This window comes from Medicago sativa, chromosome 1 (assembly GCF_051527215.1).
Source record: "Medicago sativa cultivar Bolivia chromosome 1, Bolivia_mono, whole genome shotgun sequence".
Taxonomy (NCBI): domain Eukaryota; kingdom Viridiplantae; phylum Streptophyta; class Magnoliopsida; order Fabales; family Fabaceae; genus Medicago; species Medicago sativa.
Window position 1 is genome coordinate 82,795,445 of NC_140749.1, and position 63,644 is coordinate 82,859,088.

Genomic DNA, 63,644 nt, shown 5'->3' on the forward strand with positions numbered 1-63,644 from the left:
TTAAAATTATGTTTGTATAAAATTTATTTAATAAAACACTGATAAAAATGTCTCAAGTAAGTCGAATATCTGTAAAGATTAAAACCAGTTTATATGTGATTAATGCATTAAAATCACGTGATTCTCCTTTATTTCTCCATTAAATATCTAAGGCATTTTATTAATGATATTAAATCGATTTAAACAAAATTAAATCATTTAAATAATGTGATTCTCATTACCTGTATAGGAGTAAAGTAGTCACTAAGGAGAATATCTTCATTAATATTAAAATGTGATTAATGATTTAGAAATTTTTTAAAATGTGATTCTCATTAACAAAATATATATATATATATATATATATATATATATATATATATATATATATATATATATATGAGACAGGATCCGTTGACACCAGGTGTCAACGAATTTGTTGACACCAAATATTAACCGTTGATTCCTTTTGATCCAAAGGCTTATATTTGTTCATTTAGAATACCGAGTGAACCACTCTCACTAGATTATTGTCCTGTCTTTCTCAAAACAAGATCTCAATTTTGTCTTCTTTCACACTACCCATTTCTTCGAACGACATCATTCGACTTTCGATCCATAGTTTAGATTTATGTGATTTAAATTCATGCCAATTTTTTTAAATTTTTTAAATAAATATTATCAAACAAAATTTAAAATAAATTTGACTATTATTAATATCTTGGCCGTCATTCAGGTTTAGGAATTTGGCTTGAATTGGGTCATATGGTGGCTGCAATCGATGATGACTGGAAGTGGCCGGAAGTTCCAATTTCATGTTATGGAATATAGCCACAACAAAACGATTCATCTGGCCTTTGTTCTCAATCTCATGTTTTGTGATACCAAGATCCAATTTTTGTATTCGGTGTATGTAGATTGTCTCAAAGCCACGTTTTCTTTTTTGTTACTTGTTACAATTGCAAATATTCATGGCATAACCACATAAGAAAGGCACGAAGCACTAAGCTCGTATTCTGAGGAGAGACAGACAACGATATAACGTTATCGTGTGAGAGTGGTTCAGGTAATATTTCAAGTGAACTAATATAAGCCTTTGGATCAAAAGGAATCAACGGTTAATATTTGGTGTCAACGATGTCAACGAATTCGTTGACACCAGGTGTCAACGGATCCTGTCTCTATATATATATATATATATATATATAAACACAACTCTCTCATTAAGGAGAATATCTTCATTAATATTAAAATGTGATTAATGATTTAGAAATTTTTTATTACATTAATATCATTTGTTTTTTTTATGGTCCTTTTGAATATTTGTATTTCTTCATCAGTTTGAAAACAAATCTTTATTGTTTGATGGTGAACAACGAAGACCATATATAGAACTTGAGATTCTTAAAATGCTTTTCCAAAGAATAAATATTTACACCAACAACACAACACGATAAGAAAGTGGTACACACCATATTATTGTAGCCAATATACATATGATTTACTAATAAATCCTTGAATGTCTACACTTGACAATTGTCCACAAGTTCATTATGAATATTTCTAAAAAAAAAATAATCATTATAAGCAGTGGTAGATGTGAATCCTTTAGTTATTTTCGTTTTTTTATTAAAAAAATTGATAAAATTTGTCATTTATTATTCTTAATGATTATCGAAAAATAATAATTATTCTTGCTTTTTTTTTAGGCATTTTATACTTACTTGTATAAAACTTATAAATATTACCATGTATTGGACCGTGTGAGATTGAATCCGTAATCCTTATTTGTAAATGATAAAAAGCGAATTACTCCTTTGATATTATACCAAAAATATAATATCTATTGAGTACATGTGTCTGCAATTAAATGCTCAAAAGATCTGCTCATAGCAATTATGTTTTGTCTTAAGCCAATAGCTTCTTTTGTTTAATGAGTCAATTGATTTTTGAAATTATTGTGAGACCATTATTGGTTAAATTTTACTTAGACTCAGGTCAAACTCCATACTATCATAGACCTTCCATAGAAACTGGAGGGTCAGCACAAAAAATCATTATCATTCAAAATTATTATTTGAGAGTTTAGATTATCGGAAATTAAGAAAGTAACTTTTTTTTTACATATATTACTTCAAAAAAACCTTTTTTACATATATATAATTTGTTTTTTTTTATCATGATGGCCTACTATATTTATCTCTTTTTTTTAGGGATATTATATTCATCTTTTTAGGTGTTAATATTTATCTGTATATTTAATTTTAGCAACATTGTTGTGGTAAAGGGATGAAGATAATAGGAAAAAAAAAGTCATATATATGATACAACACTCATCAAAGAAATTAAATCAATAAAAAAGGATAGTGTCCACTCTAATTTCCTAATTACACAAAGCAAGTTAACAACAACTATCTATAATATTCAATATGAATTTAATCAATATTAAAATCATAACATAGTCGGTGAGCAAAAGAAACATTGCTATTTGAAATGTAAAATATGATCAACAATACAAATCGTAGCTCTAAAATTAAGTGCATGAATAGTTTTAAAAAAAAGTAGTCATCGTGTGCATCATATTTCATCAAATTTGTTCTTCGAGATCCACATTTTGAACACCTAAAGAGAAGGTGAAATAGGTCTCCATATGTTCAGCTGAAAGAAAGAAAATTAGAGTGAAATAAGTTTAATTGTTGTACCCGTGGAAAATATAAAAAATAGAATCAATTTTTGGAGACAGAAAAAAATCAATACATTGAAAGATGGATTTCGAAAACTATTTTAAAATTCTTGTATGAAATTAGAGATGATCTGAAAAATGGTGTGGAAAACATGAGCTTCAAAAGCAATATTTATAGCCAAAAAACACCAAATAACCACAAAAATTATTCCATTGATTAATGGATGCAATAATTGGGAATAAATTATACATTAATTTTTGAAACAAACTCATACACTCATGATATATTAGTCTTTTAATTTGAAATAATCAAAGTCACAATTTTTTTTATTATAACAATATATTGATTGCGAAAAACGAAAAACATATAATAAAGATTTTTTATTTACGTATCGTTTTTTTAACCCTGTGTCGATCTAGATTTAATCTTATAATTTAAATGTGTTAAAAAATCAAATGAATAATTATTTAATTAAATATGTACAATTATTTTTTTGAAGAATGCACAATTATTTTTTATAAAGCGCATATTTTTTTTCCACATCAAGAGTACACAATAAAAACAAATTATTTTTTTATAAAAATATATAAATACTTGTAAAAACAAAGTAGAATCTTGGAATAATGTATGTTCCATGATTTATGTTTTTTTTTTTGAGAGAGTGATTTATGCTTTTTTGTTAAGACTTTTTTTACTATAGCCATATTTACGGTTGTTTTTTTAACTAAAATTGAAATCAATCTTTATGCAATTAATTATCATCAAAGTCTTAATCAATTATTATTAATGCCCAGAAAATGTCATTTTTTTTAAAATTTAAATGTGTATAAAATATAAATTTCTAATATCAAAATAAAAACATTATTTTTTCATACTGAACACTTTTTTAAAAAAAAAATTCTTGGAAAATATAATAGAGTGGGGATATTTTTTTTAAGAATAAAAATATAAGTTTAAATACTCCTCCAAAATTTTCGGTTCATTAGAGTAATTTCATATGTAAATTTTCGGCTGTCATTCTGGTACATTAAATACTCCTCCGAATTTTAGCAAATAACATTTTGATGTGTATATGAAATAAAATATTAAATGCACCTTTCAATATAAGGTTGTCACGTGTACTATCAAAGTAAAATGTGTGAATTGAAATTCTTATGAATGAAAATAAAAACTAATATAAAATAATAAAAAATAATGATTTGAAAAATCAAATTATATTTGAACCGTGTTAATAACAAAATGTAGAGATACACATATGTAATATTTTTTTGCATTATTCCTGCGATATTTTTTTTAATAGAAGAGATACACATTGATTGAATGATGTTGGGAATTTTTTTAATAACATTGCCAATTTATTGATATTATCTCGTTTGGCCATTGTGATTTTAGAGGAAAGGTGTTGAAATAATTTTTTTTTATCTATTAAGCAATTCCGATTTTTTTTTTGGTTTAAGGCTTATTTTTTTTTTAGAGAAGGTCCACTAAATAGAATCAACTGAAATCATATTTTTGATATTCTCTAATGATACGTTTTCAATTCAAATTAAATACCTCCAATTCCAATCTTTTTCTGTCCTAAAATAAAGTATCCGATTTTCTTTTTCTTTCATAAAACAAACATTGAACAATTGAACGAAATTCATTAAATTTTTTTTGGTGAAATCTGTTCAACGGCTTTTGCGATTTTAGAGGAAAGGTCTTGAAATATTATTTTTCTTAGCTATTAAGCAATTCCTAATTTTTTTATTTTTTGGTTTAAGGCTTACTTTATTTTTTTAGGGAAGGTTCAACGTTTATTTTAGCAAGACCATTAAATAGAATCAATTTATATTATTGCCAAAAAAAAGAGGAATCAATTTACGTTAAAAAAAAAGAGGAACCAATTTAATAGCATTTAATATTTTTCTTTTTGTATTTCAACCAAAATTAAATTACATGATTCTACCAAAAATAGAAATATCTAATAAGAAAAACATGGGGTTTACGTCCTCTTTTTTTTTTTGCGGTAATCGGCGTTTTATTAAAAAATTTAATTGTGGTGGAATTTATCCTTTGACAAAAATAACGTATACTTTTTAGCCTAGTAAATATTTGTATCATACATGACCTTAACAAAATAACCAAATATTATTTTTTTGGGTACCAAATAAAATGTATCTAGTTAAATTATATAACAAATTAATGGTTACTACCAAATCTAATTAAATTATTTTAAAAAGTTACACTTTTATCAAATCATTTTTTTTTTGACAAATCAAATCATATTTTTATTATTTGACATATATCAATTATTTCATCTCTTTGATATTTAAATAATTATTTCATTAATCGTATTTTAATTAGATATTATTTGTTTTATTTTAATATATGAATTCAAATATATTAATTTAAATTATTTGATTATTCAAAAAAAGCATATTAGAATTTGAAATTGTAAAACTTCCTTTTGTATTTGTATTTCTAAAATACGAAACGTTTAGTAGAAAGAAAAAACATTTAAGTATTTTTACAAATATAAAGCATACGTTTCACAAAATAAATCAACAATAATTTGGAATTCGTATTTTTTGAATGAATAGGAAATGTTTGATTTGAAATTTGAAGCATATTAGAATTTGAAATTGTAAAACTTCCTTTTATACATAAACAATAAATACAAATTTGTGAGGATGAATGTGGTGAGAGTATATAAAGCATACGTTTCACAAAATAAATCAACAATAATTTGGAATTCGTATTTTTTGAATGAATAGGAAATGTTTGATTTGAAATTTGAAGCATATTAGAATTTGAAATTGTAAAACTTCCTTTTATACATAAACAATAAATACAAATTTGTGAGGATGAATGTGGTGAGAGTATTTTGTGATGATGAATGTGGTGAGAGTATTTGAAAAAAGAATAGGATGAGAGTGCCACATGTCATAAGAATAGGAGGAGGAAAAACATTTCCATAAAGGGCTATGGAATCGGCCGTAAATTTATATTATATAGATTATACATTTTAAATTGATGTGACATTTTTAATGAGTCTAATATTTTTGGTATAATAATTACTCAGTAATATCCAACTCCTTCAACAAACTCATAAAACTACCCACAACTCACTAGTTTTCCTTGTCATTTCTTCTAGTTCGAATAATTTTTCTAATTTAATTTCTCTCTTCTCATAAAATAAATGAGAAAAAAAAACACATCTCTATGAAACCACCACCAAGCCACCTTTTTTTACCATGTTGTGCCTCTGGCCTTATTTGACTATTTCATCATATCATAGACATAGAGAGTCTCACGTTTAAGGGAGAAATGCTAATTTGTCATGTGTGAGTAAAAATTCTATATTGCCAGCAAGATTTGATATTTATGAACATATAAATGAGATGAGTAATATACATATTGTCTTAAGGTTTTGGATGAAGATGTGGGGTTTCTCATTTTGAAACACAATACCTTGGTATATGTTCCTCATCAATATTACTGGACATCCAACTTTAAATCTTAATTTGTGGTTTGAAATATGCAACTGTTAATATCATTCAAGAACTCAATTGAATACCATTTGCTTTGTAGCTTTTTATTTTGGTCAGATTGACAAATCAAATCAAAGCTAATATTTTCCTTCTCGTTTTCTGGAAACAACGATAGAATAATATTGTTAAAGTGCTCAAATGGGTCCAAAGTTTGAGCAAGTATCCCTCGCTCTTGATTTTTTTGGAGATCTATATATTTTCCAAATTATTTGGATAAACAAGTCAATAAGGGAACACAATGAATAAGTTTGATCTAACCCACTTGTTTTGGCCTGGGACTACTTTTAAGGTCTCGTGTTTGATTCTCTCTGCTGCCATCATATCAATTTTAAGGTCTCGTATTTTCTTTTCAAATCCATGTATCAATGCTTCATTGATTTTCAATGGAATATTGAAGGATGAACCGGTTGTACGAACACCTGGAATTAACATGTAAGCTATGACCCTAGGAAAAAATGGTCAAATTGATAATAGATTAGAGCCTCGTAAGTATGTGGATAGCAGTTCAATTTCTGCCTCATGTGTATGGAAAATATTCAGCTGAGATGAGAGAACTCGTCTTATGTATCCCACAGGTTTTCCAACTAAGATTAGTCACTGCTAAGCGGTGATGTAAGCTTTATACCAATTTCATGATAACTCGAAAAAATATCAAATATAAAATTAGTTACCAAACTTAATTGATACATTTAATTAGTATATCTAATAAACATTAAAAATCAATATTTATTATTATTAATAATGATATAATAATAATAACAATAATATTTAAAAATTGATAATTTCAGCAAGCATTTATTTTGTATTATTTTCGACCAAAAATTTTCATCAATAAGTTAATCGATCGTTAGAGCATCCACAATGGACCTCTCCTTTTGGTTGCTTAAATGAGTCTCTATGTACATGCCACTTGCTCTTATAATTACTACTTAATAAGATTTAATCTTTCAAACTCTAGGAGTATATATGTTACCAGAATAACTCAAGGACTTTCTCTTAGTTCGTTCCTTTTATTTTTCTTTTGGTTTTCTTTACTTTTTATTTTTTTTGTTATTTACTTTTTTCTTGGTTTGGTGTTTGCCCCTCAGCTTTTTGCTTAGCTTTATTGAGAAGGTTTTGGTCCATCCCCAACTCCTTTTGTTCTTGTTTCCTTTTATTTATGCATTTATAAAGTGATGCAGCTGGTTCATAATTGAACCCCATTTAACTAAAAAAATAAAAAATCTCTCAAACTCAACACTTCAAAAAATATTAAATGGGTCTTAGTAATAAATAATTGTTGTGCATTTTATATTAAATGTGTAGTTTTTTAATAAATAATAGTTGTTTTCAATAAGAAGTTATTACTTTCAGTTGCTTTAACATGTGCAATATTGCATCTAAAAACCCATAGGTCTAGTAGCCACTGTATATGTTCTACACCTAATTTTCTAGTTCTATCTAGTGGAGGTTCGGTTTAAAATTAACATAAAAAAAAATACACATTTGTTGGCTAGTGCTCCTTTTAAAATAGATATATTTTGATTAATGTGTATATACACTTTTTACAACTTTGTTTGTATGAGAGGTAGTACAATACTTATATTATTGAGTAAACGTGTTTTATTCAAAATATTGATTGTTATAATGATTTTTTTAAATTGCCATTTACATGCTCTTCAAAGTCAAATGAGGTTTGGGTTTTATCATTTTTTAAAAGTGAAAACGAACCAAACTGAATCGATGGTGTACGGTTTGGTTCGACCAAAACTGCATTTAAATAAAAGAGGAATTCCCTAAAAAAAAGAAAAGAGGAATTTTTTTTCTTCAAATGTTTGTATTTATTTAATACTGAAAATAAAATATATGAAATTCCGTGAGAACACATAATTCAGAAATAAAGTTGCAATAAAAATTTAGATTTTTTTTATAGCAAAATTCAGAAATAATCATAGTAATAAAATTCAGAAAAACTTTTGCAACGTAAGAATCTAGAATATGTCAAAAAAGAAACTTAAGAATCCAGAAGAGAAGCTGCAACAAAGAAAAATGAAACCCTAATTCAAAATTCTTATAATGTAACACTAATCCAAACAACACAAAGAAGAAAAATAAACAAAAGCCTTTAAAAGACTAAAATACACACTTATTACATATGATTCGTGGTATAAAATGAGTAAATGACAAATTACCAAAAAAAACTAAAGTTTGGCCCTGACAGTTAATATAGGATGCGCGACCTTGAACTGAATATATAGATAGGAAACTACTTTGTTCTCAATATTATAAAGGTCTCTGCAAAATAATGAACACATTGTAACCAAAACCGATAAAATAAATTTCAATAATGTTGAGTTTCCTCCCAATTAGAAGAAACACAACCAAACTGGAAGGAATTAAAGTCGATTAAACTGAGATATACTTTAGTTATAAATCTGATAAGTTCTTTGTAAATTTGAGGAACATTGAGTAGAAATATGGTCATCCGCAAACAAATATATGGGAAAATAAATATGTTACATTAATAGCAAAAGAAATTTAATGAATAAGATCATATCGTTATATGATGAAAATAATGTCTCAAATGAAGAATTTTCAAAAATGATATATAGTAGACAATTATTTGGAACAAAATATAAATCATGAGAGAATTGGAACAAAATATAAATCATGAGAAAAGATTCAAGATCCCTTTCGTTTATGCCTTTCTCCAGCTTCAAAATCAATTTCTTAACAAATTATTTGATAACTAACATTCTCCCTCTTATTTTCTCCTGTACAGCTAAAAATCCAACTATTAGCAATAAAATTCTAAACCATGGTCACAAACCATGATGAAGGGGAACGGTCTCATGCAATCAACAATAAAATTTGATGAAATTGTAGAAACTAAAGGTGTTCTTGATCTTCTTACCATTCTCAAAACCATTTTTGAAAAATAGTAATAGTGATGAGAATAGGATGGGAGATAAAGATCTGAGCTATTTTATTTCCTTTTTGTGACAAAAAGAATCATTACCTTTCACTATTTTATTTTGGTTTTAATTTGATTTTAATAGGTGAGAAACAATTCAACGATAGTCTTGAATTAGACCAATTGTCAACATTTTTTTTAGGACTGTTATAAGTGTTGAATAATTTGAATTTAATTTCATTAATTGGCAGTTGATAGTTTCTTGTTTGATTTTTTTATGGGCAGTTTCTTGTTTGATTTGATATCAGGCAAATAAATTTCTAGATATCATTTTGATCATAATAATAAATCGAATGATTTCTTAAAATAGAGGCAGTATATGGAAGTATGTGTTGAGACTGAAATACCAGGTGCTAAGCATATACCATGTAATGGAAATTTGAATTTTTCTAGCATTAATTAGCATGACATTAATTAGAATGAGACTATAACATGCCACATGTACTTTTGAATGAAAATGGTTTCACTTGTTTATATTGTAGATGTAGATGTAGATTGTAGATGTAGATAAGGATACGGATAGAGATATTGATAGTTTAGCCGAGATTGTTGTCTTTTTTTTTAATATAATTTTAAAATAAATAAAAAAATATGGGTATGAAATAAAGGCAAATAAATATTATCGATGTTGATGAGTGACTCAAACAACCATAAGTATGTGTTTTATCATGCAATTTGTAAAAAAATTAACAAAGAAGTTTGAGTATGTGTTGATGGCAGAAATAAATAAATATGGGGAGATAAAAATGGAATGCTTGATTAGGTGATAAAGAGTATTTGATGCATGTGAACTAATTTATCAAATGAAATGAATGGATGAGATTTGATGTTAAAATAATTTATGTGAAATAATATATATCAACGCCATGTTTAGTGAAAATGAGTGATTGACAATAGAAACGAAAAAACTTAATAAATTAAATCAGTTCTTTTGAATAGGAGCAAATGAAAATAATAAAGAAAATAGTGAGGCTTAGATAAAATTCATTGAAAAAAAAATAACTAAAATAAATTTTCTACATTTTCGCAGGGGTCGGTCTTGTTCTACAATATACATGAATAGTTTGCACCACAAAAATGTAAGATAAAAATATAATATCTTGAGAACTATCAACTAATATGTTACCCAAAAATACTTGAGAATTCTCTGTTTTTTTTTTTAAGGAAGAATTCTCTTTTATATGCACAACTTCAACGTTGGAAGAACAAAACATTGACATGCCTTTCACATATCTCTCATTATTAATAGTGGCAAAAAAAAATAGTTTTGGAATGAAGAAAACTGATTCAAAACGTCTTTCAATTACGTCGCTTCAAATTAATAGAAAAATAATGAAATTCATTAAAACGTGAAGCAAACTTTTTCAAAAGGTGTAAATATATATGGGGATGAAAACCCTAAAATTAACAGAGCCGACAGCTAAACCTATAAAAGGGAATCAAGGGAAAAAAAGGTGCCTAAATCAATTTGATAATAATGAAATCAATAAAATTGAATTGGTCAGGAGGTAGAAATATTTGCATTTCAAATAAATGATATTATAAACAATTTGTACGAAAGGAAGATGCATATACAAATGATGAAAGACAAATTGACTATATATAGGAAAAAAAAAACTCAAGACTGACTAACTTAATATGATGATGTGTTGATTACAATTTGATTGGATGATAATTAAGAATTACTCCCTCCGGTCCTTAATATAAGAAGAAAAACCAAAAAACATCAAAACCAATGTCAGCATTAATTGTTGTAACTTTTTAAACATTTTTACAAATATACCCTTATAGAATATTGTGAAACATTAAATACATCAACTAATATTAAAAAGACAAACATTAAATGAGGGGTAAAAAAAGTCTTTTAAGCAATAACTATCCTTAAAAGTTGTGACATTTGCTTATAAATAGGACCAAAACTTTTTTTGAAAATTTTCTTATATTAAGGACCGGAGGGAGTATGTACCAACATGTAATTGGTACATATCTTGTCATAAGCCGTTAGAACTCGAGGGTATCATAGGATGAATATGTGAATTTGAACAAAATACATGGATATATACAACATGTAGTGGAGTAATATCATAAATTGAATCAATTTTTGAAATTAGAGTGATGAAAAAAATATGTTAAGAAGAAAAGTGTTTCAATAAAATAAAAGAGAGATTTTGAGAATAATTTTAAAATTTTAGTATGAATTTTAAATGATGTGAAGATGTTTGAGACGGACAAACAATATTTATAGGAAAAAAGAAGCAAGTAAGTCACATCAATTATGCCATTAATTTAGTAATGAAATTAGTAACACATTAAATAGCAAAAATAATTTGAATAAAATATTCCATTTATTTTTTTGTCATTATAAGCCTTTTAGTCAACTTGCATAATCATGATAATTACATAAGTCTTGCACAAATCACATAATATGTACCAATTACACAAAACATTAAATGCACCTTTCAATATAAGGATGTCATGTGTACTATCAAAATAAAATAGTGCAAATATATATAATAGAGATTCGATGACTAAATAGATATTTTGTAAAATTTAGAGACGAATTTGGTTGATTTTTGAAAATTCGAGGATGAAGTTGGGTCATTTTTCAAAAAATTATACCAAATATTCAAATCAACATATTCAAATAGAGCAATGATATTTGTACATCCATTTATTGACAACTTTAGTGACAACCTTGTTTTTCTATCTTTTTATTGGTTAAAAACAATGTAGAGAGAAAAAGGAAGAGAGATAATAACAATATCATATGAGTATGAGAGAGAAAGTTATTCAAAAGTTGTTAGAAAATGGTTGTACAAATATCATTTCTCATTCAAATAAGGGGTTTTCTTTAAAAAAAATAAGGGGTTTTCTTTAAAAAAAGATACAATTAAAATTATTAAAAAAAATATTGTTCAGGTTTCTGCAGAACAGTGACTTCTCTGTGTCGCCGCTACAACCTCATTCTTCACCTTCTCCATTCTACATTCTCAACAACACAAACACAAATGAATCGTCGCGCAAACCTTTCTCTCTCCACCGCACTCTTCAGAATCACACACTCCTTTCACAAATCCCCAATACCCATTTCCCCAATCCCCTTTCCTCCACCAACTTCAAATTTCCACTCTTTTTCCAAATTCACACCCACTCATTTCTCAATTCAGCATAATTTAAGAAATTTCAGTAATGGGTCAAGCGGGTTTGATCACAACAAAGAAGTGGACGAAATCAACCTCAAGTTTGCAGAAGCAAGAGAAGAGATAGAGATGGCGTTGGAATCGAAAGAGACGGTTTATTTCAATGAAGAAGCTGAGTGTGCTCGTGCTGCTGTTAATGAAGTGTTGTCGAAGTTTGATGCGTTGTTGGCTAAGTTGCCGGAGAAGGAGAGAGGTGCTTTGCAGAGGTCTATGGGTCTTAAGATTGAACAATTGAAAGCTGAAATTTTACAATTGGATGAGTAAGATAAGAATAGTTGTTATTTTCATTATTCTTGTGATTTATGCTTCTTACTTGTTAGTTTATGATGACTTCAATTGGAAAATGTAGCTTATAGATTATTATTATTAGGCTATTTATTTAACAGGCTAGAATTTTGAATAAATGCATTGTAATGTAAGACACCTCTTGATGATTTAGTTGCGGGGATTAACAACTCACAACTCATGTTTTTGTTCATTTAAACGGATATTGCAGCATTTACACTTTTGTTATTTTGGTTGACACAATGTTCGTTTACATTATTTTGTTGAATGAATGAGATTTCTCAGTCCTTTGGTTTTTTGGTTAATGATTAAACAGGTGAAGATATTAGTTCGCTGATGTGTTTAGGAGAAAGGATAGTAGAAACTCAGCTTAGGTGGTTTTGGCAGGGGATGTAGAGAAAAGATTTGTGGATTTTGTTGTATGAAGAGTAGATTAGATGGCGGATAGTCAAATCACTAGAGGCAGAGGAAAACCTAGAAAAAATATTAGAGAAGCCATCAAGAAAGATCTAGATATTAATCAGTTGGATAGGGATATGGTGTTACCATACCCTTAGGAGAAAGATCTAGATATGTTTAGGAGAAATTGCTCTCACCATACCCTGCAATTTGCTCAAATAACGCTTGACACCTATGTTATAAAATACATTGAGTTATGATAAACAGTGTTACCAAATAAGCGGAAAATAGTGATTTGTTTAAATTCTGCTATTTAGCGCCGTTCTATCCACCACTTGATGTAGAGGGAGGGTGGTACTTGTCATGTAACTAAAACAAAAGCGTGCGGGGGGGGGGGGGGGGGGGGGGGGGGGGGGTGTAAGTGCAATCTCTCCATATGTTTATAAGACAGTAGGAATGGGCAAATTGAAAGTGACAATTTATATTTCTTAGTGATAATACTCACTCTTTAGTAGTGAACAACTCCAATTGGCTTTTTGCTATAGGATTAATGACTGGGTAATGTTTAGGAGGAATTGCATTCATCAAACCCTGAAATATGCTTTAAATAACACTTGCACCACATCTATTCTATAAAATACATTGAGCTTTGATCAACTGCACAAAGACGGGGGGACGTGTCATGCCATATAAACAAGAGTGTAGTTTTCCTAACAGATAAGGGTTGTGATGTTTACAAAATAGATAAGATGCGTGTTATTGAAGCATATGTCAGGGTGTCAGGACTCAGGACAACTTCTGTATGTGTTTATAAAACAAATGGAATGGACAAATTGGAAGTAACAATCAGTATTTTTTTTTTTAGTGATTATACTCACACTCTTTAGTAGTGAACAACTCCAATTTGCGTTTTGTTGTAGGATGAATGACTGGGTAATGAGCTTATGTAGCATAGAATCAAACATTTGAAATTTTGTCCTATTTAAGATAGCGTTTATTTATGGAAACAAGTTATCTTGTCATGTTTTATTCTGCATTTAATATACACTCAATATAGAACAAAACACATATTAGGTGTTCTTGTTCTAACTTGTTAAGAAAACTGCACCTGTTTACTAACTGGTGTAAATATCCAAATGTTTTTTAAGCTTCATGTTTACACGTGTGCTTTTACTGTTATTCAGTTTGTTATACTTAACTGTGATGTTGTAATGCGACAAGTAACTTCATTAAAATTATCCAAGCATTGTGAGTGAACAAATTTTGTGATGTGAGGAAGTTATGTTAATCTGGTGCTATCCTTATCAGCATAACTTGTTGACATACCTCTAGAATATTAGTATGTTTTGTTTACTTAGTATTATAGCAAAGTAGGAAAAGGGTGACTATCATGAAATCTTCATCTTATTTAAGTTCTATAAAGTTTAAGTTTTTTCCTAAAGCAACTGCTGCTGCTGGGAACATATAGGCTTTGATGACCAATAGAATTCCTGAATGTGACTTCACGACTGGATGCTACTTGGAATGACTTAGTTTATAAGTTATTTGTCATGTTTAAAAGTTTATGCTTTCGAATCCTGATGATATGAGGAAAGCAAAATGTTCTTTAAATCATAAATATTTGTTAACAGTAAGAAATGTTGCTCATAACAACATCTGCACTACACTACACCTGTAGTGCTGCAAATATCATGCATAGCTTCTATGCGGTTTTAGAATTCAACACCAAGCCCTCTAATGGTTTAAATTAGAAATCGTCTTAAAACCAAATGTGTAGCCTCCCATCTTTCTCCATGGGAAGCTTCTTGTTCTGGTTTTTTCCCCTCGTGGGTCTTTCCGTCCTTTCCACTGGGCTTGCCTTTCAATTAACCTAGGCTGCCATTGCTTCCAAAGGCTATATTATATGGTTGAGCTCTGTTTCAGGTCCTGCACAATGAAACAGATAAGTATAAGGATAAGGATGTGAAGTTATATAGTAAAACAATCAGAATGAGTGTCACTGCTTCAGTCAAAACTGTTACCACTTCTCATGGAAATCACAAACAATATAATCTTTCTACTTCATGCTTATGGTTTAGCCCCATTGAGTCAGTTGTTATTTTGTGCTGTCTTGAATGGCAAATATTGAGGTCTCCTACTGAAATACACTTTTGACACTATGTAATGTATAAATAACACCTACAAATTACCATGAGACGTAGTTATTTCTCTTTTTAACCCGATGAATGAGCACCTTCTGTGAACATGAGGGTTAGACTATTTTTGTTGTGCACACATTATGTTATAAATTTTTAAACTGGCTTTCAAAATTTTCTCATCATAATTGTTACTCCCACCCACAACACTTGAGAGACCATTGTGGAGTACAATACAATTCAAACAGTGGACTGGATGACTTGGCTGTTGGCATAAATTGCAGTAGTTGGAAGTCCCACCACCCACAACACTTGAGACTTCTTGTGAAGAGTCCTGCACAATGGTCTCTACATGTGATATATGATGAAAAAGTCACTCAAAGAGGGATAGTGTTATATATGTTCGAGATATGTTAACATGTGATGTGAATAAGTTTGTCATTAGCTGTAGTCTTTCAAATTTAAAGGCTGTATTCATTGTTCTGAAAATGAGCAGATAAACATAAAAAGAACTATATAAAAATAAAATACATATGTAGATACAATGTAAGTCTAGATCACAATTACATTACATGCATTACAATTCCTTGAATTTTGAAATTAGAAATCAATAAATGCATTCATTTTTCATCCCAGTTTCACTTCAGCAAAGCATACCGGTGTTTCTCTTTTGTCTTGTTCTTTTTCTTTTTGTTACACACACACAATTGCTTTCCATGTATAAAGAAATTGAGAAACAATACAAAATACTTTTTTATTGATAAGATTTGATATCCTATCCGGTGAACTGTTGGAGGCTACAAATAAAAGACAAGAAATGAGAATCGAGAGAGCAAACTAGTTAACATGACAATTATACTTTTTGGCAAACACGGTTTGCAAAATCAAAGTGCTGGTATAGGAACAAATCTAGTGTCTGCTAAGACATAGGGAAGGAGGAGAAGGTAGCAGCATGGCTTGTTTGCTTTTGTCTCCTAACACGCTGCAATCTTGGCCCCCACAGGCCACAATTAACCCCCTATAAGATGCATGCATGATGCATCAATTTTCACACACTTGCCTTTACATGAAAGGGCCATTGTCCATATCACATATTTTATTTAAAAAAAATTTTTTTTTATGGAAAATAAAAATAATCTATAGACACCCAAACATCCATTCTAAATCTAGAGAGGAAAAAAATAGAGTGATATAACATATGTGACATGTTGGTGATGTGATATTGGATGAGAGGTAGAGAGAAAATGAAGTGTTAAATGTACATTGGAGAATTAACTATGTCCAAATAACATCAACATTTTATTCAAAAAGTTAACTTTATTATTTAAGATTAATCTCTATCAATGAATTTGACCGATCACATTTAGTTAGATTGCTCTTCTCAACTATATTTTTCATCTACGAGACTCGAACATTTAGACCTTATTTAAGAAATCTTAGTCCAACTTTACTTGCATCAACATAATGTTGAGACACAACATTTATCTTAATCATTTTATTTTTTTAAGTTTGATAATCCATTCATCTCACACCAAGTGTTTCATCTGAAATCAACAATGAGTTTCCCTAAGTGGCAAGTGACTTGGACCCTTAAATAAATGGTGAAAGGTTTGATCGCTAACTCTTGTGTATGGAGAAAATTCAGTTGGGATGAGATAATTCACCTAGTGTGTCCAACATATTTCACCTAGTTGGGATTAATCATGAATATAACAATTGATGTTCCAGGAAAGCTGCCTTCTAAAATGGAGTAATAATTTAGTCTAAAAAGGTGAGTAATAATTGAATGAAATTCAATGAATGTAATTGAATAATGTAAGGTGAAAAAACAAATATTTGGCCATGGTTCAACTATATGTTTACTCTGCAGTCTACGTCATAACGTTATGTTCTCAGACATAATTGATGTTCCAGGAAACATTCAGGCCATAGAAGTATTGTATTCATCGTTCCAACCAGTCCCTCACCTTTCGGCTCTCTTGTACTCTTTCCAACGTAAGAAATAAAGTAGCCAAAGAAATACTATATACTATTTTGAATGCGTAGAATCTGAAAGATAAGAGCTAAAGTAAAACAATTTTTATAATACATAGATAAATAGGTATTTGTTTTTTATTCAATTTAAATAAGTATATTGTTAGCTTTTTAATCTATCAAAGTCTAAGAATGAATATTACTTTCAGAAAATACTAAGTTTCTTTTTCCTTGAAGAAATTAACAGCAGAAGTTAAGGCAGAAAAGCCGGACCAGCATGAACAATATTTTACTAACTCTAGACAAAAAATTTAAATTTTTTTATTCTTAAATAAGAAAGACTATACTTTGGACAAAACTTAAACAAGAAAGTTAATATTTTATTAACTCGTATGTTACACCAAATCTCACCGTCTACTAATGGGGTCTAATTAAAGTCAGAGCAATGTCTTGTCTAAACTGACCCAACACATGAATTGTTGGCACTTGGAAGATTCAAACACCTAGAGAAGCACACTCCTAAATCTCAAGCCTACATTTTTTTTCTATATATATAAATTGAATGAATTCAGCTTTTCTAAATTAAGAAACTCATTTTAGAGTGAGGTGAATAATATTGAACGTCTAAATCACTTACTTTTAATGCGACTAATCCAAATTGAACATTTTATATGTAATTGTGGAGATTAATCTCTCGACTTTGAATGGGCCATATGGGCAACTTGTAGCATTTTCATAGCTAAATTTCAACTTGATACTCTTACTCTTGGTTAAACTAGAGACTTGAATTATTGCATCTAAATTTCAAATTCAGATGCTAACCACATGTGTCAACCAGCATTTGCAATTACAGCATGCATGGATGATGGATATGAACTAAGCAGTAAGACACAAATATTGCAGGCAACTGATATCAATGATATTAATTCTAAAACTGTACAACAATAGCCGATTCTACTCTAATCTCAAAGTTTCCACATTAACAAACATCTTGTTTTCATCTAAGAAGAGATGAAAATCAAATCACTAACCACCATTACATCTAATTATCAAAACAAAGAAACAACGAAAAACAAAACTCAGCATTGAGTTGATGACTGCTTGATTAAAGGTTGAGAGGTTTTCCCCATCTCCTCATGAGGCTGACTCTTCACTTCCATCAGTAATGCAACAACTTCCTTCATAGTTGGACGTTCAACTGGCGAAGAATTTACACAAAACATAGCGATTCCAAGTGTTTGAAGCATCTCTTGCACCATTTGATCCGGTAGACTTTGAAGCTTTGTATCTAGTATTGACACAGCTGGTTCAAAGCTTGCCATCTTCTTCTTCACCCATTCAACTATGTGTTGTCCATCTCCAACGTGTTGTCCATCTTGAACTGCACTTCTTCCACTTAGTATCTCTAGTAAAACCACTCCATAACTGTACACGTCGCTCTTCTCGGTTATGTTCATGGTGTAGCCATACTCTACATTAAACAATGGTCATAAGATGTGGTTAGAAACTTATACAATTTAAACCATCAGAAATAAATTGACACTTGATGGAACAAAAATTATCCTGAGGCTAAATTCAATGTATGCATATTGTTTCTACTTTAAATATTATTTTCAAAGTCGTTGTATTAATCCAACAACTTATATTGGACCGAGTTGTAGGGCTGCAGAGGAATCGAGTAGTAATACAATTACAAAATATGCAAGCTTAAAACCATAAGATTAAGAAAAAATGTAAAGAAAGTGAAATACACTTGCCTGGGGCAATGTAGCCATAGGAACCAGCAACTCTGGACATTGCATGATGATAATTTGGTGAATTCATTAGCTTTGCGAGGCCAAAATCTGCAATATATGCCTCAAATTTGGAATCAAGAAGTATGTTATTGCACTTAACATCTCTGTGAAGAATTGATGGGACACAATCATGATGAAGATAAGCTAAACCTTGAGCCGAACCAACAGCGATCTTGTATCTAGTTTCCCAGTCTAAGTTCCTATTCCCTTCCAACAGTTGTCTTAGATTACCATTTTGGATAAAGTTATAGAGAAGAAGCTTAACACTCCCGTTAGAACAATAACCTATGAGCCTCACAATGTTCCTATGCCGAATGTAGCCAAGAATCTGAATCTCAGCAGCAAAAGAATCGACCATTTCATCTCCTTTGCTTGTTTTCCAAAGCTTCTTTACTGCTATTACCTCTCCGCGCGGCATCTCAGCCTTATACACAACACCAGAACAACCTTTTCCAATCACATTTTCATCTTTCAAGCAATCCAATATATTTTCTATGCTGAAATTCAGTTTCTGAAATGGTATGAAAGTCCAAGGATAAGAGAAATCCTCAGCTCCAGACGCGGAACCTGATATCCTCAGAGCCTTTTCAACATTGTACTGATGATTACTACGAGTTACTAGAATCCACGATGCAATGACAATTATGGTAACCGAAGCTAGAATAATTGTGATCATAGCTATAGTTTTAGTAGATTTTAAACCATTCTTTTGAATCAGACCTGAAGAGCATGTGGTACCGTCAACGGACTGACACAGATTCCGATTCTGAAGATATGAACTGGAAGTTAGAGTTTTGAAGAATGGAGTTACTGGAATAGGACCTGAGAAGTTGTTGTAGGAGATATTGAGTGAAGTGAGGCTAGTAAGAGAACCAAGAACCTTAATTCCTCCAAAAAGCATGTTCCTTGAAAGATCAAGTGATTGTAACTGTGTCAAAGCAGACATTGAGTCAGGTATTTCACCAATGAATGAATTTGAGCTCAAATCCAAACTGATTGTTAGGCTTGTAACATGACCAATCTCTGGAGGTATGCTACCAGATAAGCTATTATAACTCAAATCCAAAAGAGTTAGCTTCTGTAAATTTCTAACAGATTTTGGTATTGAACCTGTTAATAAATTATTGTTGAGAATAAGCTTGTTCAAATAGCTCAAGTTCCCAAAGCTCCAAGGAATTTCACCTGTCAAACTGTTTCTACTAAGATCAAGCTGCTCCAAATTTTCAAGCTCACCAATCAGAGACGGAATTTCTCCGCCGATGTAGTTGTTATGAGCATCTAATAGCTCAAGAACTGTGATGTTTGCAATCTCAACCGGTAATCTTCCGGAGAAATGATTCATGTACAAATCAAGAAACACAAGATTCTGCAACTGTCCTATCTCTTTAGGAATCTCTCCTGAAAGCTGATTCTCTCCGACTCTCAATCTAACCAAAGACTGACATTTTGCAACACTTGCTGGTAATCTTCCTGATAATGAATTTCCAAGAAGCAGAAGCTTACTCAGCTTCTGCAAACTGAAAATTTCATCTGGTATAGAACCTGTTAACTTATTCCTTGAAAGATCAAGTGCATACAGTTCTGAACAGTTTCCAAAAGAGGACGGTATAGTTCCAGAAACCAAATTCCCCCACAAGAAAAAACTCTGCAGAACCTTCAATTTTCCAAGCTGATGAGGAATTGTACCTGATAACTGATTCTTGTCAAGCTGAACAGTTGCAAGGCTTGTGCAGTTACTCAACTGCCACGGTATCTCACCAGAGAGCGAATTATCGGACAAATGAAGCTGTTCAAGAACAACTAGCTTTCCAAAATCACCAGGTATTTCACCAGTGAGATCATTAGATGATACATCAAATATAACTAACGATGAACAGTTTGAAATTTCAGAAGGGATTTTACCAGATAATGTATTCCCCCAAAGAAGCAAACTAGTAAGTTTTTGCAACTTACCTAATTGAAAAGGAATAGAACCAGTGAGATTGTTCATGTGTAAATAAAGATTCCTCAGCTCAGAACACAAACCAAGTTCAGGTGGTATTGAACCAGATATTTCTGTATCATAAAGTGCTAGAGTTTGTAGATTGATCAAGTTTCCAAATGAAGAGGGAATGGAACCTGAAAGTGATGTTGCAGCTGCACCAAATGTGGTGAGGTTGGTTAATAGTCCTAACTGTGAAGGGAGTTCTCCAGTGAGAAAAGGGTTACCACCTATCCTAAACTGTTGCAGAGATTTCAAAGAGCCTAGTTGTGAAGGGATTGAGCCATTGAGAAGATTGTCTTGAAGACATAGAACTTCAAGTGAAGTGAGATTTGAAAGCTGCTGTGGAATGGTTCCTGTTAATCTGTTTGAGTTTAAGAAAAGGAATTGAAGAGAAGAGAGGCTTCCAAGTTCATTAGGAATGGAACCAGTGAGAGAGTTTGAGGAGAGGTCAAGGAGTTGAAGATGGGAGAGTTGACCAAAAGAAGGTGGGATAGAACCAGAGAGATTTGTGGAAGAGAGGTTGAGAAGCTGAAGCATTGTTAAAGAGGATAGTTGAGGTGGTAAAGAAGTGAGGTTGAGGAAAGTATCAGGGATAGAAAGGGAAATTACTCTAGATTGTGGTGAACAAGTTATGCCTTTCCATGAACATGGTGTTGATGTTGAAGGGTTCCATGAAGAGAGAAGAGAAGGTGATGATGTTGCAAGAGAAAGAAGTGCTTGTCCATCAGGTGAAAGAGAAGTTATTACTTGTATTTTTGTTATGCTAAAAAAGAGTAAGCAAAAGAACAAAGAGGTAACACTGATATTTTCCATTTTTGATTGTGAAAATGGTGACTTTACTTGGAGTTGGAGATTAGCGTAGAAGATGAGGGTGAAGGTGAAGGTGATAAAAGACTAAGTTTAGGAGAGCACATGCATGATGCTTAAGTTTCACACAAACGTTTTAAACACAAGCATGTGAAACAAAAAGAGATAGTGTCAAGTAGTATGTTTAAGAAGGGAGATAATAGAGATGAGAGAATGGTCAAAAAGGAATGGACTTCTATTTGTTATCTTAGACATATACCAGAATGTACCTCAACTATCTTTGTCTCTGCTACTAAATGATAGAGCCAAAACCAACCTTGTGATGTTGTTGTGCTTCTGTACTTTTGGTGTTATGCTTGATGGTACTGAGAATGGGGGCAATATAGCTATATCTAAGTTGAAGCACTTTTGGTGGATGAAACATTATTGGTTTCCATGATACGCGTGAATGTGCTTAGAGGTAATAATAACCAAGGAGTTTAAATCAATTGTTGTAGTGACTAGTGAGGTAGCTAAGCTTTTCTTGATTTCAAGGCACTTTGTTGAAATTTGAAAACCTCCCCTCTCTCTTACTATTATTATCTAATTTAATGATTTAAATACTACTGCTTAGGCTATAGTAGTTTTTTATTCATTGATTTGGCGGTATTGGTTGTGGTGTACATAACTATGTAAATGTACCAAAGTGGCCTTCATTATTTGGATCAATAGTGATGGAGGAGATGTATGAATAGAGGCAGGAAGGAGTGGGGCTCCCATTTTTGTTTTTGTATTTGCTTCAATGAATGTATCATCAAACATAATGGAAAAAACTAGGTACCACATTGAAAAGAAATAAATACATGAGTGCAAAATTTATAAAAAAAAAAAGTGTTACTCCTCACTAGAGTTTATTTGTTCAAGCCAATATAAAGAAACTAACATGGTATCAGAATCTATCCATTTCCACCAAATTATAGTCTAATCGTGTTTGATGTGAGAGGGTGTATCGAAAAAAAATACAATTTATTGACAGTAAATAAAATGTTTTTGTAAACAGGATAGAAGATAAATATTTTCTAATGAACAATTCATATATTTTGCTAATTTAAACTTGAATTCAAGTATATATAGATCACAAGAGCGCCTGCAGTTGATTTCTATTTGAAAATAATGTAATTTGTGAGGCATGTAAGTGAGCAACCTTGGTGTGTATATCAGACATCAGAATTCAGGAATTAATGTGTAAAAGTACAAAATGTCCTTGTAGACATGTTTTGGGGGGGTCCAAACATCACTGCAGATTTCATTGCATGAATTTATCAATGTGCTATGAAATGTAAAATGAGTGCTATTACTTGCATCAATATAACAAAATTAGGTAGTATCACAAAATCACATCTAGTACTAGTAAGGTCTCCTATTGGGACATTGCAAGAGATTCAGAGTTGTCTGCTTCTGTGCAAATATGTTCCATAGAGTTGGCAAGGTACTACACACATATTACCTTCTTGGGAACAGAAAGAGTAATTTGATAATAATAATCATAGTAGTAATATAGGGGTGGCACTTTGGTGACATTAATGTCACCGTGCCATTGCATCTGGACCACACATTGCCATTGCCATTGCATCTGGACCACACAACACATCTAATGTCACCCAATATGTGGCCCAGATTTAATGTCACCGTGACATTAATGTCACACAAGTATTTCCCGTAATATAGTAAGGCAACATGGGAGATTGTGAAAAGTAAAAGCCTAAAGAATTAGAGTAAGCAAAACAATTTCAAATATATTTTTCATAAGTTGCATTGCAGAGATGTTTTTTTACACTTCTCTTTAGAGAGATTTTTTTTTTATTAAAATGAGAATTATTTTATTGAGAGAGTCTATTTCTCTCTAAATAAAAAATGACTATTATATCGTAAATACAACTCATATGGTAAAATATTGGATGGATATTTGCTATGCTAGGATGCAAGTTCGAGCATGCAATTCTCCGCTTCAAAGAACCTAATTTGTATGAGTAAACTCTTTAGAAACAAAATATAATGTCCATTAAATGAAATTGTCTACACTTGAGCTGAGTTTAGATTAAGTGTTATTTAAAAAAATAAATAAAGCGATCATGGTTATCCATGAATTTCTATAGTAAAATATGAATCCAGATTGTGTGTAGTGTGAATGCATTGCACGCAATCAGTCGCTAATACATTGTTTAATCTCGATCAAGATCAAACAGTTCAAATTTTAATAAAAAACATATATTTTTTAAATTTAAAATGCTAACCTTAAAATCCAAACTCTTTGATCTAGATTTGTAGGACTAGTGTATGAAGACACAAAGCTGTCACGACACACAACCTAAATTAAGATAAGCATTTAGGGACAAATTTGGTAGTGTAAATTTTGTTAGTTTTACTTTGTCTTTTACTCCCTCCGTTTCAAAATGAGTGTCGCTTTAGCCAAAAAAATTTGTTTCAAAATGAGTGTCGCTTTCAGTTTCCAATGCAATAATAACTTTTTCTTTTCAATTGTACCCTCCAATTAATACTCTGCACACTACTTCCAAAGTATTACTTTTAAAACTAATCAATAGTTAATAAGGATAATTTGGTAAAATAACCATTCTCTTTCTCTTAATCATTGCATAAACGACACTCATTTTGAAACGGATGAAGTATGTTCTTTTTAACAGTGTGATTACTGTTTATGGAGTGGAATTAAGAAAAGTTATAGTGATTTGGTTATCGAGGAAGAGGAGGTGGGTTTGTTTTGGGAGTGGAGCAAAAGAAATTTGTATGTCACATGACATGAGAGGAAGTTTTGGATTAAATTAGGGCACAGGTAACGATTTGGGTTTTTATTATGGCTCAGGTTTTGAATCTTTTGATTGTTTCTTACAATTCAGCTGCACGAGGCTTATCTCTCATAAATGTCACAAAATTTTAGAATTGATAACCTTTAGGGATGGTACCTATGATATTCCTATTAGTGATTAAAAATATCTTATGTTAACTTGTTAAGGATCCAAAAGAGAATGTTAACAAGTGTTTCTACGACCTTTTTTATTTTTATTTTTATAAAAGTATCCTTAAGACGTTGTTTAAACTTAAGAAATTGTTACTAACAAATATTTTTAGGTTCGGTCAAAAAAAAAAAGCAAATGTTTTTAGGAAATCATTTAAATATTTAAAATAAGTAACTTTTATCTAAAAAGTGATAAGAGTATGACTTATATTTTTAAAACAAAATTTCTCTTTATAAATTCCTTAAACAATGTTCTTATCACACTTATTAACATGACATTTTATATTAAGTCTTACCTTCATGACATATGTTAAGATTTCTTTAAAATAAATTACATCTTTGTTATAGCTAGCTGGCCTATGCTTTATTGGCGTAAAAAAAGGCTAGCCTATGTTTTATTTCTCTATTAAATGTATGAATGTTCAAAACCGAACCAATCCAATAGAAAAACCGCAAACTGAACCAATCCAAACCAAAACCGCAAAAAACTGCATTTGGTTCGGATGTAATCGGATCATTTTCTTGTTCAACCGCATGATTTGGTTTGGTTTGCGGTTTTCATTTTACCAACTGAACCAAACCAAACCGCAACATAAGAGATGTTGATTAAACATATCTCACCTAGACATATTTTTTCTCTTGTTAGATTCTTTCTTTACTTTTTATTTAAAAATGTATTAATGTGTTATTTGAAATTTTAGAGAAAGATTAAATCTTAGTCTTTTGCATTTCTTACTAAATAGGATTATGTTTTGTCCATGTTTTTAACTTGGTTTATGTTGTTGGAAATATTGTAAAATGAAAATAAAATTGTAATATTTGATGAAATTTAAAACATTGCAGAAAATATGTTGTGTTTAAGCTTTTTAACTTGATTTTAATGTTGGAAACAAAAAATTGTATCGTCTAAAAAAAACCGCACAAACCGATCCAACCCAAACCGCATTGGTTTGGTTTGGTTCGGATTTTATTTTTGAAGTAAACCAAACCAAACTGTAAGTTTTTTTATTTTGCGGTTCGGGTGACTTTTACCTTCAAAACCGAACCAAACCGCGACACACCCCGACTACAAAAGGAATTTTGTAGCGGCAAAGAGTTTTTGGTTTAGAAAGTTACCACAACCTCATAAATCAGAGGCAGAAGACTTAAAGGCCGCAATTAGTTGGTTTAGCAGTATGAATTTAACTTGGGGGTTTATTAAACATGATTTTAAACAAGTTGTTGACGACATTTGCGATCAAATCAGCGTCAACTCTAAATATGGAGTCATTCTAAATTTTTGTAAAGTTTCGCTTAGTTATATAGTACAAAATTTTAAGATAAATGCTATTATGAGACAAACAAATTATGTTGCTCATCTATTAATCAGAGTAGTATTATCGCATGCTTGTCTCTAAATTCATGATCATGTATGTTTTCGTATTAATTGTGTTTTTGTAAAAGAAAAATTGTTCATAGGAAAAATGTTTTAATCTTTTAAATTAAAAAAATGATAAAAGAGTGTGCATTTTAATAGAGGATCATACTCGCATATCTTTGTGTGAAAAAGAAATAAATACCATCTTATTTTTTTAGTATATGGTAAAAAAATCATCTTTTTTATAATTGCATAGCTTTCTCTACCATTAACAAAATTGACAGATAATTTATTTCATATTTCTAGTTTCAATAGACACTCATGTCATCTATATCTATTGATAACTTAGTTGTTGTTATTGTTAACTTGGTATTAGGATTGAATATACGGTCATATGAATCAAATTTTATCATTTTAGTATGAGGATGTAGGTATTTGAGTTTGTTAACCATTGGGTAGGAGTTTGATTGCTCGTAAGTGCATATGAAAAAATATATCTTATGAGAGATCAATCTTTTAAATGGATCTCAATAATATTAAAATATTAATCTCTGCAACTGCGTGGAAATATCATACTTTACCAAAAAAAAAATTATGAATCAAATTTCATTGATGTCATTTTGACTATTCAGACTTTTATAATTTTGTTTGAGGACTATAATTTTCTTTTGAGGACATATTTTTTTCTTCTTTTTGAAAAGAGCAACGCGTTATTTATATTTGAGAGCAATTTCAAGAATCAACATTGGTTTTGCATGTAAATGCAAAGAGATGAATCTGTATTTTTTTGACAAGTGCAAAGAGACGAATCTAATTAGTTATTTTACGTGAAAATGAAGAAAATGTGACAAATTAAATATGCGAGTAGTAGGAAACAGTTGCTAAAGACGGTGCATTGTAATATGGTCGAAGTTCAAACTTCAAACATTTCACTTATTTATCTTAAAAGACAAATTCTAACTATTAAACTACTTAACAAAGAAAAATATACGAGTAGGAGAAATATTTCCAAAAATCGACTTCTTTATTTTAACGTTATTGTACTAAAACTATATTTAAAAAGAAACAGATAGATAGTTGTCTTTTTGTCCGATATCAAGTTTAAAAAAAGTATATAGTTATAGTTATTCAATTCTTGTTCTTCTTCTTTGTACATCCTTTAACATAGTGTAACATAAATCAGAACTCTTATATTCTGTATACGAATATCATAATTGATTACATCTAATAAATACATATATACTATACAATAAGTGACAAAGAAAACATGTAAAAAGGACGGAGGAGGTATTCAACAAAAAGATTTGTACCAAAAAAAAAGTACATGTACTCCCATTTAATAGTAGTAAGATATGATATATGATCAAAGACTATATTTTCTTTACAGCAGATACAATTTTTAATTGAGGGGAGAAAATAATTTGACCCTTAAACTAAGCAGTCCAAGGAGCAAAGCCACTTGAAAGAGATTCCAAGTTTACTTATGGATTATTCATATGTATATAAAAATTGCTTGCTAAATATTTTTATTGAATTGCATTATGATCGATGATGTTATATAAAACAATTGTTGATTGAGTTACGTGGCATTTCCTGATATGACATTAGTGATTCATTAAGATAAGAAGCTGGACTTAAAAGCAACCAAAAAGACAAACCCATAACTCAGCATATACTGCAGTGAACTCCTTAGGGAACATGCATCTGTTATTTTATTCATTAGCTCTGTTTTTAGAAAAACCGGTGGTTTGTTTTAGCATATATATAAGGGTTAAATATGTTTTTGGTCCCTATAAAATTGCAACCTTCTAAGTTTAGTCCTTACTTAATTTTAATAGCTTTTTTAATCCCTACAAAAAAAATTTACTTCTAATTTTAGTCCCTGCTAAAGTAAATTTTGTATAATTATCCTTAAACTCTTAAATTTTTTAACGATTCTTTTTATACAAGTTTAGAACACTACGAAAGATTCATTTACTAAAATCTATAATTTTTTAACATGAAATAAATTAAATATGAATTTTTTAAAACGACAAAAATTTAAGATATAAGTAACAAAAATATGGACGTAGAAATCAAATTTTTGCGATATTTTTTTCGGAGGACCTTTTAATAATGTTCTTAACACGCCTGTAAAAAATTGTTGAAAAACTTAAGAGTTTAAACATAAATTAAACAAATTTGGATTGAGTAAGGACTAATATTGAGTGCAGAAATTTTTTGTAGGGATTAAAAATGCTATTAAAATCAAGTAAGGACTAAACTTACAAAGTCGCAATTTTGTAGGGACCAAAAACATAATTAACCCTATATATAAAAGTTGAAATTTGTTTAGCCATTAAGTATGAGTGTAATATATAAGAATCTTGATAGTACTAAGCAATGCACCAAAAGTGTAATTGACTAACTTCAAACCCTAACGACTCTACAATCGATGCACTGATGGAATCACTATAGAGAATTCATACACATGAAGAAGTAGGTACTTTACGTGGCATTTCATGCATTATGACGAGTCAAAGAAAGTAAAACAAACTCATTTGAATTGGTTTGGTGGTGTCAGTTTAGGTCCTTAGAGACTAAGATATCATGTTCGATTCTCTCCGACGCCAATTTTGACAGATTAGTTTACTTCTTCAGAAAAAAAGGAGTAAAATAAAACTTGGCATTTCGTTTGTATGTTACCAACCATCATATGTTGATGTTGAGGTACATGATATTGGTTTTGAATGTTTTTTTTTTTTGTAGGAATGGTTTTGAATGTTGATGATCATTACTTTTGCATGTAGTCTAATTATGCCCAAGTTCATAGAGCCCACGGCCTTATTATAATGGTAATGAGAGGTGCAAATTCATCACATAAGATTCTTTAAATATCAATTAACAATTTTCATCAGGTCCTTGCAGCTAGCGTCGAATTTTTTAATGCAGAAAGTTATTTTTTTATAATCATAAAGAAACAAAAGCAAATTATAATGAAGAGGACAAAGGAGATCAAGTTACTATGTATACGTGTAAAACAAACAATGTAGTATCTTAATATGTGTGCACCAAATGGGTTAAACATTAGGCCTGTCCAAGGCAATTAATTAGGTGAGGTTTCAAAAGTGAACAAATCATTTTATAAGTTGGTCATGCTAACTAGTGTCTCGAGGTATTAATTAAAGAAACAAAAAATTGTAAATTTTGTATTGAAAACAATATTTTCAACACTTTTTAATATTTGATTACACAAATTCTAATCATACTTATTTCCTTCACTAGTGTGTTACAATTTTCGTTATAAGTTTGATTTCAAAATGAAAATGAAATCTATAAAATAAAGAGAAATGTTAACTAGTTCCCTAGACCATTAGTTAAAAAAACTAACAAGCATTTGTCAAGATGAAACCTCTGGGGTTCTTTCTTGCACTAGAGATAAAATGAAAGAAAACTAGCAGACTTGGATCATCTTATGAAATGATGCATTTCTCAAAAACTAAAATAATGTGAGTGAGGAGAGAAGATGAAGAAAAAAGAAGACATAATTAGGAGGGAGAGAGTAAAAAATACAATGTCTTTATCTATTTTTTGTCTCTATTTCTTTCTACTCATTTCTTTTCATCCAAACGAGCAGAGATAATTGGAATATTGCTTCAACTTTTTACTTCTGTCCATCCTAATCCTAACTACGTACAATCTCCACATAATCTTCCTTCAAATTTTCTTCACTCAAATTTTTATCTTTCATAACATTTCGCCGTCCAAACAATGTGTTATGCAAGCACACTTTATTTAATACTAGGAAATAATCACAGTATATTAAAATTAAAATTACATACTTAAAATGAAAGGCACACTAACAAGTATTTGTCAAGATGAAACGAAAAACAATCTTTTTACTATATGTGGAGTATTATGCATGTATGCTTTTAAATAAATATTTGGTTTTCTAAACAAAAACTTTTTTTTATACAATGTTTTTAGAAACCAGGGCGCAAAAAGAAGCTATCAAATGACAGTGCCTAATTGAACAAGGTCTGGCCCGCTTCATTGCCCATTTTGTATAAGCTTTCCTAATTGGGGCATGATCCTGGCACATATCCAAAAATGAAGAGGGGTGCAGTTTCAAGTATTGCTTCTTCATCATTCCAGAGTTAATTATTCAAGCATTACTCCTATTATAAGGATGTTAGATAATGATGTTCTTTTAATATTTTATTTTGCAATAAAATATTTTTTTACAAATGAGTCACTTGTAGAAAGGAAGGAGCATCAGTTTTATCAAATTAATCTTATTTTACAAATTTTGACCTTTTTTTTTTATAGATAGCAACAATAGTATGTTAATTTGTTAGTATCTATTCATTGAAGGTGAAAATTGATACCAAGACCACCATTATTACTCCAGCCACCAAATCCATTGAGCTTATCTTATATCTCTCGAGAGATATTGACTTGTTATTGATGGATATGCATATAATATTAATTAGAATGTGTCAACTTGAGATACGATGGTGGATTGGAGACTAAATTCTTGGAAAATATGTTTGTGGCCTTAGGTGGCCGATTGTTGTTGATTAACTCTGTTTTAAATTTCATCCCTATTTTTTACCTTTCTTTCTTCAAATTACCGGCGGAGGTTTGGAAAAGTTTGGTTAGGCTTTAAATAGATTTCCTTTGGGGGGGTGTTCGGAGTGAGAAAGATCTCATGGATGAAGTGGTCCAAGGTTTGCAAGTAAAAAAAATGGGGGGGGGGGGGGGGGGGGGGGGGGTGGGTGAAAGATCTAATGGTGATGAATAAGGCGCTCCTAGCTAAGTGGAGATGGAGGTTTTTACCTAAGAGTAATGATATTTTGACATCCATAATATGACAATTTTGTTGACAACCTTGTTTTTCTCACTTCTTATTGGTCAAAAACAATGGAGAGAGAAAAAAGAAGAGAGAGGATAACAATCAATATCGTGTGAGTATGAAAGAGAAAGTTGTCCAAAAGTTGTCAAAAAGTGGTTGTCAAAATATCATTTCTCTTTACCTAAAGGCGAGGCACTTTGAAAATAAGTGTTGAAATTTAAACATGGGGATGAAGTGATTTATATTTTCTATAATGGTGTTTGTCTCCCTATTGTAAGCCATCTTTGGATTCGATATGGCGGAGGGATATTTGTGGGTTGGGTAACACAAGCGGCCTGGATGGAAATTGGACCAATGCTCATTTTGTGAAGAATTTGGTGGATGGAGGCCGAACAAGGTTTTTGCACATTATACTATTTCGAAACAAAAGGAAAGTGTTGTTAAATCCATGGGTGATTGGTGGAGGGTGGTTGGATTTGGGAGCTTCCTTGGAGAAGGAGATTTTTTGAGTGGGAACAGCGTATGATGCATGCAGGGCCGACCTAAGGGCCAAGCAAGGGCTTTAGGCCTCAAAATTTTGGGTGAAAAAAAATGCCTCTAAAAAATTAATTTGGTTATAAGTATATAATATGACAGATAAATTACATACATTTGCATAGCTTAATTGATTACCAAAAAAGCCTCTAATACTCTTGGTCATGAATTTAAATTTTGGTCTCCACAAAATTGGTTTTATATAAATATTATGTTGAAAAATATATTTTTAAAGGTCACATTAAAAATTTTGCTTTAGGCCTCTTAATCTGTTGGGCCGGTCGTGGATGCATGTCAGAGGATGCTTGAAGTTTGGTTGGTGGAGGGTGTTTCACCGTCAAGATTACGTACTCCTCAATGATTTTTAAGTGGTTTGATGTGGAGTTTATGCTACACGAAAATATTTATATTTTTTTTTGCAAAGTTGGTGTCTTTTTGTGTGTAAATGAAAGAAGCGCAAAGGTTTGATGTTGGTTTGGCACATAGCTTTTTGGGCTATTTGGAAGGCCAGAAGTGATTGGATTTTTTTTGGAGAAAAAATATTTAGCTGTGGAGGTTGTCGTAAACCACTCTAGTCTTTTACAAATAAAACTATTACTCGTCCGATAAACCTAACTTAGTTGATAATGACATTGCATTACATATACAAAACTGACGTTTAAACCTTAAACATCTCACTTATTTTTGAAAGAATCTTAAACATTTCACTTATTCATCCACTTGACTACTTGAAAAGAAAAAAAGAAAAAAAAAATACTACTCAAACTACTCCCTCTGGTCTCAAATGTAAGAAACTTTTCACTTTTTAGGGTCATTCAATAATTGATGTATGTGTTTCATATTATGGACCATATACATCAATTATTGAATGAACCTAAAAAGTGAAAAGTTTCTTACATTTGAGACCGGAGGGAGTACACTAATATATGGAGTATTAGAGTATTATTAATAGAGTAAATAGACAATTACCCCCCTGAAATTGTAAGTTTCGTCAATTACCCCCCTGAAATTAACAAAACGTCAATTATCCCCCTGAAATTGCACAACGTAAATCAATTTACCCCCTCCGTCAAATTTTTCTGTTAGTCAACATGACGTTTTGCAAATACCCCCCTGAAGTTTTGCACTTATGTGCAAAATGCCCCCTAAACTTAAAAATTTATGTTTTTTTCTTATCCTTGACTCAAAAGATATTAAAGACAAACAATTAACGGTTATCTTTAATATTTAAGGTTATAATAATAATATATCCTCTAAAAATAATGCAGAATTAATAACTTTATATTACTTTAGCAAAATGCATGTTTAGTTCAATTTTTAAGATATAATAATTTTATTCAAACTTATCTTAAGAAACTGCTAGAATTAATTATTCAGGAGGAATGCGTGTCTCTAGCTTACTTTGTTGTGAATTGGCGTGTCTCTATTTAAATAAGTCATAAGTTATGGAGAATTGAACAATCAAATGACATTACAGAAACAAAATAAAATAACAGACCCCTTTAAGAATGAAAGAGCAATGTAAAGTATTAAAGTTAACTATTAATTGTTTGTCTTTAATATGTTTTGAGTTAAGGATAAGAAAAAAAATATAAATTTTCAAGTTCTGGGGGCATTTTGCACATAAGTGCAAAACTTCAAGGGGTATTTGCAAAACATCATGTTGACTAACAGAAAAATTTGACGGAGGGGGGTAAATTAATTAACGTTGTGCAATTTCAATGGGGTAATTGACGTTTTGTTAATTTCAGAGGATAATTGACAAAACTTACAATTTCAGAGGGATAATTGCCTATTTACTCATTATTAATACTATGTTTTGCGGACTAATACCTCAATTTCGTCCTTGAATTATCAGCAATCGATCAAATTCGTCCCTGAATTTATCGAAATATCTATTTAGTCCCTGAATTTTGCAGACGTCCATCAAATCAGTCCCTCCGTCCAAAAGCACCGTTAGTGGTGATGACATGTCCCCTTGCATGTTGTGTTGTCCTGTACACGTGTCAACAAGGCAGCCACGTGTACAAGGACGAAATTGATGGAAATGGAGAAAATTCGAGATTTCACTTTTGAGGATAATTTTTCCTGTGTTTCCAATTATACCCCTCAATTACCATTGTCTTTCATCCTCACATTTTCACTCAGAACCATCAAACCAGTCCCTTACCTTTCACCTTCCCGCCTAAACCGTCACCCTCTTCACTTCTCCAAAATCATCATCATCACCGGCGATCAACCGTGGAAAAGATACGGCTTTGAAGTCAGATTTCGTGGTTTGTCAAGGTAACGCCATTCAACTTCGTTTTCCATTCACTGTTGTTCGTTTCTCCCTTTTTTGTTTCCGTTTATGTGATTATCAGTTTTAGTTTTAGGCATTATTTTTTCAACTTTTAACATCATATCATGTTTCGTTGATGTTTGTTTGTGCGTGTTGTGTGTTTGATTGCGTTTTTTTTTATTAGTAATTTTAGGGTTTTTTGTTAGAAACTTAATAATTTCATATGGATCGATTTGGTTACTAAAAACAGAGTATATAATCAAGAGGAAAATGTTGATGGTACTCAAGGAATGGAGGAAATGGCTTGGGATACTCAAAGAAATGATGAAGACAATGTTGGTGCAACTGTCACCCAACAAACTCAACCAGAAACTCAACCTGAAACTCAACCTGAAGAAACTCAGTGATATATGTACCAAGGATCACAGTGATATATGTTGTGAAAATTCAAGGACCTCTTTGATGGTATTTTTATTAATTTGAGGATCGATTTGATGGATATGTATAAAATTCAGGGACCATTTTGATTGAATTTTTTTGACAGAAGGGTTTGATTCATTCATTTATAACCTCTTTTCATTACAACATTACATGGACTTGGCACAATACAATAGCATTCTAAACAACTCAATCAAACATAATACTCCTATCAAAATCTTAATCAACCTAAGCTCACTTCCTACACAATCAATTTTACCCATCAACCTTATCTTCCAAACCTCTTCTCTGCCCCTATCATTTGGCTTCTCTATCAACCTTGCATTTCTTCCATGACCAGCACCATTGTTTTTAAAATAGCCTAGTTCTTCAGCTTCATCAACCCACACAAAAAATTTACAATTTTCATCATCTTCCTATACAATCAAAAAACAAAATAAGTACTATTTAAACAAACCATTCACACATCACATAACCATTATTAAACAAACCTTATGTAGAGGGCAGACATAGAAAGGCCTTCCTGGGTTTTGGACAGTGTTTGCTTTTCTTACAACACAAATTCTAGGACACCAACAATGAAGCTCTCTCACATCATCATTGTACATAGAGCTTGAAGATGAAGACTGGCTGTTGTAGTTGTTTTTGCTCATACGCCCACCACCCATCATTCCTGAACACCGAATCTTCAACAATCACCAATGATTTTTTAATTTCGAAATTAATCAACAAAAAAATTAGGGTTTTATGTTTTTTGAATTGGGGAAGAACACCTACTCAATTCATGGAAGAATTTTGGGGGATTTTGAACTCTAGGTGACAAATAATAACATTAGGGTTCCAAATTTATATATTTGGGGAAGAAAGAGCAGTTAATTTGGACTGGAAGAGAGAGCCGTTAATGAGTTCAAGGAGAAAGAGCCGTTGCCAATTTTCTGAAAATCCATCAATTTGGTCCTTCGAAATTTTCTGTAAATCAATCAATTTGGTCCCTGCTTGCGTGGCATATGACGTGGCAAGCTTTGTAAGAGGTTAACGTTACACGTCACTTCCGTTAACAGACCAACTTAACGTAGGGACTGATTTGATTGACATTTTGTAAATTCAGGGACTAAATAGATATTTCGATAAATTCAGGGACGAATTTGATCGATTCCTGATAATTCAAGGACGAAATTGAGGTATTAGTCATGTTTTGCGTGGACTAAACTGGATTAGTAGAAAATTTTGAAAAATCAAATTGGACATTAAGTCGATCCCACATCCCTATATACAGCACTAGACACCAAATTCCACTCTCGCTCACATTACATCCCAAAGATTCCCAACGCTTTTTAAACCCTAGCGGCACTACTTTACAGTTCAAACCCTCTCTCTCTCTCTAGAACATGGCCGATCCCGAGCATCGCGAAGAGGAAGAGGCACCCGCAGTCGGCGATGACGAAGACACCGGAGCACAAGTCGCACCGATCGTCCAACTCCAAGAAGTTGCCGTCACTACCGGTGAAGAAGACGAAGAATCCATTCTAGATCTGTACGTACTTCACTTTTCCTTTTTCACCTTTGATTTTAGGGTTTTATTTTACATCGCTTATTGTTTTTCATCCATCGCAGCAAATCGAAGCTTTACCGATTCGATAAGGATGGAAATCAGTGGAAGGAGAGAGGTGCTGGTACCGTGAAGTTCTTGAAGCATAAGGTTACTGGAAAAGTTAGGCTTCTTATGAGGCAATCTAAGACACTCAAGATCTGCGCTAATCATCTCAGTATGTGTTGTGATTTTAATTTTGTGATTGATTTTACTGATTTTGTGTATTTGTTTTGCGATATTGATTTTGAGATTGTTGTGGTTTTTGATTGTGTTGTAGTTATACCTACAATGAGTGTTCAAGAGCATGCTGGGAATGAGAAATCTTGTGTTTGGCATGCTAGGGATTTTGCTGATGGTGAACTTAAGGATGAGCTTTTCTGCATTCGATTTCCTTCAATTGAAAGTGAGTATTTGTTTTCGAGCTGCATTTTGTAGATGATTTTGGTTTACCCGATGCTGTCATGTTTGGTGTTTTCTTAGTTATACTGATTTAATTGAATTGTATGATTTACTGTTAAGTGAAGTTGGTTACTGTTGATTGATTTGTTGATTCATATTTTGTAAGCGATTTGGGGGCAATGTCAATCTGTGAAGTTCGTCTGCATTGTTTTCTGTTATTAGTCAATTGATAGCATCTATTTTTGATTTGTTCCCCCAATTTAAACTTGGAATTATCTAAGCACAAATGTATTGTTCTTGACCTACTGTCTCCCGAAACATGAGGATTTGTGTGTATGATTTGTATTTCTGAAGTTGCTTGAGATCTATGCAAAAACACATGCCTTGCAAAGTTTTCAATTAGTCCCTGTGAGCTGAGAAAATTATGTAATGTTATATAATCTTAGCCATATTATAATTATAGTTAAGGGACATTCACTTTGTTTACTCGACTATATTGTGAATTTGCATTTGGAAGATTTCATTGAACCAACTTATTGGGCTTATTGTAATTTGACCTGTTTCACTTGTCATCACACCCGCTGTTCATTTTGATGTTTGGCCTTCTGCATAGTTGCCCATACGATAACTCAATTTTGTTATGGAGTATCATTTAGTGAAGGTATTAGATATCTTGACATGCTTCTGTTTTGAAAGAGTGTTTCTTAAAACAATTAAGTTGTTGAGTTGTTGAAGTACATGATATAATTTGGATTGCCTCAACTTTAAATATGAACTTCACAATACATATTTATAATCTTTTTAATAGGTTTTAATCATTTTATATGACCCTGTCTTTCAGACTTAAAATGCACATTTGACCTTAGTCAAACAACTTTATTTATCAATAGTAGATTTAAAATGTCTTTGATGGTTTCACTATAGTCATGAAACAATATCAATGCATGTTTTTCCAAGTTTTAATGATGCGTGTTCAGTGTGTGTAATTTATTATTATAGATAAAATTCTAAATAACAGCTTTTTAACCAGCCCTTACGGATTTGATCACTGCATATCATATGTGATTGATATCTCAGATTCTGAGTATTCGTAAGTTTTAGAATATCATGCCGTCCGCGATGTAACAATTAAAATTTCCTAGCATATATAGATAACTCGCTATTCTGAATTTCCTTTCATTTTTTCACTGTGCAATGGCTGTTACATGCTGTTTCTTAACATCTTCAGCTAATATTTAAGATCACAGCTTCATGAGCGCACTGTCTACTTTAATTTACTTTAACTCATAGTTAAATCTTTGGTTGTAGTTCTGTGCTCATAAGAGCTCTTACTGATTCTAAGATAACTTTTACCTGTTTACAAGTTGGATAGAAAACTGCTTTAGCAGTTTAGTTAACCTTTTTGTAAAGGTTACCCCCCTCCACTTCAGTTTTAAGGATTCAAACTGCATAGTCTGCACAATCTATATGATCATCTGCATGTGCTCTGTTTGGCCGGAGTATATAGTAGTTCTGTAACGTAACATGCACAAATATCAATATATTGATATGTTTGACATATTCTGTGTAAACTTACCATTTCTGTGTCTGTCAGATTGCAAAAGCTTTATGGAAACATTCCAAGAAGTTGCCGAGTCCCAGAAGCAAGTGGATGACCAGGATGCATCTGCAGCAGCTGTTCTTGTTGAGAAATTGACTGTTGAAGACAAGGCTGCTGATGCAGAGAAGAAAGATGAAGAGAAGTCTGAGGAAAAAACTGGAGAGAAAGAATCTGCATCAGAGGCAAGTAAGGCAGACACAGATAAAAAAGTTGAAGAGCCTGCATCCTCTGCTTGAGAATTCTTTATTCATATTTCATACTACGATGCAATCCGACAAGGTTGTGGTCGATGTTTTTACAGCCCATGTCTTTGGATATTGTCATACTTAAATAGTCATCAGGTTGTCATTGTCGTTCAATTGAGCTGTTTGTGTCTTGTGTTTTTGTCCGCACAACAAGCAAAACTAGAGTGTGAATTGAGACTTGAACTGGTTGAGCTTTTGGGGTCTGGGAGTTAATTTCATTTTACATATGTATTTTTTGCAAGTAATGAGTCATGTTGATTGGGAGGGTGAGAATGGCCAAAGTCACACAGGCTTTTGATACAGTTTGTTTGAGTTTCATATTTTGGTTAACATTCATTTTTGGTCATTTATCTTATTTTTCTAATTTCAGTTTGATGCGTGTTTGGTGAATAGGGAAACCGTTAAATGAGAAGCAGCTTGATCTTTTAACTCAATAATTCAATTAGATATTGTTTTAAGCAAGTTATATTGTCGTGGTATTTTTTTATAAAAATATTTTTGATGTGGTCTTAAAGGTGAAGGTTAGGATACGTGTACACTCTTTTTGTGTGCCATACAAAAAGTTTTCTTAACCCTTGATAGCAAGTGAACCAGTTTTATGTGTAATTCTAAATTGACCATTTTGTTGTTTAAATCAAAATACCTCCCCAAAAGAACCTAATATACTACTTTGGCCAAATTAATTTCTTCAGTATATATTTTATTAATTGTCCAGATATCATTTATGAATGAAGAACATTTCTACCAACATCAACACCAACCTGAGTTTCTTCTTTCTCTCATGTTCTCACTCTCGCAACAGCATTTGGGGATGTCTCATTCACCTTCACCGTCATTTCTCTCACTCCCAGGTTATCACACTCGATAGGCATACCACTCTCTCGTTCATTTCTTTCGATTTGTAGACCTTATTTCCTTAACTCATCTTCATTGCTGATATTTCTAATGAATGTCCAGAATTAATGCCTCAATTAAAGTCAAGAATAATATTTTATAAAAGGTAAACCTAAAAAAAAAATTAAAAAGGTGAAAACGTACACAATTAATGCCCAGAATTTTTTTTCAGGGGTTAATGCTCAGAATTTATCTTATGATATGGAAAAAAAATATCGTTAACATAAAGTATAATCATAAGTTTACAATTTTGATCATTAAACTTATCGTTAAGCAAAAAAAAGTTTACTACAATTTTGATCATTTTTCAAATTGAAAACAGGGTTAGTTTGGACAACAAATATCATTTTATTTATTTTTAAAAATTGAATCACTAATTAATTTAAACTCTCTAAAAAACACTAATTAAATGTTTGTCCAAAAATAATTAATGGTTCTTATAAAACGATTCGTAAGTCAAAAAAATTTAAGTAAATGTTACTTACTATTTTTCTGAACAAAATTAAATGTTTTTTAATTAACCAGGTTTTGTATACGTCATTAATAAATTGCATGACATAAAAAAAATTGGACTAAATTTTGTCATCAAATGAGTAAACAATTCATCAAATTTTAATTAATATTAAAAAATCCGTATATATAATTACATATAATTGGGGGTGACTTTGCAAATACATACATTGTATCACATAAACCTACTAAAGAGTTAACCCTTCTTTAATCCAAGCCATTGAATAAAATACTAATATATCAATGGTAAAAAAACTCATTTTGTATGATACACAAAAAGAGTTGCTTGTGCATGTTAAATGTCACCGGTCTTCAAATCGGTGGCATTTAGTATACACACTGCACAAATTTGTGCACAATACACAAGTTTTGGAAGGTTAATTTTCTACCATTTGGATCAAAAAAGAGCACGATTTTATTATGGTCTACCAACGCTATATTTTTTTCTCATTCTCTTCAACCTTGCAATCTTCCCCCTCCTGGACTGCAGTAGACCCGCCACCATTAAACCACAGGCTATGTTTTTTTTATTTATAAACAAGACTACACTATTATTAAGAATGGGTCGTGTAACAAAAACAAAGGAATAAAGCTTCATCTCTCTAATTCCAACCACAATATTGCTAAAATAAGTTATGGGCAGATCTTCATTACCCTTCTAATCAAAACAGGACAGTCACAGTCACTCTCAAATTCCACCTGTTTAAAGCAACACTCCACTGCCATACCCATGGTTTTGTACAAGGTGTGCGCTTCATCTGTCAGATCCAGGCGTTAACCAAGTAGCTGCTGCAAGGAGAAATTTGAAGCATATGGACCACCCTTTCTCCTTCCCATCTCTCTCTCAAACCTGATTTTGTCTGCTCCATATCAACAATTTTTTTTCAACTCTATCTGATTGAAATTAACAAAGCAACTAGAAAACCATGGGTTTTTTCAACTCTATCGATTAAATCTTGGATGTTAAAAACTTTAATTTTTTTTTCCTGAAAAAATCAAGTGCAGTAGTGAAAGATAGAGAAATGTTTCTTTGTATCGTATAAAACTTCCTTAGTGTAGATTTTTTGGTAACAACCTACAAACAAACATAATTATAATTGGATTTTTTTTTAATAATTAACAATTTGATAATAAAAAGGGAATTTGTATGAAGATGATGATGAGTAACAAGAGGAAGATAAGGAGGAACAGAACCAACATTGCTTGCTGCTGCTCTACTGTTGGAGAAAGTTACTGAGATCCGATACTGACAGACTATAATAAAAATATGCTCTCTAGTTGATCTAATGGTCAAAAACAAATTGACCTTTATAGTACACAAAGTTGTTTGTGATGCACAAATTTGTGTAGTGTGTATCCTAAATGCCACCCTTAAAATCTATTCTCGTGTGGTCTTTCCCTAAAAAAAAAAACTATTCTGGTGTGGTCTAAAAATAAAAAATATAAGCTCTAATTATAAGACTAAAGATATTATGATAAGAATATTATGATTTTCTGTAAAAAAGCATTAATGTATTAGTAATAAGTTTGTGGAACCGTGCTGGTTCCTAAGAATAATTATGAATACCTTAATCCTTCAAAAAATTTATCACCTAAAAATACAAAAAAGTATAATTTTGAAGTTCAGGCTTCATATCATTTTATGACAGTGTAACCGCGACAATTTTGACAAACATTGAAACATGCTGATGTCTTAGCTTTTCAATTCAGTCGTTAATTATTTGGAAGAGTGATTTTACAATAGTAGAATCTAATTATCGATCATCATAAAATGGTAACAATATACATCACTAGTAAGTAGTAAGTACCTCCTTTGAAAATATGTCACCTCGTAATAGCATATAAGGAAGAGAAATGATATTTGTATAACCATTTTTTGACAACTATTGTGACAACTTTCTGTCTCATACTCACATTATGTTTTTACTTTCTCTTTCTAATACTTTGGTTTTTGTGTCAATACCTCATTTTCTTTGTAAATTTATGATTGTACCAAAAGTTGTCATAAAAATAGTTGTTCAAATAACACACCTCTGTAAGGAAAGAAGCCCGCACCTTTTCCTTCATAACGGAGACAAAGGCAAGGAAAAATTCAAGATGAGAAAAAATATCAAAAATTTCAGTGAATGGACGTGATTACAATTACATCTTGGATTAAATTTTGAACTTTCACAGGGCAAAACTAACACTATCAGTTCACAATGAGTTACAACATCATTTAACGACTTAAAATGTCGAGTGTCAACACGTAACTAGACGATAGTGCAAGACGCTTCTCTGGGAAAAAATCAAAATTAAATTACTATAGTTTACCCTCAGAATTTACATCCAACTATATGAATCTATCTATAATATGACACCTAAAATGGAGGGGAAGAAACTCAACAAAAAAATGGCAATAAGAAAGAAATTTAAAGGGGAAAAAAAAGAATAAAAGTGAATTACTGTGATTCTTTTCACCAAATACTTTATAGCCCATGCTCTTTATGTGCCCAAACTACATAAGAGAACAATGACATCATCAAAAAATCTCACCACTCGAGGTAGAGGAGGCTCTTCATATGTTCTTCTCAAACGGCATGTCCGTCATGGGACTGGTGAGCCATGCAACATAAGGTTCTCTGAATTGAGCTTGTCTCAGTGAACAGTTTCTTTCATGCTCTCGTGTCTTCATCATCATTTTTCAAACTTAAACCACTTCCAGTTTGCATAAAGTGCTTCATCTTCATAAGGCAAAGCACTAGTTGGTAAGGGTCCTAATTTTGTAGAGACAATAGGAGGAGGTAGTTTTTGTTTATATTTCTTTGCCATCATATCAGCCTCCATAAATACTCTCTGTATGGCCGAAAAATGAATAAGAATTCAATACAACTAAATCCATAGAAGAAGTTTTAATAGGATAATAACAAATAAATAATTACCTCTTTATTTGAAAGAAAAAGTCCAGGTTCACTTTCAAGGTCGGCAATGCTGCATGGTAAGAAAAACAACTTGTCATCAACAACATGAATATTGTTGGTTCTGCTAAAAAGACTTATTTTTAATGCTAAAAACGTTGTTCCTGTAGAAGAACCGTTCTTAGAGCTCGACTACGTACGAATCAAATTTTGAATCTTGGAGGATTTTCATGTTAGGTGAATAAATTTTGTGCATTTACATGTCTCAAGCTACCTCACTCATTCATTTGTTTATGTTAACCAAACAAGGCCAATTAACCCAGAAAGACTTGATACACCCAACAATTACAAAAGGAAGTTAAAGTCAATAATCAATTACCTCAGAGAGATTTTATCGGGGAACATTGACCTCACAACAAGAGCCTTAACCTTCTCATCAACGGAGAGTACGTCACTGACAGAAGTAACTTCAGCTCGAGTGATATTTGAAACATGCAGCAACCCACTGAAAGGAATCCAACATGTTCATTTGGAATGCAGCTTGATAAAATATAGACAGGTTTAATCCAAAATTAACAATTAAAACTTATGAAGGTGATATAGAAACCTTACAGATTAAAAGTTGCAGTACATGATACATATAAGCCTATTAACAGCAATGCAGCCATAACAACGATAAGGTAGTAGGGTACATATCTGAACGTGAATACTAATACCATGATAGAAACAAAGATAGTAAAGAAAATTATGCAGTAACAAGGGTTGATGCACTTTATATATTTGTTAACTTCATCAATTTTAACACCGTAGCTATAAAATTATGCCAAATTTCTCATTTTGGATCGAAAACAATAAACTGCTAGAATTGTTGTAGATAAAAAGCAAGTAGGGCATTCACAACCGGATCCGTCCCATTGAACAAACCAAACCATACTATTCGGGATCGGGGTTTACCCTGTCTCATAGGAGATAGTAGGATCAGAACAACTCGTTTGAAGCGAAGCAGGGATTTAGGTCTTGAGGATGCCAAACCAAAAGGGCTACTGAAATCTATCAGGCACCTAACTGGTTCCTGATTCAACCACTGTGCCTGACAGGTTTGTTCTATTCCGGTTTTTAAAACATTAATCTTATGATAATGAAGAGATTCCTGATACCAAACCAATTACATATCCCTAAGGGCTCATGCAGAAAGCAAAATGATACTTGAGCACATTAAAAAAGTTTTAAATGAAATTACAGCAGCAAATAAATGGAAAGGAAACATAGATGCAATCCACTATATAGATAACAATGACGGGCCAGTTTATTTCATTAGAGTTAATGCAGCTCAGAAAAATTCCACCAAATTCAAAGTTTCACAATCTTTTGAAGTTAGGAAAACGTCTATATGTTGGTGTGCCGCCTGATTTACCTAATGCATTCATTATCTATATTTTCCATCATCCATCGAAAATAACTCAAATTGAGTTATATTTTCAAGGGCTTGTTATCTATAACCAAGCAATCACTCACCTTCTGTTAGTTTTTCCAATCTTAATTTGTGCTCCATATGGAAAAATCTTTTTTACAGTTCCGTCTAAAACTGTCCCTTCACGAAGATATGCCTTTTCCTGTACGTCATTTCACACAGCAGGAATTTCAGATGATAAAAAGAAAAAAAGCAAAAGATCTAGAAACTCGAAACACCGATGCAAGAAAGTAAGGAAAAATAGGAAATAGACATAGATTTGAATACTAACCCAAGCTTGCTTTTCACTAAGCACCAAAGAATTTTTAGCTTCATCTAATCGAGTAATTTCTACAAACATACGACGCCCAACCTACATCATCATGATCACGTATCAGCAAGAGATTATAAGGTAAGTAACTACACTTAAGAAGATTTTTTTTTTTGCCCTTGACAAGAAGAACGTTCCAAAACTGCAACTTACATTTTCTTTCAATTCAGTAAAGCTATTTACTCTTGTCACAAGCTCAGCTTTGGGTAGGAAAGCTCGTAAACCCTACACATCCGAATTCATGAAGAAATAAGCATTTACTCAAATAATGACACAGGAACATAAACTTCAAGTCAATGGGCAAGACCTCAATCGTTGTTAGCAGGCCGCCAGTATTCCACTCTGTAATTCTAACCTCGATAGGTTCATTGAGCTGTTGTATCTGCCCCAAACATTAAAAAGATCAGATTAAAATCTCACTAGCATTAGATTTATGTCATTAGACTTTACAAAGTTAAGATTAGTAACAGTGAGCATTTATAAGATAATGGACATCAATTTTGCTATTAGATAACATGCATTTCCTTTTTTACTAAATTTCAGTATATATAAGTATGATGAAACATTTTCCTACCATTTTGATATGAAATGACAAACAACAGTAGATGTCACTTTTGGTCCTCCATACATATACTCCAAGTCATTCAGACATGTCCATAAGCTATTTTCAGCTAATTTCCATAAGCTCTTCAGGATAACTTAAGAAAATAGTTTATAGCTTATATGAAAACAATTGGACTTTATTTTATCTTTTGTTAAGAAACAGCTTATATATAAACACTTATATGATAAACGTTAATCCAAACGGGGCAAAAATTGGATACATTAATCACCATTGAAGAGCCAATTTGGCATTGCTAATAAATGGAGAACAAATATGGTCTCATGTGTATATTTGGGGACCAAAACTACTGTTTGCTAAATAATGAACTCTTCAAACTAGTCATTAAAACTATTTAATCCAACTCATAAACTAAACATGGAAGTTGAAAACTTGGAGCATCTACTAAACTAAACATTGGATATGAGTAAAAAGGAATGAAAGAAAGATAAAAACCTGCCTCACTCGATGCCAAGCAATCCGACGAAAGAGCCTTCTAGTAGAAATCAACGGTCTACCACTAAGTGTTCTACCTAAAACCTCAGCAAACAAAATGGTTCCAGTTTCTACAACAGGCCTTCCTGGCACTGATACTCCACTCATTACTTCATCATTCTTTACAATTCCCATCTTCCCTTGAACCGTAAAATTCTCGGCATCCTTGTTCACATCACATAACAAATGATCCATTTCTTTACCATTCAAAGGAAGCACTTCCTTGGTTAACATTGTACCTAGTAAGTCTGCTCCAACATTTACATCAAGTTTGTTTTCATTACCTGAAACAACAACACCAACCACAAAATCACCAGGTTTTGGCTCATAATACTCAACATTAACTTTCTTATCTTCTCCTTCTTCTTTTCCTTCATCCTCTTTTTCAACCTCATCACTCACATAATCTTTTTCTTCAGAAACTTCCAATTCCAATATCTCATTATCTTCTTCAACATCCTTCACATAATCTTTACTACCTTTGAAAAACTTAAAAAAAGGTGCTAAAGCTTCCTCTTCAGAAGGCTTCTCTTGTTCCAACTCAACTTCCAGAACAGGTGAAGGCTTGTTCAACAACTCAACTTGAATTTCATCATCAATGGCTTCTCCAGCTAAATCACTTGAAACCTCATCAAACCCACCATTTTTAGAGCAAAACTTGAAGTGGGTATTGCTCAAAATAGAAACTTTCTTAGAAACAATTGAACCATGAGGAGTGGAAAGAACAATATTGGGAAAAGAACAAACTTTCTTATATGATTTCTTGCTGAAAATGAAGGAGTTGCAGTTGAAGCATAAGGAAGAGTTACAAGGATGAAGTTGAAGAATAAATGGCATCTTTGTATGGTGAAACTGAAACTGAACAAAGCATTATCTTTGGTTTTCAGTTAGACACATCACACAACAACAACATTGGTTTTTTTGTTTTATCCTTTTGAGGGTTCTATGTCTCTGACTCTCTACCTTTCTTCTTAGTTCAATTTTGATATATCCAAATAAATTATTTTCTATAGTGATTGGGAAAATTCTTTAGAGCATTTAAATTAGGGTTAAATGTAATTTTGGTTCTTTTATTTAAAAAAAAAAATAAGTTTTTGATCCATCTATTTTAAAAATTGGTTTTATTAATCTTCCTATTTAATTTTTTTAATGAATTTTGGTCACCCATCTTAATTTTGAATATTTTTTATGATGTGATATATTAATTTACGATCTAATAAGTTCGTATGGAAGTTCTTCAAAAAAAAATCATGACCTAATAAGTATTGTCATGTCAAAATGAATAAGATATGAAAAAAATGACACTAAAATGAGACGAGGAATCAAATTAAAAAAAATGACAAAAAACCAATTTTTAAAATAGAGGTAAAACTTTATTTTTTTTTTAAATAATGAGACCAAAAGTGCATTTAAACCTTTAATTATAGATTATAGAACATTTATTATTTTTTTTCTACATTTATACTCTTATTTATTATTCCATTCGTATTTTTTAATGTTGGAAAATGCTAACAAGTATCCTTAAGACACTTGTTAAGAAATTTAAAATAAAAAATTTATCTTGAAAATTGTGCATTCAGCACATTAAAACAACAAAATTGTAACTTTTTCTACATTTCATCAATCATTTTTAATTTTGAATCCTTAACATGTGCCCTTAGGGCACTTGTTAGCATGACTCTTTAATGTTTTGTTGTTGACCACTTCACACCTTTTTTTTTTTCTGTGAATAAAATGCGCTTACCACTGTACCCAACTCAATTTATAGAGATATTACATTATATATGTAGACACACACATGAACTGCGGTTCGAACCACATATTCTACACTTATTCACCTTATGAAGTGAATTTCCAGATACTCGGTAACTTAACAAAAAAAATGGTTTTACCACTACACACATGTCAATGTATAATTTTGCCAACTAATATCTTCGATCATCTACTACCAAAAATTATAAAAAAGACATTAATAATTTAAAAATATTCATAGAAACAAATTGAACAATATCTTATATATTAACACTTGTCTTTATATATTCATAAAAAATATGATTAAATTAGATTATGTGAATAATGCATATGATCAAAAAGTTGTTGAAACAAAAATCTTTTTGATGAATGTTTTAATGATAACAAACCTTATGGAATAAACACTAAGTTTTATGAATGGTCATCTACTGATGTTTGCACTTGAGTCTTTTCACAGAAGTTGACAAGAAAGAAGTCTCTTACAAGTGCATGTATATACTCATTGAAAGAATACCAAAACAGTAGTATCACAATCTCAAAGAAGATATAAAAAGAATATTGTTTGAATCAAATGAGTGTTGATTGAAGATTGAACAAGAAGATGAATTTATGATCAATTGACTCATCCTCATCACCACATGGTTTTCAACAAAGCCTTAAAGATTCGAGGAATAAAGGGTTAATATTTGAAAGGAATGATCTTCAAATAGCTTCTAAAAGAGTTTAAGGAAAAGGCACAAAAGTTTCATTCAAGAGAATGATTGAATGTACCTTCATGATTACATGCATGCCTAAAACTAAAACATCTCAAAGATACTCAATGGAGAAGAAACATTGAGATAAATCATTTCATCAACAAACTAATTCAAGGTTAATTAACTGAGAATGTATTGTCATCTCATATAGAAGAGAACATTAACAACTCTGATGAAAGAATGTTCTCATGATGAGGATTCATATTGCACTTGAAATTATTCTCATCATTTCATCAAAATGATTGGAATCAACTTTGAAGAGAAACCAATTCATGAATAAATTATTTATCAAGTCATTCATTAATGATATTGATATCAAAGAAGAAAATTCATGATCATACGCTTAGATATCATAAAAGACTTATGATGATCCAAGAATCTTACATCACTATTCAAGATATGATTTGAAGAATAGAAATCAATCAAAGGAATTTTGACTTTGAGAAAGGTTTCTCATGTTCCTACAAATATCATTCTTGTCATACAAAGTGAAGAAAACATCCTCATTTGATGTTTTAAAAGATAACAAAAATATTACAATTATTATTTTGTTATTCACTAATGTGTTTTGTGAGAATGTTTCAGTGAGAATGTTCTGGAGAACGTTCTGGTCACTGTTCACAAAGCAAATAAATAATTTTCATCAAAAGACAAGTCATCAAAATGGAAAGCATGACATAAATCCAATACAAGAATTTGTCTTGGGCCTTAATGATTTTTGATCCATTTGAAGCAAAGCCCATTAAGGAATATGTCTCCAAAGTTACTACCATATGACATCATCAAAGACATCATCTTATGACATCATGCAATGACATCAAGATGACATCATCATAAGTGGCCTCCAAGCTTCTACAATCAAGAGAACAGCTGGTTGCACTTTTACAACTCATTACAGCTAGCAAAAGCGTGTCAAAAATTTCTCAAGTCTATCTGCATGCAGAGAACGTTCTGGAGAACGTTCTGCAAGTGCAAAATTTCATGCTTTCTCTCCAAGCAACTAAAGGAAGCACATTCTACATAGAAAAACGTGTCCCAACAGCTCTTTTATGCAGTGGGCAGCAAGTCTCTCATTCCTATAAATAGAAGAAGGCTATGAACGTTAAAAGCAAGAGTTTTGATAAAAGCTTTGATATCTCTCTCTCTCTCTCTCTCTCTCAAAGCTAAAGAAATCAATCTCTTCATCAATCTCTTTCAACAAACACAAAGCAAACTCCATAATCTTTCACTATATTTATCATCTCTATCTCATTCATTGAGAACATCTTTTTGAGTTTGTATTTGTAAAAGGATAGTTTGTTTGAGACACAAAGATCCAAACAACATCCTACATATTTTTGTTTGAGACGCTAGATCCAAACAACATCTTTCTTATTCTTGTTTGAGACATTAGATCCAAAAAATCATCCTACAAAGTGATAACTAGATCTCAAGTCTATTGGGCTTAATAGTTTGAGATAGGAAAGTTCCAACCTTTCTTGTGTTATCAAGAATTGTAGAAGCCTGCTGAGGTTGATAATACAGGTGTACTGGACTGATCTGGTGTGATCAAGACCTTATAGTGTTGGTTAGAAGTTTCTACCAACTGTATACTATAGTGGATAATCTCACACGAAGTGTGGGGACTGGAAGTAGCCGGGTTTGGTGAACCAGGATAACTCTCCTGTGTTATTCTTCTTTCTCTCTCTCTTTCTCTTTTATTTTTACACCATATATACACACACACTATCACTTCTAACTAACTTTCCAGAGTTCTCTGGTCCTTCTATTGTTTTATTTATTCCAGTCATATATCCAGAGTTCTCTGGTCACTTTATCGCTTTATTTATTTCAGTTATATATCCAGAGTTCTCTGGTCACTTTATCGCTTTATTTATTTCAGTTATATATCCAGAGTTCTCTGGTCACTTTATTGCTTTATTTATTTCATTTATATATCCAGAGTACTCTGGTCACTTTACTGCTTTATTTATTTCATTTACTCATTCCAGAATCTTCTGGTCCTTGTATTACTTTATTCATTTCAGTTATATAATCCAGAGTTCTCTGGTCCTGTTTATTTATTACTTAATTATTTATTTAAGTTATATTATTACCTGCTTAACCCTTACCAAGAATTTTCTTGAGTAACTATTTTCTTTCAGAATTAAAATTAAAAGGGTCACAATTCAAACCCCCCCTTTCTTGTGACTATTTCTTCCACTTCAATTGGTATCAGAGCCCGGTCTCTGAAAAGGATATAGCACTTAACAGTGCTAGAGGAAAAGATTCAGGAAGAAGTAGTGTCAATATTTGCAAAGTGTTTACCTCCACACAAGAAGAAACACGTAAAAGACTTTACGATTCATCTTCAGAAAAAGAAACAACCAACATTTGTCAAATGACAAGTTTACAATACAGGGAAGTAATTGTTTCTGATCCTAACTTTAGTTGCAATGATTATGATAATCCTCTAAGTAACTCATACACTTTATCTCAAAAGTATAAAATTTTAAAAAATCAATTTTGTGAGATATATAAAGAAAATGAGAAACTAAAAATCTTGAATTATAAATACCTTCAAACCATTCAAGAGTTGCAGAAAACTCATTTTACATTGTTTAAACAACAAAAAGTTCTCAACAAGAAAAATCTCGAAAATCATCTTTCAAAATGTTCTAGAACTCTTGACGAAAATATCTTTTTAAAAACAGAAGTTGAGAAATCGAAAAATGGTTCAACCAAGTTTGTAAAATCCACTAAAGCCTCTCAAAAGATCATTGGATCTGAAATGAGGATATTTAACAAAGTTGATTTGAACTACAAAACTTCTCCAAAACAAAAGCTTTATGAAAACTTTTTTGCATCAAAAAGGAAGGATGATAAAATTAGAAAAAGATGTTCATACTGTAATAAATATGGACACCTCCACTCAAATTGTTATCATAAGAAAAAATTTGAGAAAGTTAAAGAAGAAGGTTCTTATAAATTTAATCATCCTAGACCAGAACGTTCTTGTAAGAAAAAAATTGAGAAGGTTAGAACAAAATGTTTTTATTGCAACAAATATGGTCATCTTGAATCATTTTGTTATCATAAGAAAAAACTTGAAAATATTATATTTAAAAAGTCTTTTCATAAAAGAGTTGAATCATCTTCTCACACTAAATCACAATGGTCTCAAAAGGTTGAGATAGGTAGAAGAGTATGTTCTACTTACAACAAATCTGATCATCTTAAATCAGAATGCGATCATAAGAAAAATTATCTTGAGAAGATAAACACTAACCTCCAAGGACCCAAATCACTATGGGTACCAAAATCATTACAAATTTGTGATGCAGATATATCATCTAATAGTCAAGAAAGATCATTGATGCTTAAAAAATCACTACTCGAGACACGTGATTGGAAAGTTACAATGCCTCCTCTCATTACAAAAATTTGGAGGATATGCGATCTTTGGAAACTTTAAAAATTCAAAGGTACATGAAACATTAATAAAAATGATTTTTCATAGATTAAATATATTTGATATGTGATAGATTTAACTCATAACTTACTTAGAATTTGTTAAAATCGTTTTGAATTGAAACACTCCACATATTTGAAGAAAAACATAAATCCTCATGAATTTTAACAATCATTATTGATTCATATTTTTATGTATGTTAAAAAATAAGGAAATAATTTTGACATAATTTTCTTTTATCTAAGTTCGAAAACTTTTGCAAAAGTATTCGTACTTCATCTTGAAAGATATCTTTTGAAAATTAATTTTGAAAAGATTAAATTATGTGATGCTTGTTTTCAATTTTTTTTATATATGACTTTGTTTTCTACAATTTATATATAATTGTTTTCATATATGATAGTCAATGTATCGTTGTATGATTTCTATATGACCTCTAAATATATGAGCATAAAAAGTGGATATTGAACTCTAAAGCATGTTTATTTCATCTATCGATAGTTTTTTTTTAAAATGAAAACAATAGGTTCCTTCATAAATCAAAAGGGAAGTGTGTCCTGTAACATGAGTAAGGAAAATAGGTTGGTCCCACATAAATCATTATGCACACATTTGATGACTAATATATCCTTAGGCAAACTCTATGAATATCATGCATACTTTGGAAAATAATTTAACACATACCCTGAGCAGTGCTCTTGTGATGGTGATATGCTTGGAATGAGAATTATTTTGTTTTGAGTGTTCATCCAAAATTTTGTGTTCTCCTTCTAGTAAGAAATATTCTTCATAAGAAATATTCCCATGAATGTTTTCACTATATATCTTTTTCAGCTGCAAAAGTATCAGGTCTATAGTTAAGGTCTATAGCATGCATATGTTTAAATGTGATGGTTAAAACAAATTTGTTTAAACTTAAATAAATTTTCAACAAAACCATGTTTTAAGGTATTTGAAAGTAATTAATATTGTGACGTTGTTGTTCTAAGAAAACAAGTCAAGAGTAATTTTTTTTTTCTTCAAGAAATCAACTAAAAATCACTGATTCTCTTAACATTGATTTATTTATGATCTTATCAAAACTACAAGTCTTATGGCCTTGTAATAGATAAGTAATTTTCAAAATTCATTTGAGTTTATTTTTTAAAGCTTAAGGATGATTCCTTAAAATCATTTCAAAAAATTCTTTATTTAAAAGTTGGAAATGAAAAATCTCAAATATCATCTATGTAAGAAATGATCATGAGATTATTTGAAAAATCATCTTTTAAATCACTCCTTAAAAAAAATCATTTTTGATATGATTTATCTTGTTCAAAAACCTTTCATCAAAAATAGTTTTTTTTGAAATTTCTTTTAGAGAAAAGTCATGAACAATGCATCTTTATATTTTTACCTTATCCAAAGCATCTCAAGGTTAGTCCTATGTCGTGATTGAATGATCAAGTTCTCAAAAATCTATATGAAAGAACCTACATGACAAATTAAGGGAAAAACAAAAATCATTCTTTTGACATGGATATGATGATAATTCTAAAAAGGGAGCAAGATCATGATATATCTAAAGGTCATATTACTTCTGACTCCTATTTTAAGAAGTTGGAAACTTGTAATGAAGAAGGTTCCACTCAACCTACTATTATTGACGTAATAGAAAAGCAAAGTGTTGATGCTTCCCTCCTAAAGTATTATGATGCCCATTTTGACATCATTGGAATCTCTTATAAAGACATCATAAGAAGGAGAAGGATATAAAGCTACTAATGAGCAACTTGCTTCAAACGATTATGATTATTGATGCTTGGAATTCTCCATCTAAAAAGAAAAAAATATGAGAAAGAGAAACGTGTTTTTTTTTCTCATTTAATCTCAAAGGGAAATCATTTAAAAAGGTACACTCATTTACAAGCTTTATAATATTTGAAAATTGATATGCAATGTTTTGTTATAAATGATTGGATGCTCTTAAAAATGCATGATAAAATCAAATTCTAAAAATGTGTGACTTTAAACCTTGTTTGTTTGCATCAATTTTTGTGATGTCTAATACATGCATCAATCTAATTTTGAGCCTAAAATGCAATCATTCTTTCATTATTGGTTCATGTTTCTTTCATGGAGATATAGTATTCATAAATTTTTTTTATGTCAGATTTAATGATTAAAATTGTTGCATTATGCTTTAAGACATGTAAAGAATGCATTTAGTATAAATTAGTGTGTTCTAAATTCAATAAGGAGCTAATTTTGTATAAAGTGAAATTTCTGAATAATATTCCCAAATTTTACACCCATTTCTTCTGAGATATCTTAATAAACGATAAATGATTCAACATCATTTAGACAAAATTCATCTCTCGGCATTCTTAATGAAATCATTCTAACATTCTTAAAATGCATTTTTAAATAACTTCTTGTCGTAAAATGCAATTTGAATCATTCTCATTTTTAATGATTCATCTAAACTTTGTTCCTAAAATGACATATCATGATATGTCTTAGAATTGGATCATAAAAATATCTTAATTGTAAAATTTCATATCCGTATGAAATTTGATAATGTTCATGAAATTTATTCTATTTTACTCATTAACATATTCATTTCTTGATTCTTAAGTGATACATTTTGAATATGGTTTTTGCAAATATTTTAATATGGATTATGAAAATTTCATTTTCCAATCATGTTTAAAATGGATCCTAATTTAGGATTTATCTCTGAAATATTTTCAAAAGAAACACACCAATTGTTCATTTGTTCTTGAACTTTTTAAAGTATCGAGAATGTTCTTCGTCACAATGATCAATTAAAATTTTGCATGTAAAAGCCAAATGAATTAACACTCGTGTAAGTTCATTTTTTTTTTTGGCAATGTTTTAAATATATATTGATTGCATTATTGATCAATATCTTTCTATGTCAATGTCTTGTTGTATGCTTATTCTTGATCATGACATGAATACACTAAAAGTAAATGAGTTAGTCTCTTAATCATAATGCATGATAGACTTGAGATTCAATACAAGAAAAATATCAAAATATCATGCTTTTGATAATTAAAATACAAATCATATGTTGTTCTTACACAAGTATGATATTTAAATATGTATATTCATGAATTGATTTATGATATGTCTTGTCTAAAAATCACGCTTCAATTTCTTTTGAGATGAATATTCTAATTTAAGATTTATTGTTGAAAAAATTTCATCAAAGAAGTCTATAATTGTTTTATAGGAGAATGTTTTATGTGATTCAAAATTGGTCTAAGAAAGAAAAGATTTGCATATTTTGTACCTAAACTAATATTGAACATGTTCATGACATGAAAATTTAGTTTAAGCATTGTTGAATGTCTATCTTGCTACACTTGCAAAAAATTGAAGACATAAATAGAGATGTATGCATCAATGGTGTATCACTATATGTTTGTGCATAAATATGTTGCATAAATACTTCTTTTCAAACTCATCTCATGTGTTTAGAATTCTTTTACGAATGATAACTTGAAAGATAAGTATCTAAGAGAACTCACACTTGCACACATACAAATAAATTTAATCATATACTTGATTGAGAACTTGTGTGTCTTTCAAATTATTGTGAATTACATGTGATAGATTTCTATCAGAATGAGCAAAGACTCTTCTATAGATTTATCATTTAAAGAACTCAAATTTTAAGAGAGAATTTTTTTGACATTGTGTCAAATCACTCTGATTTTATCACTTCCACTAAATGAATTATCTTCTCTCGTTTTAAAAATTTTTTTTTGATGAAAATGATCAATTGATCATAATTGTTATTGTTCATGAAATGATAAACTGAAATGCATATTAATCATGACATGAGCTTGATTAAGTTTGATAGGAAAATATGACTTCACAATAAAACATGATTCTTATGTGCAATATCTTTTTGTGCAATATCTTTTTGTTGTTTCTTCCCACATATGTACTTCATTTTTTTTATCATACCCAATACTTTTTGATAGATGCCAAAAGGGGGAGAGATATATATGTGATGAAAGAGTAACATAGGATGGGGAGAAAAATCCAATATGGATTTAATCAATGAAGAATGTAAAGAATTAACCTCTTGCATATGTTTAGGGGGAGTTTAATAAGAATGATAAGAATTAAACTCTTGCACGTGCTTAGGGGGAGCTTAATTTCATATCTATGAACATTCTTACATTTCTTATTATACACATCCATAAAACTTAAGATTTATTCAAAAGAGGTTTGTCATCATCAAAAAGGGGGAGATTGTTGAAACAAAAATCTTTTTGATGAATGTTTTAATGATAACAAACCTTATGGAATAAACACTAAGTTCTATGAATGGTCATCTACTGATGTTTGCACTTGAGTCTTTTCACAGAAGTTGACAAGAAAGAAGTCTCTTACAAGTGCATGTATATACTCATTGAAAGAATACCAAAACAGTAGTATCACAATCTCAAAGAAGATATAAAAAGAATATTGTTTGAATCAAATGAGTGTTGATTGAAGATTGAACAAGAAGATGAATTTATGATCAATTGACTCATCCTCATCACCACATGGTTTTCAACAAAGCCTTAAAGATTCGAGGAATAAAGGGTTAATATTTGAAAGGAATGATCTTCAAATAGCTTCTAAAAGAGTTTAAGGAAAAGGCACAAAAGTTTCATTCAAGAGAATGATTGAATGTACCTTCATGATTACATGCATGCCTAAAACTAAAACATCTCAAAGATACTCAATGGAGAAGAAACATTGAGATAAATCACTTCATCAACAAACTAATTCAAGGTTAATTAACTGAGAATGTATTGTCATCTCATATAGAAGAGAACATTAACAACTCTGATGAAAGAATGTTCTCATGATGAGGATTCATATTGCACTTGAAATTATTCTCATCATTTCATCAAAATGATTGGAATCAACTTTGAAGAGAAACCAATTCATGAATAAATTATTTATCAAGTCATTCATTAATGATATTGATATCAAAGAAGAAAATTCATGATCATACGCTTAGATATCATAAAAGACTTATGATGATCCAAGAATCTTACATCACTATTCAAGATATGATTTGAAGAATAGAAATCAATCAAAGGAATTTTGACTTTGAGAAAGGTTTCTCATGTTCCTACAAATATCATTCTTGTCATACAAAGTGAAGAAAACATCCTCATTTGATGTTTTAAAAGATAACAAAAATATTACAATTATTATTTTGTTATTCACTAATGTGTTTTGTGAGAATGTTTCAGTGAGAATGTTCTGGAGAACGTTCTGGTCACTGTTCACAAAGCAAATAAATAATTTTCATCAAAAGACAAGTCATCAAAATGGAAAGCATGACATAAATCCAATACAAGAATTTGTCTTGGGCCTTAATGATTTTTGATCCATTTGAAGCAAAGCCCATTAAGGAATATGTCTCCAAAGTTACTACCATATGACATCATCAAAGACATCATCTTATGACATCATGCAATGACATCAAGATGACATCATCATAAGTGGCCTCCAAGCTTCTACAATCAAGAGAACAGCTGGTTGCACTTTTACAACTCATTACAGCTAGCAAAAGCGTGTCAAAAATTTCTCAAGTCTATCTGCATGCAGAGAACGTTCTGGAGAACGTTCTGCAAGTGCAAAATTTCATGCTTTCTCTCCAAGCAACTAAAGGAAGCACATTCTACATAGAAAAACGTGTCCCAACAGCTCTTTTATGCAGTGGGCAGCAAGTCTCTCATTCCTATAAATAGAAGAAGGCTATGAACGTTAAAAGCAAGAGTTTTGATAAAAGCTTTGATATCTCTCTCTCTCTCTCTCTCAAAGCTAAAGAAATCAATCTCTTCATCAATCTCTTTCAACAAACACAAAGCAAACTCCATAATCTTTCACTATATTTATCATCTCTATCTCATTCATTGAGAACATCTTTTTGAGTTTGTATTTGTAAAAGGATAGTTTGTTTGAGACACAAAGATCCAAACAACATCCTACATATTTTTGTTTGAGACGCTAGATCCAAACAACATCTTTCTTATTCTTGTTTGAGACATTAGATCCAAAAAATCATCCTACAAAGTGATAACTAGATCTCAAGTCTATTGGGCTTAATAGTTTGAGATAGGAAAGTTCCAACCTTTCTTGTGTTATCAAGAATTGTAGAAGCCTGCTGAGGTTGATAATACAGGTGTACTGGACTGATCTGGTGTGATCAAGACCTTATAGTGTTGGTTAGAAGTTTCTACCAACTGTATACTATAGTGGATAATCTCACACGAAGTGTGGGGACTGGAAGTAGCCGGGTTTGGTGAACCAGGATAACTCTCCTGTGTTATTCTTCTTTCTCTCTCTCTTTCTCTTTTATTTTTACACCATATATACACACACACTATCACTTCTAACTAACTTTCCAGAGTTCTCTGGTCCTTCTATTGTTTTATTTATTCCAGTCATATATCCAGAGTTCTCTGGTCACTTTATCGCTTTATTTATTTCAGTTATATATCCAGAGTTCTCTGGTCACTTTATCGCTTTATTTATTTCAGTTATATATCCAGAGTTCTCTGGTCACTTTATTGCTTTATTTATTTCATTTATATATCCAGAGTACTCTGGTCACTTTACTGCTTTATTTATTTCATTTACTCATTCCAGAATCTTCTGGTCCTTGTATTACTTTATTCATTTCAGTTATATAATCCAGAGTTCTCTGGTCCTGTTTATTTATTACTTAATTATTTATTTAAGTTATATTATTACCTGCTTAACCCTTACCAAGAATTTTCTTGAGTAACTATTTTCTTTCAGAATTAAAATTAAAAAGGGTCACAATTCAAACCCCCCCTTTCTTGTGACTATTTCTTCCACTTCAAAAGTGACATTTAAAAACGAATGTATGAAGTAAATTTTAATTTACTTAAATACTCAATTAACCACGATTAATAAGTGTGTTTGAATAAATGATATTAATTTTATGATTGAAATCAACTTAGTTAATCATTTCCTTAAAAATTGCGCACACGCAAGTTACATTTAATCAGACATGAAGATAATTTTTTCTTCATATTTTTGTGTGTGTTAATCTCCGATTCTAAAGGAAAAATGCCATAATAATTTGGAGTTTCGTCGGAAGGTAAGTAAAGTCTGACCTATAACTGTTGCACTCAAGAATAATATTAATGTTCTTATTAATAGTTTGTCTTTGGTGGAGCTCTTTAACGACACGTGTACAGTTACTTGTTTGTATCTTTTTCATATATATATATATATATATATAAGAGTAATGATTCTCTTCATTTATCAAAATAGTGGAGTATGCGAGGAGTAGTTTAACCTAAACTACAAATTGTATATTTTTAACTTAGGTTTTTTCACCTTCTTTCTAGATTGATGATTTCTAAAAATTTAAATACAGTTTTGGTGTTAAATTCTATACTCTGTGTGTGTTTGGTTCAGCTTTGAATATAATTGATTCTGTCAGAATTGATTCTGATAGAATTGATTCTGACAAAATTGATTCTGAGAGAATTGATTTATGTTTGGATACAATTATGTAGAATTGATTAAACAAACTGATTTATGTTTGGATACAATTATGTAGAATTGCTTTTGAATGTATAATTACTAAAATAGACATAGCTAAAGGAGAATTGATAAAGAAGGAGAATTGATAAAGGGCAATAAAGGAAAATAATAGGTTGTAATAATAAAATATAAAATTTACTGTTTATAATTGATTCTAGAAAAGCTAGAAGCTAGGATTTGTAGCTTCATGGAGAATTGCTTTTGGAGGATAAAAGCAATTCTGAAAAGCCAAACCAAACATGTTGTTTTTGGCTAGAATTGCTTTTGGCACTGTTTATAATTACTTTTGGCAAGCCAAAAGTTGAACCAAACAGATTGAATGTATTTTTATAATGTATATAAGTTATGAGAAGACTATTAAAAAGTAAAGGCGATACAACACGATCGCCCAACACACATGGAAGTTCACAGCAAATTTTAAAAAGAAGTTTTTCAAAACTTATAATAACACTTTAGTTAAATTATTATATTTTGATTTAAATTTTATTTATCACACGTTTTAATAAGCAATTTTATTCTATATTTCGTTTTCAATTGATAATAAAGTTAAATAATTTAATTTTTGTTGAGATAAAATGAACATTTTTAAACATAGTAGAATATGTGATATATTCTTGAAAAAAAAAAGAATATGTGATATTTTAGTATTAAGTAAAAGAGTTATATTTTGGGGAATTAGTCACTTTAGTCCCTGAATGAGAAAATAGTTGTCACTTTAGTCCTGAATGCAGAAAAATTGCAAAACAGCCACTGAATATAGACTCTGTTGGTCAATTTGAGGGACTAAAGTGACTTACAGAGTCTACATTCAGGGATTAAATTGACTAACGGAGTATGCATTCAGAGACTAAATGACTAACATAGTTTACATTCAGGGACTATTTTGCAATTTATCTACATTCAAGGACTAAAGTGACGACTCCTTTCCTATTCAGGGACTAAAGTGACTAATTTCCCTTATATTTTTGGAGGCCTATGGCTGTTTACTTTAGTGATAAATATATACGATGATGTAAGAAAATTTGTTATACGGACCCATTTATTTCCTCACATACCTCTTAGATTCCTCAAAGCATCCCATTGGATCTTACAATCTTATATATATACAAGAAACAATCATCGTGAACTTAGTTCAGTTGGTAGAGATAATGCATAATATATGCAAGATCTAGGGTTTGAATCTAAACATCACCAAAAATCAAGAAACAAATTTTGTACTACACTTCTTCTTCCACGTTCACCTTCCTCTTCCATAAAAAGCTTCTTTTTTTTCTTTGTTGCAAAATTTGTTTCTCAAATCACCATTGTTCAATTCATAAAGACTTTCTACACTCATTTAGAGTCAAAGAAAAGTCACGCATCTTTTAAACTGATCACATTGTCATTCTACCTTTTTTATTTTAAAAACTTGTACTAGGACTCATCAATGAGTTACAATTCAATCCATGATCTGATCATATCTTTTGATCCACAGAGAACTTCATATTCCATGATCTGACTATGTTTTAATTTAGTGTTTTTTTTTTGTTTTGTTTTGTAATGTATCTATAATTATGGTTGAACCTCCTCTTGATTCAAAACTGAAATTAGTGAATCCTCCATTGATTTGAAACAAAACATTGTTGAAGCTCCTGTTGATTCAAAATCAAATGTTGTTAAACCTTCTCATTGAATCAAATCCGAGCTTTATTGAACTCGACATTGCTGAACTTGAGGATAATGAAGTTGATATTGCAAAATACTTTTTAACATAAGAGAAATATAAAGTTAGAGATGATTTGATTGATTGGGTTTGTCATTAAGCATCAAAGATAGATTTTTCTATAGTCATAGACAGATCCTATAATGGTGTTGAAGAAAGAAAGCCATCATTTTATCTTGGCTTGTGAAAGGAGTTAGTTGTATGTAGAAAGGAACCAAGAAGAAATTGAAGCATCTCGATCAGAGAAATGCGTTAAAGGTGACTACTTGCAAATATTTGGACTAATTCATCTTTCCCTACTTAGAGAGTTAAATATGCATAAGCGTAATTACTTGCAAATATTTGGCTCTAAGAAACGTTTTAAATATATGAAGGACAAAGTGTACCCTCCAAAGACAGTGAAATTGCACTCGAAGGAAAATGGTTGGTGTTTTGGGATATGTGACATATGATTTCAAATTTATACAACTTGTAATTTAGTTGACAAAACTTCAAAATGGAATTTCTTAAATTTTTTTCCCATTGCGAGGTCTTCCACCAAACACATCTTCACAAATTATGTGCATTGGATTGATCCATAATCACTTTGTTCTTGTTATTATGGAGGACGGGTGTCCAAAACCTTCAACATCTATGTAGCGGTCAAAATACAAAAAAAAAAAAAAAAAGACGCTGATGGATATTGAAAGAGGTGATGTGCCACCCATATAAACAAATGCAAACAATCTGATCCAATGTATGGTGAAGACGAAGAAGCAATTTCACTAGATATGATATGACATGTATATATATAATATGATTTTATAGTGCAACGACACTTTTTGTGGTTCACAATGCACCATCACTTTTTATGGTCCATTGTGCACTGACACTTTTTGTGACCAATACTTTATCGACTCTTATATAAATTCACGTGTTTTGTTTCAAATCTAAAACACATAAGCTTTTTTTCTTATTATTCTTAAAATTTTTATCATCTCATCTCATTTTAAATATGTCTCCTCATCAAACTTCTGTGAAATTCAAGTACTACAAGCAATTCAAAATTGTGAAAATGTATATATATATTTTTCAAACTCTGATCCATCTGAATTTTCTGATACCAATTTTAGTCCCAATTTTCAACATTCAAACTTACCAGCTAGATAGGTCATTCAATATCATTCAAAAGGTCACTCAATAATTTGTAAAACATGAGGTTGCACACAATTCATCGGTTAAGTTTAAAGTGATTTAATCAACTAATGTGCTTCAATGAGCAAGTGAAATCAAACTCCTGAATAAATTAAACAAATTAATTCATTTTAATTCAACATGGATAACCACAAAATTTAACATTAAATTAAGTATTTGAACAAATTACTTTTTCGATCATAGAATTAAATTTGATTCATCACAAAACTTGACTATCATGCATTTTTTTTTTTTGAAAAATTGACTATCATACATTGAACAACCTATTGAACAAATTACTTTCTTTATCATTAGCTAAAGATCCAATCTTGTTTTCCAAACATCTTCATCATTGTCCTTAATTAAATGAACATATTTTAACAAGCTGTCAACATTGACAACAACCTCCGTGCCTTCTACACATATTTTGGTTCCATCATTAATCATCTAGTAAACACAAATTCTTGGTCACATCAGCACATATAAGTTAATGTCAGTTTCATTCATCATTTGAGTGTTGTTACAATTTGGCCAGAATATGAATTTCTCATGCAATTTTGTGGATTGTTAGATTTTTTTTTTCATAGGAGGATAGTTAGATGTTGTTTATGTAACAATTACTCTACAAAAGTTTGAGATATACACCTTGAATCATAAACCAAACAAAATTTTAGAAGGTTTATTTTTATATATATATACACAAACAAACACACCAAGACTATGTCAGCAAACATGAGACGTGGCAGATTGAAGTTGATAGAGTACTTTTAACAAATGTAGTTCTATCAAAGACTTTGAATAAGGTAATACTAAATAATATGACTTATTATAATAATAACTAGTACAATATTATGCTCTGGTATTGGTTATTATTGTTTTGGACAAAGCTGTATTAAATCATAATTATTGTTTGTTTGCATCTACATATAACAAACACAACCCTTGATCAACACCTCACCATGAAGCAGGAGTTGGCGTATATTGCGGAACACACTATATTTTAAGGAAGACCAAATCAATAATGTTTTGACACACACATAAAAAGATTCTCTTCAAAATATTCAATCATCTTTTTTTATCAATTTCTTCTTTATTATTAAAAAAATACTTCTTTTTGTATGTGTGACCAAACATTATTTCTTTAGTCATGTGACCATATTAGAATTTCTCTATTTTAAGTAGGAAGATGTCAAAAATGAGTTTTTGTTGTTGACAAGTGTCGCAAATCATACAGCTTAACTCATTTCTCCATACTTAGACATATTATATATGTAGTAAGAGTGTAGATTCATGTCACAAAAGCCTCTACTAATAATACTAATAATAATTAATCAAAATCGTACTACAATTCTTGAACATGACATGTGAAAAAGTCAACGATTTGGGTTTTCTCAAATACCTATCACATTCTGTGGTATAACAAAAGGATTAAATAATGTAATATTTTAACTTACGGGAACATCAGCTGATAATATATAAAACCATTGCTAATTATTCCTACCAAAAAAAAAAAAACATTGCTAATTACCACTAGTCGGTCATAATAATAAAAGTAAATTGCAATATGAATATGAATATGAATTCAGGGTATAAAGTTTAAACTGAGACATTGACATTCTAAATAATTTTTTCATCAATTATCACCCTCAAATCAACAGATTAGCTTTGTAAAAGTAACATCCTAGGTTCAACGATTTTCACTTTGCAAAACTGTTTCTCCACATGGAAAACTTAGCAAAGTCACAATATGTACACCAATAATATCAAAAATTCGATTTCATAAAACAACTTGGCCAAAGTAAGTAAAGCGTAATACACATGTATGTTTGAGAACAAAATAAAGTTGACAAGATTAGTAGAAGCATAACAACCATATTAATATATACACACGTGAAAAGCTTGGTTAACTATACACCTGCGTTTCAAAGACGTTTGTCCAAATTCAAATCTTCTACAATTGTCATTCAGAACAAAAAATCACATTTTTTTGGTGTCGATCCTTTAGTTCTTAGG

At 30.9% G+C, this 63,644-nt stretch overlaps 4 protein-coding genes across 4 annotated transcripts; 2 read left to right on the forward strand and 2 right to left on the reverse strand.

The window, feature by feature from the left end:
* Positions 1-12,043: 12,043 nt before the first annotated feature.
* On the forward strand, positions 12,044-12,862 carry LOC146958199 (embryogenesis-like protein). Its single transcript, XM_085739770.1, has one exon. It carries the CDS (start codon positions 12,158-12,160, stop codon positions 12,611-12,613), a length of 456 nt encoding a protein of 151 aa, XP_085595896.1. The 5' UTR covers positions 12,044-12,157; the 3' UTR covers positions 12,614-12,862.
* A 5,177-nt stretch (positions 12,863-18,039) lies between these two features.
* LOC146958200 (Leucine-rich receptor-like protein kinase family protein) lies at positions 18,040-22,300 on the reverse strand. The gene is made up of 2 exons (XM_085739771.1): positions 18,900-22,300; positions 18,040-18,613 (listed from the first exon to the last, which is right to left on the reverse strand). Exons 1-2 carry the CDS (start codon positions 21,733-21,735, stop codon positions 18,222-18,224), a joined length of 3,228 nt encoding a protein of 1,075 aa, XP_085595897.1. The 5' UTR covers positions 21,736-22,300; the 3' UTR covers positions 18,040-18,221.
* Positions 22,301-35,483: 13,183 nt separating this feature from the next.
* Positions 35,484-38,367, forward strand: LOC146958201 (ran-binding protein 1 homolog b-like). Its single transcript, XM_085739773.1, has 4 exons — positions 35,484-35,720; positions 35,801-35,952; positions 36,055-36,180; positions 37,771-38,367. The coding sequence occupies exons 1-4, from the start codon at positions 35,575-35,577 to the stop codon at positions 38,010-38,012; spliced, it is 666 nt and encodes a 221-aa protein (XP_085595899.1). The 5' UTR covers positions 35,484-35,574; the 3' UTR covers positions 38,013-38,367.
* Positions 38,368-41,538: 3,171 nt separating this feature from the next.
* PDE338 (Nucleic acid-binding proteins superfamily) lies at positions 41,539-46,099 on the reverse strand. Its single transcript, XM_085739774.1, has 8 exons — positions 45,161-46,099; positions 44,411-44,485; positions 44,257-44,328; positions 44,065-44,145; positions 43,838-43,935; positions 42,702-42,827; positions 42,347-42,395; positions 41,539-42,260 (listed from the first exon to the last, which is right to left on the reverse strand). Exons 1-8 carry the CDS (start codon positions 46,034-46,036, stop codon positions 42,102-42,104), a joined length of 1,536 nt encoding a protein of 511 aa, XP_085595900.1. The 5' UTR covers positions 46,037-46,099; the 3' UTR covers positions 41,539-42,101.
* Between the last annotated feature and the right edge of the window lie 17,545 nt (positions 46,100-63,644).

Coding starts and splice junctions, on each gene's coding strand:
- LOC146958199 (XM_085739770.1), top strand. CDS start 12,158: ATGAATCGTCGCGCAAACCTTTCTCTCTCCACCGCACTCTTCAGAATC.
- LOC146958200 (XM_085739771.1), bottom strand. CDS start 21,735: ATGGAAAATATCAGTGTTACCTCTTTGTTCTTTTGCTTACTCTTTTTT. Junction 18,614..18,899: donor CTATGGCTACATTGCCCCAG/GCAAGTGTATTT, acceptor TGTTTAATGTAG/AGTATGGCTACACCATGAAC.
- LOC146958201 (XM_085739773.1), top strand. CDS start 35,575: ATGGCCGATCCCGAGCATCGCGAAGAGGAAGAGGCACCCGCAGTCGGC. Junction 35,721..35,800: donor GAAGAATCCATTCTAGATCT/GTACGTACTTCA, acceptor CATCCATCGCAG/CAAATCGAAGCTTTACCGAT. Junction 36,181..37,770: donor TCGATTTCCTTCAATTGAAA/GTGAGTATTTGT, acceptor TGTGTCTGTCAG/ATTGCAAAAGCTTTATGGAA.
- PDE338 (XM_085739774.1), bottom strand. CDS start 46,036: ATGCCATTTATTCTTCAACTTCATCCTTGTAACTCTTCCTTATGCTTC. Junction 44,486..45,160: donor CTTGGCATCGAGTGAGGCAG/GTTTTTATCTTT, acceptor TGTTTGGGGCAG/ATACAACAGCTCAATGAACC. Junction 43,936..44,064: donor TTAGTGAAAAGCAAGCTTGG/GTTAGTATTCAA, acceptor AATGACGTACAG/GAAAAGGCATATCTTCGTGA.